Below are 72,089 nucleotides of genomic sequence, written 5' to 3'. Positions count from 1 at the left end.
AGCTATTGAAAAAATCGGGCGGTGTATTCGCCAAAAATGGTGATTTTTCATTCAAATATTCCTGAAAAATAGAAATTCCACTAAAATCCAATAAAAACTGCTGTGTCTCATTCTACCAGTATAACAAGACATTTGGCCATTGATTTCGAGTCGATGGCTCAAATGACCTGGGAGCTTTTGAAAAAATCGGGCGGTGTATTCGCCAAAAATGGTGATTTTTCATTCAAATATTCATGAAAAAAAGAAATTCCACTAAAATCCAATAAAAACTGCTGTGTCTCATTCTACCAGTATAACAAGACATTTGGCCATTGATTTCGAGTTGATGGCTCAAATGACCGGGGAGCTATTGAAAAAATCGGGCGGTGTATTAGCCAAAAATCGTGATTTTTCATTCAAATATTCATGAAAAATAGAAATTCCACTAAAATCCAATAAAAACTGCTGTGTCTCATTCTACCAGTATAACAAGACATGTCGGCATTGATTTCGAGTCGATGGCTCAAATGACCTGGGAGCTATTGAAAAAATCGGGCGGTGTATTCGCCAAAAATGGTGATTTTTCATTAAAATATTCATGAAAAATAGAAATTCCACTAAAATCCAATAAAAACTGCTGTGTCTCATTCTACCAGTATAACAAGACATTTGGCCATTGATTTCTAGCTGATGGCTCAAATGACCTGGGAGCTATTGAAAAAATCGGGCGGTGTATTCGCCAAAAATGGTGATTTTTCATTCAAATATTCCTGAAAAATAGAAATTCCACTAAAATCCAATAAAAACTGCTGTGTCTCATTCTACCAGTATAAAAAGACAATTGGCCATTGATTTCGAGCCGATGGCTCAAATGACCTGGGAGCTATTGAAAAAATCGGGCTGTGTATTCGCCAAAAATGTTGATTTTTCATTCAAATATTCCTGAAAAATAGAAATTCCACTAAAATCCAATAAAAACTGCTGTGTCTCATTCTACCAGTATAACAAGACATTTGGCCATTGATTTCGAGTCGATGGCTCAAATGACCGGGGAGCTATTGAAAAAATCGGGCGGTGTAATAGCCAAAAATCGTGATTTTTCATTCAAATATTCATGAAAAATAGAAATTCCACTAAAATCCAATAAAAACTGCTGTGTCTCATTCTACCAGTATAAAAAGACAATTGGCCATTGATTTCGAGCCGATGGCTCAAATGACCTTGGAGCTATTGAAAAAATCGGGCGGTGTATTTGCCAAAAAAGTTGATTTTTCATTCAAATATTCCTGAAAAATAGAAATTCCACTAAAATCCAATAAAAACTGCTGTGTCTCATTCTACCAGTATAACAAGACATTTGGCCATTGATTTCGAGTCGATGGCTCAAATGACCTGGGAGCTATTGAAAAAATCGGGCGGTGTATTCGCCAAAAATGGTGATTTTTCATTTAAATATTCATGAAAAATAGAAATTCCACTAAAATCCAATAAAAACTGCTGTGTCTCATTCTACCAGTATAACAATACATGTCGGCATTGATTTCATGTCGATGGCTCAAATGACCTGGGAGCTATTGAAAAAATCGGGCGGTGTATTCGCCAAAAATGGTGATTTTTCATTCAAATATTCCTGAAAAATAGAAATTCCACTAAAATCCAATAAAAACTGCTGTGTCTCATTCTACCAGTATAACAAGACATTTGGCCATTGATTTCATGTCGATGGCTCAAATGACCTGGGACCTATTGAAAAAATCGGGTGGTGTATTCGCCAAAAATGGTGATTTTTCATTCAAATATTCCTGAAAAATAGAAATTCCACTAACATCCAATAAAAACTGCTGTGTCTCATTCTACCAGTATAACAAGACATTTGGCCATTGATTTCGAGTCGATGGCTCAAATGACCGGGGAGCTATTGAAAAAATTCGGGCGGTGTATTAGCCAAAAATCGTGATTTTTCATTCAAATATTCATGAAAAATAGAAATTCCACTAAAATCCAATAAAAACTGCTGTGTCTCATTCTACCAGTATAACAAGACATGTCGGCATTGATTTCGAGTCGATGGCTCAAATGACCTGGGAGCTATTGAAAAAATCGGGCGGTGTATTCGCCAAAAATGTTGATTTTTCATTCAAATATTCATGAAAAATAGAAATTCCACTAAAATCCAATAAAAACTGCTGTGTCTCATTCTACCAGTATAACAAGACATGTCGGCATTGATTTCGAGTCGATGGCTCAAATGACCTGGGAGCTATTGAAAAAATCGGGCGCTGTATTCGCCAAAAATGGTGATTTTTCATTCAAATATTCCTGAAAAATAGAAATTCCACTTAAATCCAATAAAAACTGCTGTGTCTCATTCTACCAGTATAACAAGACATTTGGCCATTGATTTCGAGTCGATGGCTCAAATGACCTGGGAGCTATTGAAAAAATCGGGCGGTGTATTCGCCAAAAATGGTGATTTTTCATTCAAATATTCATGAAAAAAGAGAAATTCCACTAAAATCCAATAAAAACTGCTGTGTCTCATTCTACCAGTATAACAAGACATTTGGCCATTGATTTCGAGTCGATGGCTCAAATGACCGGGGAGCTATTGAAAAAATCGGGCGGTGTATTAGCCAAAAATCGTGATTTTTCATTCAAATATTCATGAAAAATAGAAATTCCACTAAAATCCAATAAAAAACTGCTGTGTCTCATTCTACCAGTATAACAAGACATGTCGGCATTGATTTCGAGTCGATGGCTCAAATGACCTGGGAGCTATTGAAAAAATCGGGCGGTGTATTCGCCAAAAATGTTGATTTTTCATTCAAATATTCATGAAAAATAGAAATTCCACTAAAATCCAATAAAAACTGCTGTGTCTCATTCTACCAGTATAACAAGACATGTCGGCATTGATTTCGAGTCGATGGCTCAAATGACCTGGGAGCTATTGAAAAAATCGGGCGGTGTATTCGCCAAAAATGGTGATTTTTCATTCAAATATTCCTGAAAAATAGAAATTCCACTTAAATCCAATAAAAACTGCTGTGTCTCATTCTACCAGTATAACAAGACATTTGGCCATTGATTTCGAGTCGATGGCTCAAATGACCGGGGAGCTATTGAAAAAATCGGGCGGTGTATTAGCCAAAAATCGTGATTTTTCATTCAAATATTCATGAAAAATAGAAATTTCACTAAAATCCAATAAAAACTGCTGTGTCTCATTCTACCAGTATAACAAGACATGTCGGCATTGATTTCGAGTCGATGGCTCAAATGACCTGGGAGCTATTGAAAAAATCGGGCGGTGTATTCGCCAAAAATGGTGATTTTTCATTCAAATATTCCTGAAAAATAGAAATTCCACTAAAATCCAATAAAAACTGCTGTGTCTCATTCTACCAGTATAACAAGACATTTGGCCATTGATTTCGAGTCGATGGCTCAAATGACCTGGGAGCTATTGAAAAAATCGGGCGGTGTATTCGCCAAAAATGGTGATTTTTCATTCAAATATTCATGAAAAAAAGAAATTCCACTAAAATCCAATAAAAACTGCTGTGTCTCATTCTACCAGTATAACAAGACATTTGGCCATTGATTTCTAGCTGATGGATCAAATGACCTGGGAGCTATTGAAAAAATCGGGCGGTGTATTCGCCAAAAATGGTGATTTTTCATTCAAATATTCATGAAAAAAAGAAATTCCACTAAAATCCAATAAAAACTGCTGTGTCTCATTCTACCAGTATAACAAGACATTTGGCCATTGATTTCTAGCTGATGGATCAAATGACCTGGGAGCTATTGAAAAAATCGGGCGGTGTATTCGCCAAAAATGGTGATTTTTCATTCAAAAATTCCTGAAAAATAGAAATTCCACTAAAATCCAATAAAAACTGCTGTGTCTCATTCTACCAGTATAAAAAGACAATTGGCCATTGATTTCGAGCCGATGGCTCAAATGACCTTGGAGCTATTGAAAAAATCGGGCGGTGTATTTGCCAAAAAAGTTGATTTTTCATTCAAATATTCCTGAAAAATAGAAATTCCACTAAAATCCAATAAAAACTGCTGTGTCTCATTCTACCAGTATAACAAGACATTTGGCCATTGATTTCGAGTCGATGGCTCAAATGACCTGGGAGCTATTGAAAAAATCGGGCGGTGTATTCGCCAAAAATGTTGATTTTTCATTCAAATATTCATGAAAAATAGAAATTCCACTAAAATCCAATAAAAACTGCTGTGTCTCATTCTACCAGTATAACAAGACATTTGGCCATTGATTTCTAGCTAATGGCTCAAATGACCTGGGAGCTATTGAAAAAATCGGGCGGTGTATTCGCCAAAAATGGTGATTTTTCATTCAAATATTCCTGAAAAATAGAAATTCCACTAAAATCCAATAAAAACTGCTGTGTCTCATTCTACCAGTATAACAAGACATTTGGCCATTGATTTCGAGTCGATGGCTCAAATGACCTGGGAGCTATTGAAAAAATCGGGCGGTGTATTCGCCAAAAATGGTGATTTTTCATTTAAACATTCATGAAAAATAGAAATTCCACTAAAATCCAATAAAAACTGCTGTGTCTCATTCTACCAGTATAACAATACATGTCGGCATTGATTTCATGTCGATGGCTCAAATGACCTGGGAGCTATTGAAAAAATCGGGCGGTGTATTCGCCAAAAATGGTGATTTTTCATTCAAATATTCATGAAAAATAGAAATTCCACTAAAATCCAATAAAAACTGCTGTGTCTCATTCTACCAGTATGACAAGACATTTGGCCATTGATCTCGAGCTGATGGCTCAAATGACCTGGGAGCTATTGAAAAAATCAGGCGGTGTATTCGCCAAAAATGTTGATTTTTCATTCAAATATTCATGAAAAATAGAAATTTCACTAAAATCCAATAAAAACTGCTGTGTCTCATTCTACCAGTATAACAAGACATGTCGGCATTGATTTCGAGTCGATGGCTCAAATGACCTGGGAGCTATTGAAAAAATCGGGTGGTGTATTCGCCAAAAATGGTGATTTTTCATTCAAATATTCCTGAAAAATAGAAATTCCACTAACATCCAATAAAAACTGCTGTGTCTCATTCTACCAGTATAACAAGACATTTGGCCATTGATTTCGAGTCAATGGCTCAAATGACCTGGGAGCTATTGAAAAAATCGGGCGGCGTATTCGCCAAAAATGGTGATTTTTCATTCAAATATTCCTGAAAAATAGAAATTCCACTAAAATCCAATAAAAACTGCTGTGTCTCATTCTACCAGTATAACAAGACATGTCGGCATTGATTTCGAGTCGATGGCTCAAATGACCTGGGAGCTATTGAAAAAATCGGGCGGTGTATTCGCCAAAAATGGTGATTTTTCATTCAAATATTCCTGAAAAATAGAAATTCCACTAAAATCCAATAAAAACTGCTGTGTCTCATTCTACCAGTATAAAAAGACAATTGGCCATTGATTTCGAGTCGATGGCTCAAATGACCTGGGAGCTATTGAAAAAATCGGGCAGTGTATTTGCCAAAAAAGTTGATTTTTCATTCAAATATTCCTGAAAAATAGAAATTCCACTAAAATCCAATAAAAACTGCTGTGTCTCATTCTACCAGTATAACAAGACATTTGGCCATTGATTTCGAGTCGATGGCACAAATGACCTGGGAGCTATTGAAAAAATCGGGTGGTGTATTCGCCAAAAATGGTGATTTTTCATTCAAATATTCATGAAAAATAGAAATTCCACTAAAATCCAATAAAAACTGCTGTGTCTCATTCTACCAGTATAACAAGACATTTGGCCATTGATTTCGAGTCGATGGCTCAAATGACCTGGGAGCTATTGAAAAAATTGGGCGGTGTATTCGCCAAAAATGGTGATTTTTCATTCAAATATTCCTGAAAAATAGAAATTCCACTTAAATCCAATAAAAACTGCTGTGTCTCATTCTACCAGTATAACAAGACATTTGGCCATTGATTTCGAGTCAATGGCTCAAATGACCTGGGAGCTATTGAAAAAATCGGGCGGCGTATTCGCCAAAAATGGTGATTTTTCATTCAAATATTCCTGAAAAATAGAAATTCCACTAAAATCCAATAAAAACTGCTGTGTCTCATTCTACCAGTATAACAAGACATGTCGGCATTGATTTCGAGTCGATGGCTCAAATGACCTGGGAGCTATTGAAAAAATCGGGCGGTGTATTCGCCAAAAATGGTGATTTTTCATTCAAATATTCCTGAAAAATAGAAATTCCACTAAAATCCAATAAAAACTGCTGTGTCTCATTCTACCAGTATAAAAAGACAATTGGCCATTGATTTCGAGTCGATGGCTCAAATGACCTGGGAGCTATTGAAAAAATCGGGCAGTGTATTTGCCAAAAAAGTTGATTTTTCATTCAAATATTCCTGAAAAATAGAAATTCCACTAAAATCCAATAAAAACTGCTGTGTCTCATTCTACCAGTATAACAAGACATTTGGCCATTGATTTCGAGTCGATGGCACAAATGACCTGGGAGCTATTGAAAAAATCGGGTGGTGTATTCGCCAAAAATGGTGATTTTTCATTCAAATATTCATGAAAAATAGAAATTCCACTAAAATCCAATAAAAACTGCTGTGTCTCATTCTACCAGTATAACAAGACATTTGGCCATTGATTTCGAGTCGATGGCTCAAATGACCTGGGAGCTATTGAAAAAATCGGGCGGTGTATTCGCCAAAAATGGTGATTTTTCATTCAAATATTCCTGAAAAATAGAAATTCCACTTAAATCCAATAAAAACTGCTGTGTCTCATTCTACCAGTATAACAAGACATTTGGCCATTGATTTCGAGTCGATGGCTCAAATGACCTGGGAGCTATTGAAAAAATCGGGCGGTGTATTCGCCAAAAATGGTGATTTTTCATTCAAATATTCCTGAAAAATAGAAATTCCACTAAAATCCAATAAAAACTGCTGTGTCTCATTCTACCAGTATAACAAGACATTTGGCCATTGATTTCGAGTCGATGGCTCAAATGACCTGGGAGCTATTGAAAAAATCGGGCGGTGTATTCGCCAAAAATGGTGATTTTTCATTCAAATATTCATGAAGAAAAGAAATTCCACTAAAATCCAATAAAAACTGCTGTGTCTCATTCTACCAGTATAACAAGACATTTGGCCATTGATTTCGAGTCGATGGCTCAAATGACCGGGGAGCTATTGAAAAAATCGGGCGGTGTATTAGCCAAAAATCGTGATTTTTCATTCAAATATTCATGAAAAATAGAAATTTCACTAAAATCCAATAAAAACTGCTGTGTCTCATTCTACCAGTATAACAAGACATGTCGGCATTGATTTCGAGTCGATGGCTCAAATGACCTGGGAGCTATTGAAAAAATCGGGCGGTGTATTCGCCAAAAATGGTGATTTTTCATTCAAATATTCCTGAAAAATAGAAATTCCACTAAAATCCAATAAAAACTGCTGGGTCTCATTCTACCAGTATAACAAGACATTTGGCCATTGATTTCGAGTCGATGGCTCAAATGACCTGGGAGCTATTGAAAAAATCGGGCGGTGTATTCGCCAAAAATGGTGATTTTTCATTCAAATATTCATGAAAAAAAGAAATTCCACTAAAATCCAATAAAAACTGCTGTGTCTCATTCTACCAGTATAACAAGACATTTGGCCATTGATTTCTAGCTGATGGATCAAATGACCTGGGAGCTATTGAAAAAATCGGGCGGTGTATTCGCCAAAAATGGTGATTTTTCATTCAAATATTCCTGAAAAATAGAAATTCCACTAAAATCCAATAAAAACTGCTGTGTCTCATTCTACCAGTATAAAAAGACAATTGGCCATTGATTTCGAGCCGATGGCTCAAATGACCTTGGAGCTATTGAAAAAATCGGGCGGTGTATTTGCCAAAAAAGTTGATTTTTCATTCAAATATTCCTGAAAAATAGAAATTCCACTAAAATCCAATAAAAACTGCTGTGTCTCATTCTACCAGTATAACAAGACATTTGGCCATTGATTTCGAGTCGATGGCTCAAATGACCTGGGAGCTATTGAAATAATCGGGCGGTGTATTCGCCAAAAATGTTGATTTTTCATTCAAATATTCATGAAAAATAGAAATTCCACTAAAATCCAATAAAAACTGCTGTGTCTCATTCTACCAGTATAACAAGACATTTGGCCATTGATTTCTAGCTAATGGCTCAAATGACCTGGGAGCTATTGAAAAAATCGGGCGGTGTATTCGCCAAAAATGGTGATTTTTCATTCAAATATTCCTGAAAAATAGAAATTCCACTAAAATCCAATAAAAACTGCTGTGTCTCATTCTACCAGTATAACAAGACATTTGGCCATTGATTTCGAGTCGATGGCTCAAATGACCTGGGAGCTATTGAAAAAATCGGGCGGTGTATTCGCCAAAAATGGTGATTTTTCATTTAAACATTCATGAAAAATAGAAATTCCACTAAAATCCAATAAAAACTGCTGTGTCTCATTCTACCAGTATAACAATACATGTCGGCATTGATTTCATGTCGATGGCTCAAATGACCTGGGAGCTATTGAAAAAATCAGGCGGTGTATTCGCCAAAAATGTTGATTTTTCATTCAAATATTCATGAAAAATAGAAATTTCACTAAAATCCAATAAAAACTGCTGTGTCTCATTCTACCAGTATAACAAGACATGTCGGCATTGATTTCGAGTCGATGGCTCAAATGACCTGGGAGCTATTGAAAAAATCGGGCGGTGTATTCGCCAAAAATGGTGATTTTTCATTCGAATATTCCTGAAAAATAGAAATTCCACTAAAATCCAATAAAAACTGCTGAGTCTCATTTTATCAGTATAACAAGACATTTGGCCATTGATTTCGAGTTGATGGCTCAAATGACCTGGGAGCTATTGAAAAAATCGGGTGGTGTATTCGCCAAAAATGGTGATTTTTCATTCAAATATTCCTGAAAAATAGAAATTCCACTAACATCCAATAAAAACTGCTGTGTCTCATTCTACCAGTATAACAAGACATTTGGCCATTGATTTCGAGTCAATGGCTCAAATGACCTGGGAGCTATTGAAAAAATCGGGCGGCGTATTCGCCAAAAATGGTGATTTTTCATTCAAATATTCCTGAAAAATAGAAATTCCACTAAAATCCAATAAAAACTGCTGTGTCTCATTCTACCAGTATAACAAGACATGTCGGCATTGATTTCGAGTCGATGGCTCAAATGACCTGGGAGCTATTCAAAAAATCGGGCGGTGTATTCGCCAAAAATGGTGATTTTTCATTCAAATATTCCTGAAAAATAGAAATTCCACTAAAATCCAATAAAAACTGCTGTGTCTCATTCTACCAGTATAAAAAGACAATTGGCCATTGATTTCGAGTCGATGGCTCAAATGACCTGGGAGCTATTGAAAAAATCGGGCAGTGTATTTGCCAAAAAAGTTGATTTTTCATTCAAATATTCCTGAAAAATAGAAATTCCACTAAAATCCAATAAAAACTGCTGTGTCTCATTCTACCAGTATAACAAGACATTTGGCCATTGATTTCGAGTCGATGGCTCAAATGACCTGGGAGCTATTGAAAAAATCGGGTGGTGTATTCGCCAAAAATGGTGATTTTTCATTCAAATATTCATGAAAAATAGAAATTCCACTAAAATCCAATAAAAATTGCTGTGTCTCATTCTACCAGTATAACAAGACATTTGGCCATTGATTTCGAGTCGATGGCACAAATGACCTGGGAGCTATTGAAAAAATCGGGTGGTGTATTCGCCAAAAATGGTGATTTTTCATTCAAATATTCATGAAAAATAGAAATTCCACTAAAATCCAATAAAAACTGCTGTGTCTCATTCTACCAGTATAACAAGACATTTGGCCATTGATTTCGAGTCAATGGCTCAAATGACCTGGGAGCTATTGAAAAAATCGGGCGGTGTATTCGCCAAAAATGGTGATTTTTCATTCAAATATTCCTGAAAAATAGAAATTCCACTAAAATCCAATAAAAACTGCTGTGTCTCATTCTACCAGTATAACAAGACATTTGGCCATTGATTTCGCGTTGATGGCTCAAATGACCTGGGAGCTATTGAAAAAATCGGGCGGTGTATTCGCCAAAAATGGTGATTTTTCATTCAAATATTCCTGAAAAATAGAAATTCCACTAAAATCCAATAAAAACTGCTGTGTCTCATTCTACCAGTATAACAAGACATTTGGCCATTGATTTCGAGTCGATGGCTCAAATGACCTGGGAGCTATTGAAAAAATAGGGCGGTGTATTCGCCAAAAATGGTGATTTTTCATTCAAATATTCCTGAAAAATAGAAATTCCACTAAAATCCAATAAAAACTGCTGTGTCTCATTCTACCAGTATAACAAGACATTTGGCCATTGATTTCGAGTCGATGGCTCAAATGACCTGGGAGCTATTGAAAAAATCGGGTGGTGTATTCGCCAAAAATGGTGATTTTTCATTCAAATATTCATGAAAAATAGAAATTCCACTAAAATCCAATAAAAATTGCTGTGTCTCATTCTACCAGTATAACAAGACATTTGGCCATTGATTTCGAGTCGATGGCACAAATGACCTGGGAGCTATTGAAAAAATCGGGTGGTGTATTCGCCAAAAATGGTGATTTTTCATTCAAATATTCCTGAAAAATAGAAATTCCACTAAAATCCAATAAAAACTGCTGTGTCTCATTCTACCAGTATAACAAGACATTTGGCCATTGATTTCGAGTCGATGGCACAAATGACCTGGGAGCTATTGAAAAAATCGGGTGGTGTATTCGCCAAAAATGGTGATTTTTCATTCAAATATTCATGAAAAATAGAAATTCCACTAAAATCCAATAAAAATTGCTGTGTCTCATTCTACCAGTATAACAAGACATTTGGCCATTGATTTCGAGTCGATGGCACAAATGACCTGGGAGCTATTGAAAAAATCGGGCGGTGTATTCGCCAAAAATGGTGATTTTTCATTAAAATATTCATGAAAAATAGAAATTCCACTAAAATCCAATAAAAACTGCTGTGTCTCATTCTACCAGTATAACAAGACATTTGGCCATTGATTTCGAGTCAATGGCTCAAATGACCTGGGAGCTATTGAAAAAATCGGGCGGTGTATTCGCCAAAAATGGTGATTTTTCATTCAAATATTCCTGAAAAATAGAAATTCCACTAAAATCCAATAAAAACTGCTGTGTCTCATTCTACCAGTATAACAAGACATTTGGCCATTGATTTCGCGTTGATGGCTCAAATGACCTGGGAGCTATTGAAAAAATCGGGCGGTGTATTCGCCAAAAATGGTGATTTTTCATTCAAATATTCCTGAAAAATAGAAATTCCACTAAAATCCAATAAAAACTGCTGTGTCTCATTCTACCAGTATAACAAGACATTTGGCCATTGATTTCGAATCGATGGCTCAAATGACCTGGGAGCTATTGAAAAAATAGGGCGGTGTATTCGCCAAAAATGGTGATTTTTCATTCAAATATTCCTGAAAAATAGAAATTCCACTAAAATCCAATAAAAACTGCTGTGTCTCATTCTACCAGTATACCAAAACATTTGGCCATTGATTTCGAGTCGATGGTTCAATTGACCTGGGAGCTATTGAAAAAATTGGGCGGTGTATTCGCCAAAAATGGTGATTTTTCATTCAAATATTCCTGAAAAATAGAAATTCCACTAAAATCCAATAAAAACTGCTGTGTCTCATTCTACCAGTATAACAATACATGTCGGCATTGATTTTATGTCGATGGCTCAAATGACCTGGGAGCTATTGAAAAAATCGGGCGGTGTATTCGCCAAAAATGGTGATTTTTCATTCAAATATTCCTGAAAAATAGAAATTCCACTAAAATCCAATAAAAACTGCTGTGTCTCATTCTACCAGTATAACAATACATGTCGGCATTGATTTCATGTCAATGGCTCAAATGACCTGGGAGCTATTGAAAAAATCGGGTGGTGTATTCGCCAAAAATGGTGATTTTTCATTCAAATATTCCTGAAAAATAGAAATTCCACTAAAATCCAATAAAAACTGCTGTGTCTCATTCTACCAGTATAACAAGACATTTGGCCATTGATTTCGAGTCGATGGCTCAAATTACCTGGGAGCTATTGAAAAAATCGGGCGGTGTATTCGCCAAAAATGGTGATTTTTCATTCAAATATTCCTGAAAAATAGAAATTCCACTAAAATCCAATAAAAACTGCTGTGTCTCATTCTAGCAGTATAACAAGACATTTGGCCATTGATTTCGAGTTGATGGCTCAAATGACCTGGGAGCTATTGAAAAAATCGGGCGGTGTATTCGCCAAAAATGGTGATTTTTCATTCAAATATTCCTGAAAAATAGAAATTCCACTAAAATCCAATAAAAACTGCTGTGTCTCATTCTACCAGTATAACAAGACATGTCGGCTTTGATTTCGAGTCGATGGCTCAAATGACCTGGGAGCTATTGAAAAAATCGGGCGGTGTATTCGCCAAAAATGGTGATTTTTCATTCAAATATTCCTGAAAAATAGAAATTCCACTAAAATCCAATAAAAACTGCTGTGTCTCATTCTACCAGTATAACAAGACATTTGGCCATTTATCCGAGTCGATGGCTCAAATGACCTGGGAGCTATTGAAAAAATCGGGCGGTGTATTCGCCAAAAATGGTGATTTTTCATTCAAATATTCATGAAAAAAAGAAATTCCACTAAAATCCAATAAAAACTGCTGTGTCTCATTCTACCAGTATAACAAGACATTTGGCCATTGATTTCGAGTTGATGGCTCAAATGACCGGGGAGCTATTGAAAAAATCGGGCGGTGTATTAGCCAAAAATCGTGATTTTTCATTCAAATATTCATGAAAAATAGAAATTCCACTTAAATCCAATAAAAACTGCTGTGTCTCATTCTACCAGTATAACAAGACATTTGGCCATTGATTTCGAGTCGATGGCTCAAATGACCTGGGAGCTATTGAAAAAATCGGGCGGTGTATTCGCCAAAAATGGTGATTTTTCATTCAAATATTCCTGAAAAATAGAAATTCCACTAAAATCCAATAAAAACTGCTGTGTCTCATTCTACCAGTATAACAAGACATTTGGCCATTGATTTCATGTCGATGGCTCAAATGACCTGGGAGCTATTGAAAAAATCGGGTGGTGTATTCGCCAAAAATGGTGATTTTTCATTCAAATATTCCTGAAAAATAGAAATTCCACTAAAATCCAATAAAAACTGCTGTGTCTCATTCTACCAGTATAACAAGACATTTGGCCATTGATTTCGAGTCGATGGCTCAAATTACCTGGGAGCTATTGAAAAAATCGGGCTGTGTATTCGCCAAAAATGTTGATTTTTCATTCAAATATTCATGAAAAATAGAAATTTCACTAAAATCCAATAAAAACTGCTGTGTCTCATTCTACCAGTATAACAAGACATGTCGGCATTGATTTCGAGTCGATGGCTCAAATGACCTGGGAGCTATTGAAAAAATCGGGCGGTGTATTTGCCAAAAATGGTGATTTTTCATTCAAATATTCCTGAAAAATAGAAATTCCACTTAAATCCAATAAAAACTGCTGTGTCTCATTCTACCAGTATAACAAGACATTTGGCCATTGATTTCGAGTCGATGGCTCAAATGACCTGGGAGCTATTGAAAAAATCGGGCGGTGTATTCGCCAAAAATGGTGATTTTTCATTCAAATATTCCTGAAAAATAGAAATTCCACTAAAATCCAATAAAAACTGCTGTGTCTCATTCTACCAGTATAACAAGACATTTGGCCATTGATTTCATGTCGATGGCTCAAATGACCTGGGAGCTATTGAAAAAATCGGGTGGTGTATTCGCCAAAAATGGTGATTTTTCATTCAAATATTCCTGAAAAATAGAAATTCCACTAAAATCCAATAAAAACTGCTGTGTCTCATTCTACCAGTATAACAAGACATTTGGCCATTGATTTCGAGTCGATGGCTCAAATTACCTGGGAGCTATTGAAAAAATCGGGCGGTGTATTCGCCAAAAATGGTGATTTTTCATTCAAATATTCCTGAAAAATAGAAATTCCACTAAAATCCAATAAAAACTGCTGTGTCTCATTCTAGCAGTATAACAAGACATTTGGCCATTGATTTCGAGTTGATGGCTCAAATGACCTGGGAGCTATTGAAAAAATTTGGGCGGTGTATTCGCCAAAAATGGTGATTTTTCATTCAAATATTCCTGAAAAATAGAAATTCCACTAAAATCCAATAAAAACTGCTGTGTCTCATTCTACCAGTATAACAAGACATGTCGGCTTTGATTTCGAGTCGATGGCTCAAATGACCTGGGAGCTATTGAAAAAATTGGGCGATGGCTCAAATGACCTCGGCCATGAATCGGCCAATGTTTTCATGAAAATTGGTGACTTTTCTTTTAAATATTCATGAAAAACACAAATTCCACTAAAATCGAATATCAACTGCTGTGTCTCATTCAGCCAGTATAGGACGAAATTTGTGATCGATTTCTAGTCAATCGGTCAAAAGACCTGGGAGCTATTGAAAAAATCGTCCGATGTTTTCATGAACAATGGTGAGTTTTCAATAAAATATTCATGAAAAATACAAATTCCACTAAAATCCAATAAAAACTGGGTTGTCTCATTCAGCCATTATAGCCGACATTTGTGAAACAGTTTTAGTCATTTGGTCAAAAGACCTGGAAGCTATTGAAAAGAATCGGCCGATATTTTCATAGAAAATGGTGATCTGTGTCTAAAATATTCATGAGAACTGAAAAATACAAATTCTACTAAAATCCAAGTGTCAGTGGCAAAATTTTTCAATTGCTCCCCCAGAAAGTGTTTAGGAGCACTTTTCTGGTTATTTGGATTCGGTTGGTACCTATCTTTAATGACATTTTTTAAAAGTAGGGTTAGGGTTTGGCTAGAGGCAAGCTTTAAAATATTCATGAAAAATAAAAATTCCACCAAATTGAATAAAAACAGGTGTGTCTCATTCAACCAGTATCAGAAGGCATTTTGGCATTGATCTTGAGTCACTGGGTCAAATGACTGGGAAGCTATTGAAATATTCCCCAAATCGTGTCCCAATGCAAAGTGAATGGGATGGATCAGAGGTGAAATTGTTAGGTTTAGGTTAGAGGCAGAGAACTGAATTCAGTCAGTGACTGAGGGTTAGGGTTTGGGGTTAGGTTAGGTTAGAGGCAGAAAACTGAAGTCAGTCAGTGAGCCGAATCCATCCGATTTTTGGTCAAATGACCTGGAATCTATTGCAAAAAAGTGGCACACACCAAAAGTACTTGGGTAGGTTTAGGAAAAGATCATGCTTTGAGATAAAATAACTTCAGTCAGTCATGTCATTTATGTGTCTTAAATTTTGTGATGTACACTAACTAACTTATGTGACCTGACTTAAAAACAATTCAATCTTGACTCCTGGTTAGACAAGATGCAAACCCCAGTCTGACAGAAAAAGTCCTGTATATGACCCATCCAACCATCCCAACCACCCCGTGTTAGGCTTTCTGCATTATTTATAAGACTCCTCTAGAGGGGTGTTTCAAAAATTGTTGCAAAAAGTAATTACAGTGTCAAACTAAGAGGCGTACAGCCACTGACCAGGCTACTGTTCTTGACACCTCAGGAGTGAATTTGCTAGTTCGTCCGGACACGCTTGTTGTTGACGCAGATTTTGAGTCACAGCGCTATTAAGGTTCTCTTTTCGTCAGTGGTGTTGGAAAATGAGATAAAACGTAAGTGTCCGGACGTGTGCATCACTTTTAAGTGTCCTCTGGAAACAAAAAAAAGAAACAAAAAAAGTGTTCTCTGGAAACACTTCCATTGTGTTGCGGCCTATTTGCATCGCTTTTTTCTAATGTGTTGCGTTGTGGTCTTTGCAGTGTGTTTTTTCTAATGTGTTGTGGTCTTTGCATCGCTTTTTTCTAATGTGTTGCGTTGTGGTCTTTGCAGTGTGTTTTTCTAATGTGTTGTGGTCTTTGCATCGCTTTTTTCTAATGTGTTGCGTTGTGGTCTTTGCATCGCTTATTTCTAATGTGTTGCGTTGTGGTCTTTGCATCGCTTTTTTCTAATGTGTTGCGTTGTGGTCTTTGCATCGCTTTTTTCTAATGTGTTGCGTTGTGGTCTTTGCATCGCTTATTTCTAATGTGTTGCGTTGTGGTCTTTGCAGCTTGTTTTCTAAATGCTGCGCATGTGTTGTCAAATTGATGAAGATGTTTTCTTAATTTGCTTGTGTTTTGTCTTTTTGTATGTGTTTTCTTACGTTGCAGTGCTGTGAGCTCTCAGGGCCACCGTAAGTTATAGATATTATGAACCATTACTGATTGTAATTGTATAGCTTGATCCCAACATGACTTTGACTGACTTGCTCTGAGAGCATTTTTCCCAGATCTTCAAACCACAAACAGATTGGTAGAGGAATATGGAAGAATTATCCTATCTTTATTCAAGAGCGTAGATTTTCAGTTTGAGAGCATGATTTCATTCCTTTTCAGTGACACAGCTCCTTTTCGGGCTCAGATTTATTCTCCTCATGCTCACATTTTGTGCTCGCACTGAGATGTTTGCTGCTTTCTCTCAAAATGTGTGCTTAAACTCAAAAATCACATGCTTGTGCTCACACATCTTCTTCTTGCACACAAAAATTTCACTCGCATTCAAATATGTCCTGTGCTCACTCAGATCTACCTGTCATCTTCATGATGTGTACCGTCACGCCGGCGCCGGCTTTCTGTGTGAATTACTCTGGTTTGTCTTTTACGCCGGAGCTGCTCGACTCTGTGTGAACAACCAACGGCGGAGAATTGGCAAACCTCCGCTGCGACGATAATGCGACGTCTCTGTGTGGTTTAAAATGCAATATCTGGCAGTGTAGCCTACTTAACCACTTGACTATCATAACATTCCTACACTGTTGTGAGTATTTATACTATATGACATATATCCATTAAATTGAAAAAAATCTAAACTACGATAACTCTTTTTAGGATTACTTAAGATGAATTATATATAAATATGCTGGCGTCTTAAATAGGTGATGATTCAAATAGCTGGCTAATATGGTAAATTGGTGTATTTTGAGAGAAGCAGTTTTACAAACAGACCATATACCCCTACGGAGCACTCAAAAAAAGTGCGAAGGAACGCACCCAAGACGGCATCCGTCATTTGATTGGTCCACACTCTAGCTGTGTCCCCTATTGGCTGGTGAAACACAATATTTTGAGCGCAGGGAGGGACAGCCTTGAGTCTGAGCAGACTCCTCAACCGGAGAGGAGGTGCTTGTTCTGAGTGCGTGCACATTAGATTTGAGCGCGCAGACTTTAGATCTGAGCGAGCACAGGACATATTTGAATGCGAGTGAAATTTTTGTGTGCAAGAAGAAGATGTGTGAGCACAAGCATGTGATTTTTGAGTTCAAGCACACATTTTGAAAGAAAGCAGCAAACATCTCAGTGCGAGCACAAAATGTGAGCATGAGGAGAATAAATCTGAGCCCGAGAAGGAGCTGTGTCACTGAAAAGGAATGAAATCATGCTCTCAAACTGAAAAATCTACGCTCTTGAATAAAGATAGGATAATTCTTCCATAGAGGAATAGATCAAATGAGTAGTCAAAACATGTCAAAACAAAAGTGACTCTTTCTTTTTTCAACCAAAAACCTGCTTCTGTTTTTCACTCTCCCCAGAATCTGTAATCCTATGCCCTCTCAACCAAGACTACCATCTGAAAAAACATGGGTAACAGTCAGCGGGCTGGGTAGGAAAAATCTGACCGTCGAGGACCATCTACTTGCCTTTTCTTAATCTTAACTGAAGTCTTCACTCAGTTTGTTCTCAACTTTATATGAAGCCAAAATGTCTGAGTCAACAGTTAAGTAGTTACTCAATCACAATTCCAAACACTGCTACATACTGTAGATATTAGGATAAATGTCAGTGAAGAGCATTTGTTAGTGACAGAAAAGTTCTGGCTGTCTGTAGTGAGTGGCACATTTTGGCCTGCTATTATTGTTTTTATCATCTGCTTTTGGTATTATTGTTTTTATCATTTATTCTGTATTGTTTTTGTTTGTATTGAATTGCCTTGCACGTGAAAGGTGCTATACAAATACATTTGCCCAGCCTTGCCTTGCCTTTCAAAGAGGCACAAACAATGCAACTATCAGATCTCTGAATCAAAGTAATCTGTTCTCAGACTGCGGGCACACATCAATACACACCTGTGTTGCAGCATTTGCAAAGCTGATACAGTTACTTACCATTTTTTCACAGCCAATTGACCAATAGCATCATCTGAAGCATCAGCTTGGATATGACAAAGACCTTTCCTATTTTTGGCAGAATTCATAGACAAACTACTGTTGGAAACTGGGTTTTTCCTTGGCATGCATGCTTTATATCACTGACTGCCGGCTGTCTTTATACCTTCTGTACAACTGTAACACTGCTCTGAATATGCAGATTATCCTGAGTCACACAATTATTTCACCTGGCAGAGAACAAGGTCGGTAGCCTGGAAGACTGACGCCTCATCTTCTAGTGATTCAGCCTGGCGCTGCTCTAGCTGCTGTGGATACTGGCACTGGATTAGCTGGCAGGAGTCCCATCTCTCAGCCTCATCACACTTGTCACATTTTTTCGTGTTTGTTTCTTTAATCACTTTGTGAGTGTGTTTCATGTTTATTTTGTGTGTGTGGGTGTGTGTGTGTGTTTTTTTAGCTCATTGTTGGTGTCATTGTTCCTTTTTATTGTATTGTCTCAGGATCCACTGCAAACTCAGCTCTACCGATGACCCCTCTATAAACAGACCCAGCCTAGATGCTGTCCTTTATTTACTTTATTCCCTTACAAGTCCACTAACTGTAGTTTACATACACAAAAGGCACAGATCAGTTAGTGCTTAGTCTGTTGACAATTGACAGTCTATACTGAATCAATGTAAGCTACTGAGTGTGGACAGACCCACACAGGGCAGTATTGACAGTGAGATACAGTGATGACGTCTGACTTATATAACCCCCACACACCTTAAAGTTACAAAGATTTTTGGTTGATTTGGTACCTGTGTGTTTTACTTGTAGACTACAGTTCCAAGAGTTCTGTCCAAAATGAGGTGTATTGAACAGAAAGGGCAGCTAACATGCCTTAATGAGGCTACTGTGTCAGAAATGCACCAATACGAGAGCATTCTGCTTGTGTGTACAGTGGTCCATATGGTGCCGAACAAAGTGTGGACCCAAAGAGAGAGAGACACTGGTTGTTGTCTTCCACAGCAAGTCCAGTATGTGCATAAAGTGTGAGTTTAAGGTAGACACTGATGGTAAAAAAATGAAAATGACCACATAGAGAGGCGATTACATAGTGGAAATACATTCAGTTTTATGTTAGATGACAATGGCATCAATAGTTTCTTTTAAACTCTCAAGCAATTACTGCTAGCTTGGTTTGTAGTTGAGTTGTATGCTAAAAAAAGAACATTTGCTGTAATGTACAGTAGGAAGGTATTACAAGGAAATTTACACCAAAGTGCAGCTAATAGTCATCCAGAATGATACCTCACTACATCCCAAGTGTTTGTGTAAAACTTTAAGTGTAGTGGTCTGAGGTTTTAGTTCAGTCATTTCCTGCGTTATTTTGTAAGTTATATCCTCATGTGTCATGTTTTACTTTCCACTTCTTGTCTTTGTCTGTTTTCCCGTTGTTTTTTCTTCATTCCTGTGTGTTAAAGCCTGCATTTTTCACTTACTCATAGTCAGTTTGTCTGATTTTTGTCCAAGGGTTCTGCCAGCTTTTTGTCGCTTGCCTTTTTGTTGCTCGTATTTTTGGATTCTGGGACTACAGCTATGGCTCGCTTTTTGTTTTTTAACCTACCTGCATCTGTGTCTTGCCTTTGGACCCTTTTGTAAAACCATAACATTAATATGATACGACAATTCCCAAATCTTTACAATGGAGGTTTGCAGGTACACAGTTACAGTGGCAGGACCCATTAGTGGAAATGGCGACAATCATATGAATAAGACCCATGTTGGAAAATACTGGAATTTCCCTTTTATGTGAAACTATACTATATAAATATGCATCATGTTTGTCATCATATCTGTTTTTAATTATAGGTCTCCAGCTGTAGCAGATGGTCATAAGATGCCTCAGACATGCAGCCATTATAATTTCTAGTGGTTTTTCAGCGTCACAAGCTCTAATCCAGCCACTCAGTCTCCCAAGGTGAGAACAAACCAATCAGTGTACCAGCAGCCAGTCTCCATCCCACAGCCTAGCAGCAGCAGGTAACCGGCCGCACAGCCAGCCAGCAGCTGATAGCTATTGAGACAGCTTGCCAGGAGCCAGTTAGCAGCCACCTGGCCAGCTAGCAGCTGGTGACCAGCACCTGAACTAGCCAGAAACCATCAGACACCCACCAATCTCTCAGCCAGGGAGCCAGCCATACCACAGAGGGTTCACAAGGACGACTGAGGTGAGGAAAGGTGAGTCACTACAGCAGTCAGGTGCTTCGAGTCAGGGCATGTTTGTCAAGGTTGAGCAGGGAAAGAAAATGGGATATTCATGATCTTCATCTCGATACATGTATGGTCCCTGATGTGTCATAGGGACAACACGCAAATAACCAGTCTCCTCTGATTGGTCAGCTCAAACACACCTGACCCTGCACTACTTAAAACAGCAGCTGTGCTAAATACATTTTTATGTACCGCTAGTCATAAATCATGCAAATTTTTGACATGGTGACGTAGTGTGATGTCACAAAGTCACAAGATTAAATGCATTATTACTGCAAGATGTTTCAGGAGCAGTGTTTTCTGTGGGAAAGAGGAGCTTCTGTTGTTGTGGACGTGTACTTTTATTTTTATACAAGAAAAGCAAAAAATTAAAAGATGTAAGAACAAAAATTTTATTTTTTATCAAATAATACAATAAATACTGGCATTCAGAATGATAACGACAGACACATAACAGCTAGAAAAAAATAAAACATCAATCAATCAATCAATCAATCAATCATTATTTTCACAAAGCAATGCTTACTTTTTTCCAAACAGTGTTTTTTTCAGTGTTCAACTCTTTGGCATGTCACACTACCGACTTTCCTGACTGGCTTATTTGATAGATGATCTTGTCCCATGATGACTTTTTTTCAGTGTGCAAGACTCAACAAAAGAAGTAAACAAAGAGACAATGGGCTTAATGCGTTCTCTCAGCAGGCTGCGTTTGAATAAATAATTTTAATTAGGACCATATCTGTAATGGATCCATTAGTTCATCACAAAAGCAAAAATCCTGCAAATGACGAAAAAATGTCAAAGCATGATAATGGAATTATCCCTCCATTCAAGTAGCCTGTGAAAATGTAATTTATTTCAGCTTCAGAGCCCCCTCATGAAATCTGTCTTGATACATGCATTCATCTAGAATTTCCTTGTGTACCATGAATGCATCATGTTTAGTGTATGGCTAAAACTTTCTTCAGACTACTTAGCTAAAATTTTTTTTAGAAATGTTATCAAAATTTGCTTTTACATGATGTCATGCTCTCAGTAAGATAAACTTAAATAGAGGTTGTTACATCCTTTATTCTGCCCCAGCCAGTTATTGTTATAGTTGTTGTCTCCCTGACTGTATCTATGCTTTCTTTTACAAAGGCAGTTTGACTTGTTTACATTGCAAGAAGATTTTTTTTACTTTAAACTGCTTTGATCAATGTCCTATTGCACCAGTAAAACATACAGGTATTTATCAGAGAAAATCATTTAAAAAAAATGTAACAAGTTGTTGAGAAAAATGCCTTAAACACATCGAAATGCCAACTGCATCCTTGTAAACTGCATAAAACACAACCAGCAAGCATTCTTTGATTGTTCTAGACAGCGCTCTCACCGCCAGTTCCCATCTGCTGATGTTTTATTGGACAGGTAAGATAACGAGACAGCTCCGCAGTAGAAGATGTCTGCAGATCAGAGACACACACTCCAATCTTGTTGGTAATTTTCTCTCACAGTGTAACGCTGATACATGACAAAAAGAAGAGTAAGATGGGGAAATATTGGCTGCCCACAGCAGAGGGGTGTAGCTCTCTAAATCTCTCTTCATGTGCTGCATTCAGGGGTCGGATTTTTCTCTTTGGCAATAAAATCCAATCACATACTAGCCATCTGCTGACATCTCTGGGAAAGCGGGCACTCAACAAAGTTTAGATTTGATTTCACCTCTGTAGTTAGACCGAAAGTCTCAGCAATAATATGAGGAGAACTTAACTTGAGTGGCCGGTTACAGCCAAGAAGACATTTAGGTGAAATCACCTTGTAAAGGATTTCAGAAATAACTGTGCACTTTATTGTATTTCTACATCTTCAGGAAAGATGGAGAAAGTTCACATCAATTTGCCTTCTCTTGCCACAAAATGTGTTAGGAATCACATGCAGTATTTATTGCATCCCATAGATTGTCAGCTGATGATAGTTGAGCATGACTTAATACAATAACTGTAAAAGCTATGGGTCTTTGGTACTATATGATAAGAAATTAAACTTCCCATTGCCAAGTACCGGCATTGTGTTGTTTTTCATAACTTAACCATAGAGAATATTTGTGGATCCCCAGTTGTTGCTTCCCTAAAATGAGGCATTATAAAACCCATAAACTGATTTTTAAAAAGTGTGATGCAGACTCCCAGCAGAGAGAGAGAGAAAGAAAGAGACAAGCAAGAAGCATCTGTATGTTCACAGCGCTGCATTATTATAAACAATGAGGCTGTTTGTCTCGACGTACATCTCAAGTGACCACTTGTGAGCGGATCTTTCTTGCTCTACGTGCAAATAAACACGTACAACTTCAAGGTTTTATTTGTAAGAAAGTTGATTTTTGAACCCATTCCCGACATATCAAGTATTGAAAAATCAACTTTCTTTACAAATTGGACCTTTAATGCACAACTTTTGCCGAATTTACAAGAAGGCCCAAATAATTAAGATTTTTTATTTTTTTTTATAAAGTTTCTCCTAACTCAAAAACTCACAAAATTAGTGATATTTTTGAAAGGGAGTCTGGGGAATTTCTCTCCCTCCTCTTCTCTTTACTTTTTTTTTGTTGATATCGCTGCTTTGATCTATAGTTTTCAAGTTTGCTGTCTGCCGTAGTGCACAACATTCTCAAATTGTTGTAAATTGTTAATATCTATTGGATATAAGTTACCCTGGCCATTCAAATTAATAGAAAAAACATGAATGTCGCACACCATTTACAATGATGTCACTATATAAACTGACCCCTCAGCACCACTGCAAACTGTGACTGATGTTCCAGCTTCCCTGGTTGTGTAAGTTGAACAGTGGGTAGTTAGGCAACTTATTTCTACTGATATTTTTTAAAGAATTTTAGCATCCTCAGATGCCCAGTTTTTTGAGAAGAGCCATCATTATGACTTTTGAAGTGGAGCTTACCAGATGTACCAGCTTTTCATTTTGGCAGCCAGATTAAAGGACTAATAATTTTCCATTTCAGTCATGTTCGACCCTAGACAAACCTTTTTTCATTTCTTCAAGCCAGTGTGATTCCTTAACCCTTCCTTAAGCAAAGACTACCTCACATATCTGCCCCCAGTCAGGTCCAGTGTCGGGTTTGAACACAGCCTTTTTTCTCCATATCGATTGAAAGGTGTAAACGAGCTGTGAACTCCCAGCTGATAACTGTAGTAGCAGTCAGAGCTTATCCTTCAGACTAAGCATAAATGTTCCCACACCATTCTAGTTTAGCACCGCAGTCCAGGACAACCATACAAGGAAGCTAGTGCTTGTTTTATATCCTGCGTGTACAGGATACAGCTGATGTTCTGTGATGCGCCTCTGATGACACACTGCCTCAGGGTGGAAACAAGTTATCCAAGAAGAAAAAGAAAAAAACTTCCACATACAGTCTTGACAAAACACCATCTACTTGTGCATTCAATCTGCATATTTGTCCACATGACAGAAGCAACTATTGAGTTAATCACCTCTCCCTGTCTGGTATATATTCTAGACATTAAGCTGACAGCCCCAAACCGCTAACTCTCCACAGCAGCTGTTAGCGCTGCTCAGAGCTGAAACGCTACCACCTTGCTGTCCAGGTTAATCAACCACTAACTGTTGGAAACCACAATCTCTGCCAGAATGCTGAGAGGAGATTTGGGTACAGGCTGACAATGACACACAGAGCAAGGTACACATTCAAATAGTCAATTTACTGTTCTCCATTGATGTCCTCACAGTGGGAGAGTACTGACATTAACAACTGCACTTGTACCTTAACTTAAAGGCACATGTTGAAAGGTGTTAAACTGTCGAATCAGTGCAGAATTTTCTGGAGTCAGATTGCATCATTACTATGTGGTGGTACTGGCAGTAAAATGCTTACAGGCCAGCTCAACCTACATAAAAATACAAACAAAAAACATGTAAATCTAGGGGGGAATGCCCAGTGTCCGCTACAACAACCTCTTCTGGGTATAATAAACAAATGCCTCTTCCGGGTATAATAAACAAATGTTTCTCCTACAATCCCCAGGGAAATAAAATCAATCTGAAGGTGTATAGGGGCTTGGGTTTTCAAGGCGTTCCCAAATAAACACAGTTCCCTCACTAGAATGATGTGGGCAGCCAAGAAAACCCAGTAGGGCCTAAACAGACCAGAGTTTCTGGCTGGCAACATAAGCGGAATGAGGTTCTCAGTGAGTCAGGAACAGATTCAGACTGAGGGTGAGAGCCAAGAAAACACAATAGGGCCTAAACAGACCAGAGTTTCTGGCTTGCAACATAAGCGGAATGAGGTTCTCAGTGAGTCAGGAACAGATTCAGACTCAGGGTGAGAGCCCCCTGTGCGTCATTCCCCACCTCTTCACAAAAAGGGCGTTGCCACACCATGACTGGCTGGGAGGGAAATGCCCCAAGCTGCTTCCACTCCTCAATCAGGAGTCAGTCTTCCCACCCTGTACACAGGTGATCTGAATCCCCTGCAATTAGGCTTGAGAGATTTTGTAAAATCAACCCAAAACAAAGAAAGACAGCAAGTCTCAAACAATGGGACTGCTACAACCTTTATGAAGTCTTACCCTTAATCCCTCATCAGACTATCTTAAAAGATTTAAGCAATAGCTAGATTGTTTTTTTAATTAGGTTAAATTTAATTAATTGCATATATAAATACATAATAGCAGGTAAGTAAGCCTTAGCTCAGCAATTAGCATTAGTGGTGTAAAAGCTACCTGGCTGTCTTTGTAAAGCCTTGGACCAGCACTGGCTTTTTGAATCCTGACACCCACATTTAAATTACATTACCATACCTACATTTGTCTATGGTGGATCAAAAGTTACTTCTTTAGTCATGAATAAAATGATGACAAGATCCACAGGAATGTTGTCTGAATTGTAATACAGCAAAGACTTGTAATATGCATTTTGGTTGAAAACATAAAAACAAAATGATCAACATAATGTGAAGATTTAATAGTTTTAACAATATGATGTCAATTAATTTTATTATAGAGATTTATACTGAAGTTAGTGTAACCAGGTTGAAATGTACTTTAATTTTATCTTTTGAAATCTCACCAAAACCCTGATTTTATTTTGAAAGGAACCATTTTATTTGGTTTCACCTTTATTTTGTAGTTTGGTCTGCAGAGACGTTAAATCAGTACTGTCTCTTTAAGAGTTCGTCGTCTGCTTGACCCGCGAACTGCTCCGCTCTCAGTCGGTGATGACCCCACTGAGAGCAGGTATGTGTTCATTTCTCTCGTCATGTTTACATTTTGTTTTGGGTTGAAAGGTATTAAAAACGTAATAATATACATGTATGGATGATAAATGAAGAGTGTGAACGGTTGTGGTGTGTGTTGCTAGGTGAATTTCGCAGCTATGCCATTGTAAAACTACTGCAGGCACAAGTGTTTATTTTTCGTTGTTTTCTTCATGTGTGTGTATGTGTGTGCTGCTAACAGGGGCCTGCTGTGAGCTAGCTCAAGACCGCATGTCACAGATGCACTTTCATTTGATTCTCATACAGGTATGGATACTGATGTATTTCACTGTTTACTGGTTTCATTTTTCCATTGACTTGGTTGATTGTTGGTTGAATTTATGTTCATGTACAGATACAACTCAACAAGGAACATTTTAATATATTTTTTTATTTCATTTTATTTCAGTATTTTATTAAATATAATTGTGAACTTTATAGTTAGCTCAGTCGGTGATGACCCCACTGAGAGCAGGGGCCTGCTGTGAGCTAGCTCAAGACCGCATGTCACAGATGTACTTTCATTTGATTCTCATACAGATGCCACCATTGCCTGTTGAATAAATGTCCGGTGGATCAGCAGCCTGAGTCCTGTGTCCATCTTTCCCTCACCCCCAAGAACACAACGCAGGATAGAAACAACACACACAAGAAACAAGTTAACGGATGTGCATAGGCCAGAGACAAGACACACCCGTTACAATGGTGCCGTGACCTTTCAAGGATTGGTCAGAAGTTCGACGTCAGCTCGTCCACCGAGGGAAGCTGCAGTCACTCACCTTTCATGGTACTCAGGTATTTCCACGGACTATGCCCAGCGGACAGTTTCTTTTGGATTTACATGGACTAAGATTCTGAGACAGAAAAAAAATTAAAGGACAAAAAAAAAAATGATAAGAAAGAAAGATGTGGAAAATGGCCTGTGTCAACATAACAGCGCCTAGATGTTGATTTATTGTTTTGAAACTGTTGATTGATGTGGTTATCTGTTTTTTTTCTGCTATTTTGATTTAACCACTCTGACTGATTTGATATCTTTACCAGATATTTTTTTTGTTTGTGTGTATGAAGTGAAAGTACCATGGCAGAGGGCGGTGAGACTTTTTTTGTTGAGGGGGAAGGTGATGATGTTGGGCGTGACTCTTTTGAGTTCCAGTTTGGTGTGGGGAGGGGGTTTGCCAGGCAGCCTTCAGAGACCAGGACACCAGGGCACAGAGTCAGTGCATTAGACATGCCACAACTTACCTCAACACAATATGTAGATCGTGCCAGGCCAAGCCATGTCGAGCAGGACCCAGACTTGGGCTCACTCATCACACAGTTAGCTGCAAAGCTAGGTGAGTCCATTGCAGCTCAGCTACAGCACGACAGGTACACAATCAGTACAGACACTCCTGACAAATCCTCAGACATGTCACAATCTAATGTCAAGTTTGTCATGCAGTCAGATGCAAAGGAGCCTCCTATATTTAGGGGCGATGGCTCAGACAGATTCACTGTTCATGAGTGGGAAAATTTGATGACTCTGTACTTAAAGAAAAGACATATTCCTGTTCATGAGCAATCACAAGAAATTCTAGCGAGGCTTATGGGCAAGGCAGGGGATGTAGTGAGGATAAAGCTGCGTAATAACACCTCTATCAACCATACTACAGACCCACACATGATTTTTGACATTTTGAAACAACACTTTAGCGAATTGACATACTCCAACATGCCACTGGCAGATTTTTATAACACACTACCTGCACCAGGTGAAGATGCCATGGAGTATTGGATCAGGCTAAATAAAACTGTGGATGTGGCAGATGAATGTTTGAGAAGGCAAGGCCGTAACATTGATGACCCAAGCCATGAAGTTAGCATGATGTTTATCAAACACTGCCCAGACCAATCTCTTGCCAGTGTTTTCAAGTACAAGTCTGCAGAGAAATGGTCAGCTTGTGAGATCCAAGAGAGACTGGATGAACACATGCAGGAGAAGAAGACTCGAGCTGCTGTCATAAGACCAACTAGACCAAGTACAGTAGAACACAAAGTCCATTCCCAGTGTCAAGTTTCTAAGGTTGACAATGCACCTGTCCCTAATGTTACTATGCAGTCTGTGCCACTTTCAGTACCCTCAGCTGCATCTTGTGTTAATAATGACTGCATGAAGAGCTTGGTGACTTTGTTAGATCGGCTAGTCACACAACAGACACAAGTGCCTGCTACAGACTTTCGCTCTCGAGCCACAGCACCTCACGCTCTCCAGAGGGTGTGTAGAGTTTGTGGGGCTTCTAATCATTCTACATTGTCTCACTGCAGGAAGGAGAACAGGTGCCTGAAGTGTTTGTCTCCTGGTCATTGGAAGAAGGACTGTCCACAGCAGGCTAGCCAGCGCCGCTTCCAGCCCGACAGCAGCGCTGGTGGGCAGAACCAGCAGTTAAACTAGAGCGCCTGCACCTGGAGGGGGGCGGTGTGGGTGATTTGACTGAATCCCTCTCTGACACATCTGATCCTGCTTGGCTATATGAGAACAGCTGTGCAAAGGCTCCAAAAGGGACCAAGATTGTCATTCAAGCCTCTCAGAAAATTCAAGCCTTCAGTGAGCTGTTCTATGCTCCTGTCCTCGTCAACAACAGCGTGGAGCTTAAAGGTATGTTGGACTCTGGGTCTATGGCGTGTAGCGTCAGTGAGCCAGCTGTGGAGAAACTCAGCTCTGCCGGTGTTTTGCCTGAGAGACAGTACCCTGAAGAGAATGTTGTTTTGATTGGCTGTGGAGGTCTGCAAACTCAACCTGAGGGTTTTCATGAGTTAGAAATGAAGATTTATGGTGTTCATTGTGTTGTACCTACCTTGGTGGTCCCTGGCCAGCGTGACGACCTCATCTTGGGTTCAAATGTCATCAAGCACATCATTCATGTCATGAAGAGCGACAGCGACTATTGGGACATTGCATCCAGACATGGATATCAGCCTGATCCTGATGTTGAGCAGTTCTTGTCTATGTTCACCAATGTTGAGTCATGGAAAGGGCGTGAAGTTCCTGACAAAATAGGCACTGTTAAACTCACCCAAGCAGTAACACTCCTGCCGAGACATGAACATTTGGTTTGGGGCAGACTCCCTGCAAACTCACCTATGTCTCCAGGCAGCACGGTTGTTATAGAGCCGACCAGCTCCAAGTCCATGCCACGAGGTGTTTTGGTGGGTCGTCTCGTCTCGCCTCTTTGGGGTGATAGATGGGTACCTATGACTGTTGTGAACCCGTCTGAAAAAGCAGTCACACTGAAAAGAAACTGTAAATTGGCTGATGTGTTTTCTTGTGTGGCAATTGAAGATTTGGATGTTTTCCAGGGCATGCAAGCTGCTTCTGAGAAGCTGCAGTCAGATGCAGAGACACCAGCTTCTGGCGCAGACACGCAGCATTCTGGCAGCTCATCCTGTGTCCCTCCTGCCGTTCACTTGGACAAAAGTTTGTTGGAGTTGGGCCTGAGTGACATCGATGTAGACTCTTGTCAGGTCAGTGCTGCCTGTAAGTCTCAGCTCACACAGTTGATATCTGAATATCAGGACATTTTCTCGAGACATTCTTTGGACTGTGGTGAAGTCAGTGGGTACGTGCACCGCATTCGTCTCACGGACGACCGTCCTTTTCGCCTGCCGTACCGAAGAGTTCCTCCTGCGCATTATCAGAAGCTGAGGCAAGTTCTTACTGAGATGGAGGAGAAGGGTATCATTAGGAAATCCTCAAGTGAATATGCTTCGCCTCTGGTGATGGTGTGGAAGAAAGACGGTGGGGTGCGGATTTGCACCGACTTCAGGTGGCTGAACGCCAGAACTTTGAAAGACGCTCACCCTTTACCGCACCAGTCCGATTGTCTGGCCGCTCTTGGAGGCAACTGTCTCTTTAGCACAATGGACCTCACTTCGGGCTTCTTTAACATCCCGCTTCACGAGGACGACAAGAAGTACACAGCTTTCACAACTCCTCTGGGGCTGCATGAATACAATCGCATGCCCCAGGGATTGTGTAACAGTCCCGCGTCCTTCATGAGGATGATGATTGGGATCTTTGGGGACATGAACTTTTCAAAGCTGTTGTGTTACCTCGACGATCTCCTTGTTTTTGCGCCGTCAGAGGATGAGGCCTTGTCCAGACTCCGGCTAGTGTTTCAGAGGTTGCGGGAGAATAATTTGAAATTGGCTCCTAAAAAATGCCATTTCCTGAAGAAGCAAGTTGGTTTCCTCGGCCATGTCATCAATGGTGAGGGTGTGTCAGTCGATCCCGCCAAGGTGGAAGTCATCACCAAGATGACTGTACAGGATCTCATGGAGGTTGATGAGTGTACACCCTCTGTCCAAAGAATCAAATCTTTCCTTGGTATGGTATTCTACTACCAGCATTTCATCCCACATTGTTCAGCTATTGCAAAGCCACTGTTTGCTCTAACAGCTGGACAGAAAAGAAAAGGAAAGTTTGCAAAAGACAGGAAGTCTCAGGGCACTTATCGTAAACTTACCTCCGCTGATTGGTCAGTAGAATGTCAAGACGCTTTTGAGCAGTTGAAGACCATGTTGTTGCAGTGTGTTGTGCTTGTTCATCCAGACTTTAACGAACCTTTCATTTTGTCAGTTGACGCGTCATTGGACGGACTTGGGGCGGTTCTATCTCAAGTGCCTCAAGGGGAGTCTAAAGCCAGACCCGTGGCTTTTGCGAGCAAGACACTGAACGCGTCACAGCGAAGATATCCAGCGCACAGATTGGAGTTTATGGCTTTGAAGTGGAGTGTTTGCGAAAAATTCAGCCACTGGCTGAAAGGCCGTAGCTTCACCATTTGGACGGATAATAATCCGCTTACATACCTGCTGACGAAGCCGAAGCTTGACGCCTGTGAGATCCGCTGGGTGTCTAAGCTCGCATCCTACTCCTTTGACCTCAATCATCTACCTGGAAAGAAGAACGTGGTGGCTGATGCTCTGAGCCGCGACCCATTCGCCAAGTCTATCAGTCAGAGACTACTGAAAGAGCCATATTCCACCTTGGTTCAGGAGGCCAATGCTGTCGAAGGGGAGTCTGTGCAGGATGTTTTCAGGGCCAGCTGTCTGTCTCAATCCTGCAGGTCCAAAGGTCACTCGTTCCCCAAGTCAGTCTGTGATGCAAATGAAATCCAGGCTCTTTGCCAGGCTCACTGTGACTGGATTGACGCGGCTGAGTCCAGGGCACTCTGTTTGGTCCAACATGTCCAACAGCTACCAGCTGGTCCAGAAACTTTGCCCATGTTTTCTGCCCAAGAGCTGCGGTTGAGTCAAGAGCAGGACTCCAACATTTCCAGGGTTGTGTCTTTTGTTGCTGCCAAGAGGCGACCGTCAAGACGTGAAAAGCATGGCGCTAATTCCAAAGTGCTCAGGTTGTTGAGGCAATGGGACAAATTTGTAGTCCGTGATGGTGTCCTGTACAGAGTCATGAAGGACCACGTGTCCAAACAGAAGAGATTCCAGTACGTGTTGCCTGAGAGCCTGTTGAACAAAGCTTTGTCCGGCGTCCATGACCTGGCTGGTCATCAGGGTCAGGACCGGACTCTCTCACTCGCTAGGCAGCGTTTTTACTGGCCCACCATGGAGAGGGATGTGAGAGCTTACGTCAAGTGTTGTCAGAGGTGTGTGGTTGGGAAGTCGCCCGAACCTGCTGCTCGTGCGCCATTGGAAAGCATCAAGAGCTCAGCACCAATGGAGCTGGTGTGCATAGATTTTTGGTCGGCGGAGGACAGCAGGCAGCGGTCAGTCGATGTCCTAGTGGTCACCGACCACTTTACCAAACTCGCCCATGCTTTTCCTTGTACCAACCAAACAGCGCAGCAGGTCGCCAGAAAGCTCTGGGATAACGTGTTCTGTGTGTACGGCTTTCCTGTGCGACTACATTCCGATCAGGGCACCAATTTTGAGAGCAAGTTGATCGCAGAGCTCCTCCTGTTGGCTGGTGTCGCCAAATCGCACACAACAGCCTATCACCCTATGGGTAATGGCGGGACAGAGCGATTCAATCGCACTCTGGGTAACATGCTCCGTACCCTTCCCCTCAAAGAAAAACATCGGTGGCCACAACAGATCCAGACCCTCACATTTGCGTACAACGCCACTGTCCATGAGACTACAGGTTACGCCCCCTTCTTTTTGATGTTTGGGCGTGTCCCTCGCCTGCCTGTGGATCTCATGTTCGGGCCTGTTCTGAGCGACTCTGACGTTGTCGACTATGACTCATATGTGAATTCTTTGCTCTCCTGTCTGAAAAGCGCCATGGAGATTGCTCAGAGACATTCTTCTGTCGAGCAGCGACATCAAACTCAGCAATACAACAAGCGTGTGAAGGGCGCTTATTTGTCTGTGGGAGATCGTGTCTTGGTGGCAAACAAGACTGAACGTGGGAAGAGGAAATTGGCCGACAAATGGGAGGATGGAGTGTATACAGTTGTTGGAGTGAATCCGGACATTCACGTCTACAAGATACAGGATGTGGCTGGACGTACAAAAGTGGTGCACAGGAACCTTTTGCTGGAGGTCAACTTCCTGCCTCTCTCTGGGATGGATACAGGTGAGGACACCTGCGCCACTGATCTGTCATTCATCAGCGAGGAATCCGATCAGGCAGAGGATGGTGATGGTATAACTTCACTGTTGGGAGCACTGGCTGAGGACGACGATGCGCAGGATGGAGGAGGATCTGATGTTTCACTCTCTGCTGATACACCTGAGCCTGAATCGGCTGATTCAGAAGAGCAGGACCAGCCTGGTCCAGTGTCTAGCCCTGTCGATGCCATTGCTGAGAACCCATCCATCTCACTGGCACCCCCTACGGACATGCTACCATCAACAGATGCAAGTGTCTCAGTTCACACTGACCCATGCACACACACAGGGGCTGATGGTCATGTTAGAACACGTGCAGGGAGATTGGTGAAATCTGTGAACAGACTGATAGAGTCTATGGTTCAGACTCCACTTTTAAGGGTTAAGTTTTGAATGTGCAAGTGTCTATAGACAATTTTGTGGGCCAAGTGTTATGTGGCGTATCAGGCGTCACATTTAACTAAGGGAATTTTGAGATTTGATCACCCTCTTTCTTTCCTGATCCTTATATGTAAGGTAACTCCTGAGTTGTTACTGAGGACTAGGTCCTTCTTTTCACTTGTGCCAGGTTGTGTCAGTGTTAGACATCTTTGCATTCCTGAACAGACATCTAAAATCAGGATGTTGTTGAATTTCAGGAGGGGTGAATGTAACCAGGTTGAAATGTACTTTAATTTTATCTTTTGAAATCTCACCAAAACCCTGATTTTATTTTGAAAGGAACCATTTTATTTGGTTTCACCTTTATTTTGTAGTTTGGTCTGCAGAGACGTTAAATCAGTACTGTCTCTTTAAGAGTTCGTCGTCTGCTTGACCCGCGAACTGCTCCGCTCTCAGTCGGTGATGACCCCACTGAGAGCAGGTATGTGTTCATTTCTCTCGTCATGTTTACATTTTGTTTTGGGTTGAAAGGTATTAAAAACGTAATAATATACATGTATGGATGATAAATGAAGAGTGTGAACGGTTGTGGTGTGTGTTGCTAGGTGAATTTCGCAGCTATGCCATTGTAAAACTACTGCAGGCACAAGTGTTTATTTTTCGTTGTTTTCTTCATGTGTGTGTATGTGTGTGCTGCTAACAGGGGCCTGCTGTGAGCTAGCTCAAGACCGCATGTCACAGATGCACTTTCATTTGATTCTCATACAGGTATGGATACTGATGTATTTCACTGTTTACTGGTTTCATTTTTCCATTGACTTGGTTGATTGTTGGTTGAATTTATGTTCATGTACAGATACAACTCAACAAGGAACATTTTAATATATTTTTTTATTTCATTTTATTTCAGTATTTTATTAAATATAATTGTGAACTTTATAGTTAGCTCAGTCGGTGATGACCCCACTGAGAGCAGGGGCCTGCTGTGAGCTAGCTCAAGACCGCATGTCACAGATGTACTTTCATTTGATTCTCATACAGATGCCACCATTGCCTGTTGAATAAATGTCCGGTGGATCAGCAGCCTGAGTCCTGTGTCCATCTTTCCCTCACCCCCAAGAACACAACGCAGGATAGAAACAACACACACAAGAAACAAGTTAACGGATGTGCATAGGCCAGAGACAAGACACACCCGTTACATTAGCAGGCTAACCAGCTAGCCCCAGCCTGTACCAAGGCATACTTTATATTACAGGTTTTATTTATTTATTTATTTATTTGATTTTTGCCAAAATGCAGAAAAATAGAAGGCAAAACAACTTCTGGTGAGGATAACATTTACCAGGAATGCTTTCTTCTACATAAGACAAAGGACACTTCATCATTTGTGACAATTTGATTCCTTTCTTAAAATTGTTAAATATGGCCCCTCTCTGCTCTCCCCCAAAAGACAGACTACCCTTCCCTCAGCAAAAAACAAACCATTTCTCAAATCTCTCCTAATAATTTGCATACATCCCCTCAGACACAGAGTCTGTACTATTTAAGGTCTGTGGTGCGTCTCTGTGCCAGCTACTACACAGCTAGACACAGCAAACCTCAATCTGAGGAAAGAAAAACCCCTAAAATTGCAAGACATCGACAATTAACTCCCTAGAAATCAAGCCCGCAGTTGCTTATAATAAGCAGACATGGGAAACGTCAGGACTGCAGAAAAAGCATAAAAAAGTTAAGAGGTGGAAGCAGTGTGAGGAGAAAGAAAAAAATCATGATGGAGAGGAATGGAGGGGAGAAACTGACAGAGAGCAGAAGAGTGGTAAGAGGAGAATTATACCCAGTGTATGTAATTACTGCAATAACAAGCTATTCACCCTGTGTGACCAATTTTTAGTGGGCAATGTGACAAGTGGGAAGGACGGTAATTGCTGTCCTAAGAACAATGCAGATTAAAAAATTGATGAGCCCATCAATTTAGATGACTGCAGAAGTGTTTGTGTGTGTTTATTCTGTGTGTGTGCGAGACAAAGAGACTGTGTATGTAGAGTGTGAACAGAAAGGGTGTGTGGATGTGTTTGGAACAAGTTGTATGGGTGCGTATAGTAAAATGGTGTGTGTGTGTGTTTAGAGTTGCAGTGTGTGGGTGTGTACTTTGTGTGTTTGAGTGCTTGTTTGGTAGATGACAGTAAATGACAGATGCTGGGTTGCTCAGGGTCTCAGAGCTTGTTAAAGACTGACCGGGGATAATGGAGTGGACTGTTTCCTCTGTGTACACACACACACACACACACACACACACACAGTACTCAGTATGTCAGTTTCTGTTAGAAAGTTGTAATGACTTCAAGTCATTTTCAGGCAGCTTTCCAAAGTTGTTTTATTGTGACTGATCTGCACTAACCTGACACGCCAGATGGTTTGTTTCACAAATCCATCTGGGAAGGAGCCGCTAGAAACTGTGTGGAAAATGGCAGGCGTTTTCAAAAAATACTAGGATGGTGATTGGATGAATCGTCTGTCTGTAACCTTCTATCACAGGCTAACTTCAACCAATCAGATCGACAGTAGGAAAGCTCTACCAGCTTTGCCAGTTGCTAAATCAAACTCTCACCGAAGCTGGCTGGGAGAAAAGCGAAAACATCTTTTACATCAAGACGAACCTTGTTTTAATGAAGAAATGTTTTCAAGTTCTGATAAAACTGCTGCTGTGGCAGCATCCAGGGTAACCTCTTCGGGGGGTGCTATTGTTTACAAGCTGCAGTTGCTTAATTCAAAATTAATCCCAAACGTTCAGGTTATTGCTCAGTAGGTCATAGATACCCTGTAACAATAGAAAAGGTACTCAGTACTTAAAAAAGTTCTAGAGTATAAATTCTTTGTTAAATCCTAAATTGTTACCCCCTTATTTCATATCTTGTTCCCCATACATATATGCATTAGTATGTACTGTACAGGTACACCATTAGTACAAACATTAGTACATTACACTGTAACTCCGGAGTACTTATGCTGTAAACTGGAGACTGTAATCTAAAGCGTTACCTTCATTTTCACTCAAACTTGTGCGTAGGTGTGCTGTCCCCTTTTTCAGTGTGGGCGTATGAAAGTTGTTCTGCATGTATGTATTTGCCATCTACGTGTGTGTCTGTGTCTGTGTGTGTAAGTGCTTGTGCTAAAGTGCGATGGTGAGTACATTTATTTTTTGAATGAACAGACCGTGAAATAGTTTCTCAAAATCTGATGAGTCTCCAGCCTCGATGTTATGTGTGGATGGATTTCAAACTTTCAAGTATTCGTAGTGTGTGTGTGTGTGTGTGTGTGTGTGTGTGACAAATACTTTCTGTGTGTATGGGTGTATAATATTTCTCATTCCTGCCAAGTTGAAGTGATCTCATATTTCTGTATGCATTTCTAAAGAACAGTTTGTTTTTTACTTTGTGATATTTGAATCATACATGTGTGTATGAGTGAGTGTATGCACAGACTTGTGTGTTGAACAGTATTTCATTTGCTGGCTCATTTACCACAGGTGTGATCAGGTGGGCTGCAAATGTGGCTTTGTTTTTGTGCGTATGTGTGCACACACCTGTGTCTCGGGGACCCAACAGTGGCTGCTCAACATTAGCCAAGGCTCAAGAAATATGAAAGAAAAAATATACACTGCCATAATATTTTTTAGAGTGTAATATTTTGTCAGTGTTCTTGCTATCTTTTTGTCACTTTTTCTTTTATTTGCCCTGTACTTCAGTCTGTTTCAACCTCACAAAATGTGCTTTATAAATAAACAACTCACGTATTATTTTATGACAGGTTCCAGAGGTTACTCAGGGTGTTGGAAGCCATAACCAGCGTGTCTCCATCATGGCAGAAACAGTCTACAATAGTTAAGTCAGGCTGCAATCTATCTATTTTTATGTTCCAGCTGTCCCGAACCAGGATGGCTCATATCAAGACAACTAGCTTCACAAAATGGGTTTTCAGGTGATATTAGCTGTTAAAAGACCTTCAACACTAAAAACAAGCTAGCTGATGGTTTTTCTCTGGCAAAAGAAACAGTAAAAATCTTTCACAAGAGTTTCTATAAACACTCACTTTCAACAAACACTTTCTTATAAACTTTCTGAGCAACTTTAGAGGACACAGTGACAGGAACACCTGAGTAATATAAGTTCTAGACCACGAGCAAGTTAATGTAATACAGATTTAACAGCTGTACTTTGTTGCAAAACTAAGCCTGGAGTCACACATTTAATTCAGACTTTAATTTAGCCATTAATCAATGAACCAATAAGGGAAAAAGCAGGGGAAATCTAGCTGCAAATTGCTAAATTACTTTGTGCGGTTTGGATTTGAAAATGTACAAATCAGAAAGGGTGGGACACACTTTCATAGATATATTTTTTTCCCTTATGTTAAAAGTTCCCTCTCCTCATGTGTGATGTTTTGTCTTCTGCGTCATCTGTGTCTCTTGTGTGTTTAGTCCATAAGTTTCCCCTCTGCTAGCTATCAGGTTGTCTGTGTTCGCTGCTCATGCCTCTTTAGTATTCCTGCCTGTGTTGTTCGTGCTATGCCGGTTTGTTTTTATATCAGTTTTTCGTATTACTCCTTAGTTCTTGGATTTTGCCTCTACCTGCTTCTTCTGTTTTTGTTTGACTGGAGTCAGCTTTTTGTTATTAAATCTCGCTCTTTGTGTCTTCAACCTGGCTGCCTGGTGTTCTGTATTTGGGTCCTTTTTTGAACTGCAAAGTCATAACAATGGGAAATAACTCAAGAGTAGTTAACACTAAATCCACTTGTTGTGTGGAGTTACACAGTCACTTTATGAAACAGTCTATTGATTCTGGTAGCAAACAAGTTATTTTCAGGTTTCTGTGCTGTTGTGATACTTTACTATGCACGTGCATCTGAATTTGGATGTGTGAATGTCTCTTTTGGAAAAACCTTTTTTTAAGGTTGAAAGAGTGAAATGTCTTGTGGATACCAGCTGGTATGGACAGTCAAACTAGAGTTACAGTTTACCTATGATTCTATGAATTCTTGAAGCTGTCGTGTCTCTGTGTTAAAACATCTGAAAAGTGGGAGTGTGATAGGTCCTGGGGCACTGGAACACCAAGCTTTGAGTGTATGTTTTTTAACCTTGTGAAGGGGGCATGTTCAAGCTAAAACAGTTTTAAGTAGCTCTTTAAATAAAATATACGATGTAGGTTATTTTTTTCCTGATGCGGAGCTGTTTGGCTGTCAAACGTACCTTTTATCATAGACTATTTGCACTGTGCGGCTTGTACTCAGAAAGATGTAAATGTTGTTACGACCTCTGTATTCAAAAAGTCACTTTTAAAAATAACTTAAAACCTCCTGCATTTGAAGGTCTTGATGTACCGTGGAAGTATACTCAGCGTGTGTACAGTGCCAACTGACATCAATGTTGATTGCACTCTACGATGTGATAGAGCACCCCCCCTCCTTGATTATCTCTAATCTGACCTGTCACTTTATTGCCCTCCCATCTCTTTCCCTGTCATACCTAAAAATCCCCCATCCCACAAACCCTGCCTCCACTTTTGCTTCCTCTCTGCCTTGATTCTCTGCCTGTCTGCCCCTTCCATCTCTTCATCTTGGCAGCATGCCTCTCTGGTATCTGGGATTGTCTCGTGGTTCTCCTCTGCCAACTTTCTGTCCTGCCTCTGACAGATTGTCCCATGGCAGATGATATCGCTCAACTAGACCCTGTCATCAAGGGCTCTGAGCTTGTGTGTGTGTGGTGTGTGCATGTGCATGAGTGAGAGAGAAGATGGAACAAGAATTAACTACATTTCAGGTTCAAAGAATATAGACAGAAAGAGAAAAGAAATCCATTAAAAAGTTTTTTTCATGAGGGTGTTACAGCACACAGAGAAATTTGTGAAACTACTACTGGCCACGCATGCCAAGGTCATTTTTCAGGCAGTCACATGGTGACTATGATAAAGTTTAGAGAAAATCCAGCACCTAACCTCTCTGAGGGAATTCAGACCTGATAATGACATCTGCCCTGAGAGATCTGATCACAAGTGGACATTTTTAAGTCTGTCAGTGCACACCTCTCGCTTGTGATCGGCCCTCACGCCCCTGCTCCAAATGACAAAAAAACATGCACATCAATGGGACAAACAGACACAATGTTTTTCACACAAAGAAAGAAATATCTTCATGTATGAAATTTGCCGAATTAACAAGAAGGCCAAAATAATTAAGAATTTATTGTCGACAGCATTTCACAATGTTTAAAACAAAATATTGTCAGGTAAAATGCACTTTAGACAAAGAAGCAGACAGGCTGGTGCAGTGATGCCACAACAAAATGACCCTGTTCACAAGGAAAGAAACAACTTACTGTATTGCATTTGATACTGAATTTACAAGAAGTCACAGATAGTTCACCATTTGCTGTTTTGCAAAGTTTGTTACCTTTCTCCTCCCTCAGCAACTCTATTCAATGGCAGAGTCACAACCATCCGCTGTTAACATTGTCAGGTTATGAGAGCCCAAACATGTAATGGAAATCCAACAATGTGTAATCCAGTCTTCCTGTTGTTGTGGCTTCTTCTTCTTGTTTCACAGAGGTCAGTTGAGTAGGCAGTCCTTCAATATGGGCCAGGACAAATGTGCGAAAACACTGCTAAAAGAATGTGGTGACATGCGGCCCAGACCCACCTGTAATTGAGGTCTCTGGTTGTGATTGGATCACTCAGGACACATGTTGATACCATGTCTGAATAGGGGCTCTGGTTAATACTGTAGCTCATTCATTCCCCTGCTGTGGAGCTTTCCATGGTGCTGAACTGCCAGCTATTCTAAAGGAAGGACCTGCTACACATTACAGAGTCACAGCTTTCCACAGCATTCAAATGACCATTTAGTTGAATAAGAAAGCATTATCACAAGATTATCTTGTACCGCGTTAAATTTGTTTAGGTGTACATCTGCAACTCCTTCTCTGTATCTCTTTACTAAATGAACATACACACAGGTGGCAAACAAAATGGAAAAACCTGCACAAGTCACTGGAGACGCAGTCAGTGCAGATGCTTTTACACAAGGCACCTGGAATCACTGAATGGTTTTGCGAGTGAAAGGATTTGAAGATGAGTAGAGCAACTTTGCTAAATGTTAAAGTCTTTGGTTAAAGGCAGGCAGCTCAAGCATCTCCACGCTGTTTTAGTCATGCATTAATTGGAAAATGTCTTTTTGTGTTTGAAAAATGAAACAAACATTCATTTAATTTGTGAAAATATATATTTGTGAGAAGAGGAGAGCATTTGCTTCGCTTATCTGGTTGCCCTTTCCCTGATGAACGCACTTGTTTTAGATCTTGACTCATGTATCAACTATTGTGAGTACATGTTACATCAGAAGCAATACATCTTGAACAAAACAAATACACAAAAGCAATATTAAACTAATCTATCTATTTAATTAAAACATTATAATACCAAACACCCTGCTGACGAAGTAATATCCGGTTAATAGATTTGTTCTTGGCAACAACAATGTTCGCTTGCAGAGTATCAGAGGGGAATGTTAACAACTTAACTCACATAAGACTTTCACTGGACCAGGGCCAAGAGCCAAAATACTCCATGCATGCTAATGCAAAACAATTTTTTCTTTCCCAAATGGTATAAACAAGTTCACCCCATGAATGCTGATGAAAGTTAAGGAGGTGGACAAAAGAACGGAAAACATGAGCAGTACAATGCAAGATAATATACAGTAGCAATAATGACTTGCTTTGTAAGTCTTATAATGTTCAGTTTTGACTGACAGTGTGACAGAGTGGTTTAAAGTTTAGTTGTTTAGTTACGGTGTTGTCAATTTCATAATATTGAGGTGCTAATGTTGTGTCCACTTCCATCACATATGCATGAAGGTGCATGGATTGGACTGGTTTTATTTTAAATGACCAAGCATAACACAGTACAAATATTCACCAAGAATAACAACAACAACAACACCAAATAGAAAAACGACAGACAACAAGGACAATTGGTCCCAACACAAACATGTAGAAACACAAATAAAACAAACTCGAGGATTACACCAGCTGCGCAATGGTCAACATGTGCATCTTCTGATCCATGACTACTTATAGTTTCTTGACTGCATCTTGCATGGTTGTTAAGATGACATGTTGACACAATCTAGCAACAGACAGAAAGATAGACAGACATACTTACAAACACCTGGCAAAGTACTCAAAACTGCTTTTGTGGTAGTTCCCGGTACAAAAGTTGTCTCCAGGACCACAAACATGGGCCTGGGGTGTAATGTGACTGCATCATGCATGGTTGTGAAGTTATCGTCATGACAAAACAGCTATGCAAGAGTACACAGGAATAATTGGAACTGGGATACAGTGATTTAAAACAAATACGGGCCAGTGGCATAAAGTGGGGGGTAAAATGTCCTATTTCCCTTCCTATTTCCTTTCCTATTTCCTATTTCCCTACTTTTAGCCCCCTTGCTTGGACCATGCCCATCTTTGAATTCAGCCTTCATTTTGATCTCGACTACACACCTGTCAAGTTGTGTGACTGCATCTGGCATGGTTGTGGTGCTATCGCGCTGATAAAATCTATCCACAGACAGACAGACAGACATATGAACACCTGCCAAAGTACTCAAACCGACTCTGTGATATTTCCCACTAAATTAAGTGTCTCTAAGACCACATGTTGCCATAATGACACACACACACACAGTCTCACAAGTAGAAAACCTTACCAGCCGACACAAGAAACTTGGCCTGTAATAAAGTTGTACATTCACACAATGAGCTCTTATCCCAAAATTGTGCATGTTTTCTTACGGAGATAAACAAGTTATTGTTGTAGCTACTTGAGTGACTTTCGAAATGACAGCAGGTGAAATAAAACGGTAAAAAACTCTATTTTTGTGCCCCCCTGTCAAGCAGCAACTGCTAAAATGCTTCATCAGTGTCTGCTTCATTTCAGCCGCCCAATGTGTCACAGATATTGAAAATCAATTACTAAGCAGCAGCCCTGAGGAATTCTAACACACAGGCAAACACACAAACGCACATGCTGTGCATTGTCCTGCTGGCAGAGACAGAGAGCAGGCTGCTGGGGGAAAAGAAGTCTTCATCGACCAGCAGTCAAACTTTTAATAAACACATTAAATCCTTATGGATCCTCCCGCTGAGCTGCCACTAAATGGCACTCATGAGGAATTAGCACTAGGCAAGATTAATTGGCTGCCTGGAGAGGAAAACGAGAGGATGTGCTGGATGATAGGGGACAAAAAGGAGGAACAAGGGAGAGCAGGTAAAAAAGAAAACTGGAGGCATAGAGGAAAAGGACAGGATAAAACAAAAGTAAAGACAGAGGGTGAGAATTGAAGAGAGAAAGACAAAAGACAGAGGAGGAGGAGGAGAACACGGGGGGGTGGAAAAGGGATGGTTACAGAAGAGTGGATAAAAGTTGTAAGTGGGAGCAAGAGTATGGCAAGACTTTAGATTCAGGGTCACTCCAAGGAAACGTGGTGGAAAATTAATAACAAAATGTCCAAATTATCATTAAAGATGGATTAGAACATCTTTATGTTCACTTGCCGGCCATCCATCAGCCCGCTACTGTTTCTTGCAGCTAAAAGTGGCAGGAACTAAAAAAAGGTCATTATAAGTAATTCAAAAGTTTCCTTAGAGACATGTCCTGTCAGATGAGACTTTATAAATAGGTCTAAAAGGAAGTAGAGGTTGAAGGCCTTTTATTGATTGCATTACACTTTTCCAAATGTATGAGAGTGCCACATGAATAGGCCTGAGTGTCCTCCAAGGGGAGGGGAAAATGTATTTTCTGAAACAAGTGTGCTCAGAATTTCTTGGTACTCATGTTGAGGTGTGCCATGGCTGTTGAAGTGGCCTGTGGATGGCAGTTTTCTTTCCAAATATCCAGCATTGCAGAGCACCTGTTCCTTGCTGAGTGGCTAGTTTGTAACATTGCAGGAAGCAATTCTAAGTTCTCAAGTGTTGTTGAATTCTGCTGAAGAAAAAATGAACTGTCTCACAGATCCACTTGTTCAAGCAGGTACTGCAAATGGCAGTAGCCCAGAGGTTCAGAGAACTTTATACTCAACGTAGGGCAAGTGGATTATTGTCCAGTTCCAAATTTGAAACTGAATTAGAATTTTTGCGGTTCATTTTAGGAAATTTTGACATGTCAATGTTTCTAAATTAATTATCTGTAGATAATGATCTGTACAGCACATGCAAATACATCATGTTTGACATCAACAGCTGCATCCTCTTTAAATGCAGACATGACACAAGGTGGGTTAGTGTAAGGGTCATCGTCATTGAAATTTACATAGCACTTTGTGTTGCATTTTATATGTATGAAAGGTGCTATATAAATAAAATAAAGTTTAAGTTTATATGACTGCATTCACCAAACTGTGACGATGAACACATGTACTGTTACACTCCAACTGATGACAATATTAAATACATCTTATCACGTTTATTGTGCCTCTTACACTCTTTAAATACCAAGAAATATATAATGATCTCCCATTAAAGTCCCATTAAAATAACATGGTAACACATGATGATGCAGCTGGGAGCAATTCAATGACATTTACTGTTGTCAGTGTTAAACACTGTAGTCAGATGGCTTGGTCACAGGTGAGTGAACCGTTCTGTTGACTCAAGATCATCTTTGTTAAAACACACTGTGCCCTAAAACTGAGAGAACAGATGGCTCTACCTGAGACACACACACACACACACACACACACACACACACACACACAAACTCATGCCTTGCTGGGTCAACAATGAAACACATGGTGAAGCCTCATTTTGAGGTGTAAATGTGTACACACACACACACGCACACACACACACAAACACACACACACACACACACACATACAATCTCAGAATAAAACAAACCTTGTCTCGCAGTGACAGCTGCGAGTGTGTATCCTCTGATCTTTGTCAGTGTGTGTGTATGGATTACACTAGTCAGCATGTGTTCGGAGATCCGCTTCATCAACAGATGGCTAATTGCTTTATCAATTAACCATGAAAATGTTAATGGAGCCTCATTATCAATTATTTAATTTGATATATAACTTATTAATCAAGCAGAGTGTAAATTAGCACTGAGACAAGGGCAAGTGCAGTGCAGAAATGTGAAGTGTTTAATCACTTTTAACTGATAGTCTAAAGGTTGCTGGAAATTCCAGTTTTACAGGCTGTGTTTACAGCTTATTCAAGCAGTAATCCAATTAAGATGAATTTTCAGCACGGTGTCTTTATTGTGATGAACCTTAGGTTCAGTCATTCAGCATTGTTTTTCCTCTCTTAATCTTTTACTCCAAACTCCTGGAAAGCTCCTGCTAAAGTTCAAAAGCTCTTAAAGGAGACCTAGTATGCTGTTTTAGTTTTTTCACCTTCCTTCAGTGCTTATATATGTTCTTGTGCATGTAAAATATCTTGAAAGTTAAAAGTCCACACCAACAGAAGCTCCTGTTTCCCACAGAAAACACTGCTCCTGAAACGCCTCGTCAGTAATCTCACTTTTAATTCCGTGACTTTTTTGACATCACATTGCATCACATATTTGCATAATCTATGCCTTTTGGCTAGTTTGGCATGTAAGAATTAATTTAGCACAGCTGCTCTGTTTTTGTTAGCGGTGCTGAGTCAGGTGTGTGTGAGCTGACCAATCAGAGGAGAAAGAGGGTCCTTCAACAGAAAGGAGGTAAAACAGAGCATTTCAGACAGAGGGAGGATACAGTGCTGCTGCACTGAACAGTGTAAGAAAACTGATGTGTTTTTGGAGCATTAAAGCATGTAAACCTATTCCAGTGGTAACCCAAGATAAAATCATGAACCTGAAAATGAGCATATATCTCCTTTAAAATTGATTATGCTCCAGCCTTTCAAAACATTTTAAAGTTCTCAATGCTGGTCATCTTAATTGTTTGGTCTAATTGTAAAGTCAAACTGTTTAATTACCTTTAAGCATCTCGTACCACTCTCTGATTACTCTTAATTGCTTTTCATTATTTTGTTTACTATCGTCATTGCCCTTTTACAGCAGTACTATTTTTAACATCTGTAACCTGTTGGTTTTGCTCCAGTTATCCTCTTGATCGTAGCTCCACTGTAAATACGACTCTGACAGCACATCAGCGGTATCAACCTACATGTAAGGTTAGGTAGTGAGGGTAGAAAGCTGCTGTGTGCTGCTGTAGCACATCTGCATTCATGTGAAAGCTGATGGGGACATAAAAAGGCCACAGTGTGCATGAAAATCCCTCACACAAAGACAATATCTCCTTTGTTTTATTTTTCAAGACCACTTATAACTTACATGAAAGGGCAGTGGTACAAAGCAGAACATCAAGTTAGTGAGGAGGAAAGAAGGGGAAGGAGAAGCAGCAAGCTGTGAGGTATCCAGTCAATGAACACAAGGAGTGGTAGATGAGAATCCCACCCTGATGGACACTGCTAAATCAACAGGGCCCATGCCACCTTATTAGAATTCTAACAACTTAGCCACAAAGGTTTCAAATCACAGGAAGTCAGGACTAACCACAAAACCATTCACCACCTTAAGATCTCTGCTGGTACTACTAGACACTCGCAGCTGCTGCAGGGAACACTACATCTGTCCCTGAACACTAAAACAAGGAGATGATTTGTTATATCTAATAATAAGATGTATCAATTATAGTGATACATACGATGCTCTAAAACCTCCATGAAACACATCTCCCTGTGGTTAAAAATTCCGATGTAAGTTATACTTAAAACTTAAACTCTACTATTTACTAATCATAAGCACAACATGGCTGACAAGGCAAATTCAACCTTTTCAGCACCATGGACAGAGACGTAAAGATCTGGCTCCTAACAACTATAGCTGTCCACAGGTATTTCTGAAAAACAATGCTTTTTCTCTGCGTTTTTGGCCTTTCGTACATGTCTAAACAGCATTTTATGTCACTGAAAATTGACCTTTTTGGAAAACTCCTTCCAGGGTGTAGATATTCATAAACTCTGTTTTCAGTGTTTACGTCTGGACGGGCAGAAACAGATTTTTTGCACAAACATGAAAGGGGTTACTGGCGCATGGGGTTACTGATTTTGAGAGAAGCTTTTAGATTAATAAAGAAATGATAAAATGTTAAGAAATTAGTACTTTAAAATCATGGATGTGGTGGTCATCTCAACACCAAGCAGCACCTCAACAGCCCCTCTGGAGCTGGTGGGGACAATGCGGATTCTTTCAAACACTGGCCTCAGTCTTCAGTGAAAGGCCAGCAACATCCACCTGCTTTTCAATTTGTAAGCTGTCATATGAAAGAAACCAATTTGAGACTCATCCTCAATCTGAAAACATTCAAACGAACTGGAGACCCTGATTTGAATCTCAAAAAGACATTGTGGTGCCTGGGAGAAGCTTGGTGTTTGCTTAGCTAAGTAAAATAAACAGTCAATTTACTCACATAGAGGGAACAGATTGTTTTCCAGCATTATCTCCAAAATATGAGGGATTCATATGATTATTTGCTTCAAAACGTCCACTCCATAATTACCATAGGGAGCCCATTACGGACTTTGCTTACAGTGTGATTTATCATCCCCTCCCTGAAATGATGCTGAACATGTTAATGAGGGTGATATCCCACACTATCACAAGAATTTACATACATTTATCCTGTGCGTCCTTGGGATTACAGAGAAATAATGAATAAAGAGGGCACAGCAGGAAACGGGTTTAGTCTCCACCAAAACAAAAACAGGACTAAATTAGTCAATAATAAATAAAATGTGCTGTCAACAGTCAGGCGTGTGTATTTTGTTGGACTGATATTGCCTCTAGCACTATTATTTTTCTGATTAGTTAACACAGACAGCTGGAGGCATTCGCTGAAAATAAACAAAAACTCAATCAATTTACTTCTATCAACCCCTGACATTGTTTACAGCCTCTCAAATAAAAACTTGTAGAGAAATGGGAAGCGTAGAAAGCCTGACATCAACTATTCATCCACTTAGCACTTGCCAGACATCTATTGTTCACAAAATGAAGTCAGACTGGTCGACAACAAAGCTTGGAAGTCTGGGAGTTTGATTCACCATTGGTTTCAGAGAGTTAGGCCATGGCACCCTTTTCTCTGCCAACAAGCAAGTCGATCATACAAAGATCAGACGGTTTTCCCCAGTTGCTAACTTCTTAAAGAAAAAAATGGACTTTCTGTGATTTATTGATCATGTTGCCTGTAGTGAATCATGGCCTAAGGGGCGAAGGAAGAGAGAGAGGCCAATCGCTGAAGGTGAATGATGTAACATAAAAACCTACACTGAACAAAGCTGAAATGTTATATGAGTGTATGTATGTGAATCCTGTATGCAGAGGCCAATTGTATATTATGTTTGCATGCATTATTTGCCTCACAGTGATGACAGTGTTAGTGTTTCAAACCAGCCAGCACTCCAAGGACTTTATCATCCAATTACAGCGAGCCTGCTAAAGGTCTCATTCCTGTGAGTTCTGCAGCTGCCAGCAGAAGAGGCGACTGTACTACCAGTGGAGCTAATTTAAAAGAGCCTCTTCATGTAGCCAAAGGCTAATGTTTCTACGAAAGTTCAGCCAAATTCTTCAACTCTGACCCACTGAAGTACGGTTTGTTTTATTTTTCATCCCATCTGGAATAAAGTGCCCTGTGTATATAAGAATCCTTATGTCTGTGGGTTTAATGATTTGCCACTTGTGTCTTGTTTCAATTATTTGCAGCTACTTTCACTTGATGGTAATGAGAATGCTGTCAGCAAATCCAGTTTAATGTCTACTTGGAAAAGTCCCTGATTCTCTCAGGGTGTTTTCACATTAGTAAGATAGTTTCCAGAGTGCCATTGTATCATTGCCCCCTCTCCCCCCACCGGTCAGTGTTCCTAAGTAGATCTGTGTACGTACACTATTTGGTTTGCCAATATACAAAAAGAAGACGCGAACACTTCAACATAGCGATCAATAAATAGCACAGTAGTCATAGCAGTCCACTTCCATGTTTTGGTACAGTTGCTTTCACACCTGATGCGAACCTTACCCGAGTACACATGAAGCATACTTGAGACCACCCTTTCAAGCAAACCCAGGCATGGATTGAGTATGGTACACTCGTGTTCACACTAATCAGACAAACTGGACTTCAGGCTCCGGTCCCTGATGTGAAAGCACCCTATAACAATATGAGGAAATTGTTCAAGAATGGTCACTGATGTATACCTTGTAAATAATTGCTTTAAAACCCAAGAAATCCTAAGGTGTACATTCATAATAACTGTATAAGTAGACCTGTTCTTTTATGAATGTCACTGGTAACCAGCTGGATATGTGTTCCCCCTCACTGTCTTGCACTGGATCCACAAGGGTCACTGCAAATGGAATGTGGTTATTGCTTTGTCCCAATACAGTCACTGCCTCCTTGGAAGGTTTTGGCCTATGAATCAAATTCTTAAAACTGTAGGCTATAAGTTTCTTCACTCCCACACAAGAAATCTGCAAGTAAAATATGAATTGTAAGTGTATCACATTAGGTGAACATTGTACATTATGCAGCACATTAGGTGAACATTGTACAGCACAACATTGTGGAAAGCTGCATTTCGGACCATGTCATACAGAATTCTTTGAATAAGGAAACCTTTTTGACCCATTCTGACAGATTTAATGTCATACCTGCCATCCCTAATTAAATTACTAAATAATCCTTGTATTTATTCTATTAATCTGTTATGCAGACCACTGGCCGATACCCCAGAAAATCTCCCTCTTTTGCATGGCCTAATGTTGGCAGGTATGCACTCTTGAAATGTAGAATTTGTGGGAGGAAGGGCCTGAACCGGAACAACACTTATAGTTAGACTGAATGCATGCTTTGGTTTGAACTGATAATAGGGAGGCTCTGCTTGATGTAAGGCAGGAAGAAGTCTAAGTTTGGGGTAAAGAAAAAGTGACTCGACTACCAATGAGTATAAAAAGGTTACTCGCTCTTGTGATGTATACATGTATAAGTGTATGCTAAGTCACACTTTTTGTGACATTTTCCCTGGGTCTATGAATTTACATCAGTGTTTGTGCGTGTATTTCCTCTCCCCTTGTGTATCATCGACTCTGTATTCAGAGGGAGGAGGGTGTGTATATATGTTTGTGTCTGAGACAGACTACTCAATGAAGCATGAGTAAGTAAAAGAAGAAAAGGGAAAAAACATTAGCCAGTGTTGCTATCGCTCCAGAGTGATGCTTGCACGGTCCAGTAAATTGCTAACAACTTTCACTTTGTATCAATCACCCGCGCACACAGCAGACATCAAACAGTTACAGGTAATAAGTGTCTGCCCTGAGGACCACCTATAGTAAATACAAACACACCGACCTGAGGGGTATTATTCATGAGTTTTTAATGCTTGCACACACACACACACACACACACACTCATTCTCTCTCACACACACAGAGAGAGAATGATTGCGCTATCAAACACACTACAAAGGGCTAATTAAGAATATGCATAGCCTGGACTTAACAAGCTCATTTGTCTCTCGCCATCCACACAGCGCTAACAAGGCCCTCTGCTCATTAAGGCCTTTAAGCTGCAGGCCAGACAGCCCCCTGTCAGTTAGCTAACAAGGTAAATGAAGGAGGCAGCCAGTGTTGACTTTGCTTGCGAGGCTGGAGGTGGGAGATTAGCCCGCTTGACTCTGCACCAAGACAGCAGGGCAAAGTTGGGCTGACCCGAGAGGAGCGCTGCCCAACATTAGCACCCAAGAGACAGCAATCATGCCGTCGGGGTGAGTCATGCGTGCATGCGTTTGTGTGTGGTCGCGCAGCTGTGTGTGTGTGTGTGTGTGTGTGTGTGTGTGTGTGTTTGTGCGAGGTTAATTAGCCTTCTTGGCTTATTTCTGTGATGGGCAAGGATCAGCCAAAAAAGAAGCAAGGTCAAACAGTGAAGTGGTAGCTGTAAAAAGACAGTGATTATACTGGAAAGAACACGATCACATACGTTTTTCTCGTTGCTGTAGGCCCTTGGAAAAAACTTTTTTATAAGCAATGATCTAAAATAATTAACTGAGAAGCCATATTTCATGTCAAGTCATGCTGCCTTAATAAATTATGGAAGATTGCTAGCTTGTCTGTTGAAGAACCAAAGATCGACCTCCGCAGTAAGATGACTAGTTTTAAGTTAGAAGAAAAATACAAAAGGGAAAATTCTTCTTTTTCAAGTCAACACTTTATTTCCAAGGAGAGTTTTACCTGTTCCCAAACTGCTTGTTCCCCTAGGAGCAGGACTCATTCACTTTACCTGATTGCTGAACTCTTCATTCTGTCACGAAGAAAAAAGCCAGACACTGTGTGAAAACCTTTTTTGATCTCCCTCTATGATCTTTTAGTCATACAAAGATTGACATGCATATTAAGAACTTTGCCTTAAGTCCCGGCGGCTGTTTTGAAACACTGCAGCTGCTGTTATCTTTTATATCCTCAATTGTGAATCTGTTGATCCATATGTTGATCCTCATACTGGCCTCTTGAGAGCTCTTGTACTGGCTTTGCATAAGCATATCTAGTGAAGCAGTATATTCAATGTTAAAAGTATCTGAACAACCTTTCTAATGTTTGCTCGACAAGCCAGGGAAAACAACAAAGTTATTTAATACCCTTAAGCGTACTAGTATGTTAGTTAACTTAGCACTTTATAAAAAACTGCAGTGGCAAAGTGCTCCACATAATAACCATAAATACATAATAAAAATGCTTGATAGTACTCAGCATGAGAACAGCAAGTTCAGGTACAATTTGTAAAATTGAAGCAGATACTCAACAGTAACAGCAATATAACAAACAAAAAATGAACAAATAAAACCAATTGGAAGGAATCTTATAGAAACGCCAGCCAATAAAGTGGGTGCTTGTTAAAGAGTTTTTTTTAAATGTGGCACAGACTTTGTTGACCCGAAAGTGAGAGGGGGTCACTTTCGGGTTTCCCAAACCTAACCCACTGGTAACGTAACCAAAAATGTACATTGCCAACATTTATTGTGGTAATTGGGTTGGTTTGGATTGACCCACTAGAGCAGAGCCGGTCAGGTAAATGACAGAAAGATACAGACCATTCTCAGATGAACCTTGAATGATCTCAGGGTGAATCCCTCAGTCTTGTCTTCAGTTGCTACCAGCAACTATTTAACAGAGAAAAAACTACATTTTGTATGAACAGTTGTCTGACAGATGGAGTTGAAGCCCTGTGGCTTCCACAAGCCCATAATCCCAGGGATATTAAAGCTCCTTCAGTCAGGGACACACATGAAAAATGCTCTCCCCATGAGTCTGAGATTGAGATTTATTAAAACATATCGCCACTGCTGCCACCAGAAGTAAGCCTTGCACACTTTTTTGGCCATGGGCCTATTTTCACTCAGCCCCCCATATGGCAAAAGTTCCAACATGTCTTAATGAGGCTGGGATCCAAGGCAAGATAAGGTAAGGCAACATAAGATTAACTTTATTGATCCCTGAGGGCCAGGCATGCCAGAGGGGAAATTGAGTCATTACAGCAGCAAAGCATGCAGGTGTCAGATAAAGGACAGAGTAAATGGGGCAACAAGGTGGTGCATTGTGTTGGGAGAATGCCGTGCAATCAACTTTCAGTTTCAGAGTTCAAGCCCTCTGCAAGTTAAAGGGGAGGAGTGGTGGAGCTGGCAGTGAGACACTGTCAAGCTCAAGGATACTTTGTTCAAACAGAGCTCCCTCCTGCTGAAGGGGAGCGTTTCTGGCCCCTTACTTTGAAGGTGTATCTATAAACAAAACTTGTTGTTACTACTTACATATTCTAACAGTATTCTCCCAGTGGCAGTATGAAGAGGTACTGTAACAGCAGCAACGCATTGAGCCCAGGGACACAGGGTTTAATATGCCTCAGACGAACTTCGTATTATGTGTTTTTACTGAGGCTGAAACCACCGCCCACAGCTTTCCGACGTTGGAATTTGGTGGGCTTAACTGTTTGAAGCTGCCAATGCGCCCTTCAAACCCCCTTTACACAGAGATTGATCAGGCGTGAGAAAGTTGAAAGGATTCCAGTCTTTTTCATTCTTAAATAAACAGTATGTTAATTTCTGCCATTCGTGGTCTCTCAATGAACAAAAGAGATATTAGCATGGGATCATGGGAGTCCTTGTCTTTATTAGTGATGAAAATCTGTCTCCGTGACTCAGGCAGAAGGGTTCACTGTCAAACCAAAAAGTTAAATATATAGTTATATTCATGTTATGTTAAGTCACATTTGCTCCTTGACTCTCCTGGAAGTTACAGACACGCACCGTTACCTTGGACATAATTAAGGATCTCTCTGGGTTTGATCATTGTTGGTAATATTTTAGACAATGTAGGATGATGTAAGCAACTCTACAAAATATATAAGAAAGGTCTGGTCATTTTTAGGCATTTGACTGCAGAGATGCTACATTTTATACTTTTAACACAAGTTGGTTGTTCTACACAGGTGCAGCAGTTTGATGTAACAAGTGAGACATCCGCGTGCAGCACTTGTCCTGTCTGTCTTTCTTCACCAAGCAGGAGGATCCTCTCGGGGCAGGATCAGGTGGAAGCTCGTGTTGAATTACAGTGTATTGATTGCATGGCTGGGACAGCCGGTGCCCATGAGGCATGGGAATACAAACCAGAGAGAATTTGCATTCAATTTTCCCTTCATTTGAAGTAATATTAAAATGCTAAAAAAGCAAAAACTAATTTCCTCTTTTCAAATATTTAATAAGATTTTATGAGACCTGCTGACTCTGATTTAAGAAAACGAGTACAACAATTCCTTAGAGGGAAGACTGTCAGATGTGTGTGCCGTTATCCCAGTTTGAGCAATTATTGCATCTCACCCCTTTCTATGAACATTTTTAAACCGCCTTTAAGTGTGGCCATTTGGGAACAGCTATAAACTCTTTTTACCCTCAGACTAGGTCAGATGACATGTATGAACTAGTTCATTTCAAGTACATGTTGACCTTGAGAATGAGTGTGCTGTAATGTAGGTAATGTTTAATGACGTCCTCTTGTGAGGAAACTGTATGCTCCAGCTGAGTTTGAGCCAATTGTGCTGTGCAGAATGCAGGAAGATGGCGTAATGTTGCATGAACAGGGAATTTTAATTTCTCTTCCGTGGCAGGAAACAACACGCATCGTTTCTGTAACTAACTACTTGTGGCTGAAAGAATTCCGTTTTTTGTGACCATGGCAACGTGCTGTTACCTCTCTCACACATTGAGACGACTAACTCTGACAACAAATCCACAGGACCCACACACACAGGTTACCAGACCACCTGTGTAGGCTCGGTCGGGTAACACAAGTGCAAGTAGGTGTGCATGTTATACACAATAAGCTTAAATATTATCGGCAACTGGTATGACCGTAAAACCTGGCAACACCTAAAGTGGGGGGGATAAAAAGACTTGTTGTCCCCCCAATTTTGGCATCAGTGGTGGGCTAGAACAACATGGACAATTTGCTTATTTCTTTAATTATAATTATTATATCTTTATGGCTTTTTTCATGGCTTTATTGGACAGATCAGTGGAAGAGAGACAGGGTGTGGGGAGAGAGAGGGGAGGGATGACATGCAGGAAAGGGCCAAAGGTTGGATTCGAACCCTGAACATAGAGCGCACGCTCTACCAACTGAGCTACTGGGGGCACCCCATTATTCAGTAATCAACTGTAAATCAAGCAAAAATCTTTTATTTTTGTTAAAATTGATGCTATGTTTAAATTATTGCATATCGGTGCATGTTTTATACCATTTCCTGTTAGAATATTGATGTCTTGCAGAGCTGTGGGAGCGGTTTTATACACTATGGCTCTGTGTAGGTCACTGACAGCTGAAGAGAACACCAATTCAGAGTAGGAATTAGAACATTCAAATATTGGTGCTCTCCCAGTCCTCCGTGTGCTTTGTCCCAGTGGTATAACTGGTTCCTGACAGATTACGTCCCCACCAATGTTGACTCCATGGCCATGCATTCATTGCCAAGTACTGTATGTTTCAGCTCATGTGGAATCCAATTTAAATTTAGAGATGTGTGTGATATTTGAGAGCAACTGCACCAACTAATAAACTATTAAGTGTGTGTATGCCTGTGTGTGTGTGTGAGGGGGACACAGTAAGTATGAGCAAAAAAGCTAAAGGCTGCCATGGTTGTCTATTTCCTTTTTCATCCTGTGTTGGCAGTATAGTAATGTATTCATAAACTGTTTCGACACACAGCATTCTGTGACTGAATTAGGGGAAGGAAAATGCATTTCATTACTGCTGAAGAGCATGGCAAGATCCCTCTTGTAAAAGGACAGAAGTGTGTGTTTGCACAAGGGAGGGGGGTGTTCGAGTGAGAGACAAAGGCGAAAAGACAGACACGGAGAGGTAAACAGAGGGTGAGTTAGGGGAAAAAGACGAGGAGTGTGAAGGGAGAGCTGATAAGGAGCGCTGCGTGCGTGTGTGTGTGTGTGTGTGTGTGGGGGGGGGGGGTGCTGGTGGTGGTGGTGGTGTTGATAGCCTCAGGCTATGGTAAATGAGCGCCGGTCAAAACAGGACAGCTCCTACGATGAAGAGGAGGTGCCGGATGCAACGTGTGTGTGTGTGTGTGTGTGTGTGTGTGTGTGTGTGTGAGCACACATGCTCCTCTATGAGTCTTCCGGTGTGTTTGTGTGTGCATATCACGACTCCTCTTCTTTCCGGGGCAGCTCCTGGGACGCCCCATGGCTCAGCTGGTGGCTGTGCGTGCCGTGTCCTCGCACTGATGGGCTAAAACAAACTGGCCAAACTAATCTCTCCTGTCTCCTCCTCACTCTCCTCCACTCTTTTAGAATGGTCTGCGAAACGCAAGATGTTTAATGCATTCGTGGTTACACAGCATTTCATAAAGAAAATAACATTTTCTCATCTTGTAAAATAATATGGAGAAAAATGTAAAAGGAACTGGAGTAGAAGTAATGCATGCAAACAGGATGTAGATTAATATTCAAAGTGCAGAGGAAAAGTAAAGTTGTGGTGTAGGAAACAGCAGATAAGATGAGATATGAAAAAAGAAGTACCATGTGCAGTTTCCTTTTAAACGGTGTGTTTACATTCATTCATTCCACATTCTCTCACAGAATGCATTTTATGTATCCTCTTGTTCAATATATTATTTACCACATAAAACATTTACAGTTTGATTTTTAGAATGTTTCCAAACCTGCTTTGTTTACAACCACGTCTGTGTCAGCTGGCCGTCCTCTTCTGCCTTCCACCACTGTGCTACCCAGCAGTCTGAACTGGCCCGTCACAGCTCGACTCAGGCTGGCTGATGGTGTTTCCTGAGACTCAGCTCGTCGATTCGCCGGTTGCTGGTTTTAGAATGTAATGGATGTTATCATTCTAATCAGCGTCTACTGCTTAATTGACAACTTCACTGCTTTTCCTCTGCTCCGCTCGAGTTCAAAGCCACTCTGCACCGCTTGCTCGCTCTCACTCAACCATGAAAAGCCGACGGTTAACATGGAACTACAGAGAGTCGTTGCAATTGAGATGATAAGCCGTCGGTGTCATGTCGCATTGGTGTGAACTGGCAGATTTTCAGAAAGTTGCAGACCGACACATTGCAAGTAATTGCAAGTTTCAACTCCTCGTGAATCTTTAGGCTGAACAGGGCTTAGCCAAAACAACAAAAGAAAACATTTTATAGAGTGTGGAGGATGAATTGAGGATACTCACTGCCTGGGGAAACAAGCTGCTCTGTAGTCTGGTGGTACGTCAGCGGACACTTCTGTGTCTTTTGCCAGATGGCAGCAGGGTGAACAGACTGTGGCTGGGATGGGTGTTGTCTTTTAGTATCCTTTGGGCTCTGTGCAGACATCTCACTTCACAAATATCACTGATGCTCTGTAGATGGGTACCAATGATGTTCTGGACGGCTAATCACCTGCTGCAGAGCCTTCCTGCCCTGGGCCCTGCACGAACCATGCCAGTTTGTGAAGTCAGCTTCAAGGATCAGCTACAATGCACGACTTGTGAACCTTTTCCACCATTGCTAAAGAGCAGCACAAATAAGCTATTCAGCATTTGGGATTGTATCCCACACAGTGGATGACAGCACTGAACAGGGATAGATCAAGATGAAACTTTTAGGTGAAAATGAAAATCTCACATTAGACAGCGCTTCGTTTCCTCCTGTATGTGCAGTCCTAAGGCGGCCATTTATTTACCTCTAATCAGAAAACAGAAGCAGTACCTCTGTTTCTCCATTTCATGAATTTATTTGTTGGAAGAATATTAACCACCGACCGTAGCTCTGCTTTTATAATCAATGTTTCCACTTGAATTTTCCCAGACTTCTGTGTGCTCACTATGCAACGTGACCATGCGGCGTATAATTAACCGTAAGCTCACCTTTCCATAAAGAGATGAAAATGAATTGTCCAATTCATGCAATTATCACATCAGCCTTTCGTGGTGGAGAAATGAGATTTTCACATTAATAATATAAATTAAACATTTTACTGTAGTGACAGTGACTCATAAATAGGACAATTTTTAACTCCCTATCATTTAGCGCAAACCAACCAGGTCACAGTAAATACTGTGTAATCGCTCTTGTTCAGTTAATGCATCCTGCGTTTATTTGTTTCACATTCATTATCACATTAAATGGTACGTGGTATGTGTTTGTATGTGTGTGTGTGCTCAACTTAAATGATGAATTGTGAAAGTAATTTCATGTTTTTTTAATTATACTGGAATTATAGGATTATTTAAGATGTTCAAGTCTGTTTCATCACAACACCACCCATAAAAGATAGAAATATAATATTACACATATACATACAATACATATAAGTCTCAATGTCAGATGTCTGCTTAACACTTAATATTCACATAGAATTACAAATTTGCAAAGTTGTGATGTTGCAGCATACTAGTATGAGTTAGAAATTTCAGACAAGGGAATCAGCTGAGTGTGCTCTACAGCCATCCTAGCAGCTCTGTGAACTTAGGCACAGCGGTGCTTTGAACTAAATACAAACACAATTACTGCCTTAATACAGGAGCAGACACACAGAGCAGAAAAAGTGCTTGTGTTAGGAAGCAGCTCCCAACCCGTAGTGTACGGACATGACAGGTTTCCAGCACCTAGACAACCTTTGGACCCTTCGACCAGACAGATTGTTAAAAATCATTTCAAGCTAATCCAAGCTACATACCACTAATCAATTATAGACAAAGCGATAATTAACAGCTCAGGGTCTTGACCTGACTGCAGCTTTGATAGCGTCTTGCATGCCCCGGGGTGGCCCCATAGTGGCAGTGGGTTATGATACGGGCATACAGAACTTTTACATATGATCGTTGGCGTTGTCTGTTTTAAAATGATGGAAATCTCGATGCATTATTGTCATACAGCAGACCGTTGTAGACAGTGACACAGTAGTTCAGTGTTCTGATACAGTGTTCCTAAATTCAGAAACTACTTGTTGGAGATGGCTTATGGTAGTGAAATGAAAATTCAATTAACATACAGCAGTATACCAAGTAATACAGGGCCAATATCACTGATACTGATACCAATACTTTTTATTATAAAAAACCAGGACAGTTTTTTAAGGCAAATAACAAAAGTGTTGAGCTTTTGGGGAATCACCTCGATGAAATACCAAAATAATTAGGTCTGTAGCCTATGATAGACTAGGAATCATACACCTTTCACAGTACACAAAAAGGGTAATGTATTAGACCATTTTCATCTTTCAGGTATATTATTATATTCAGTTTCATTAACATAATTTATTTAAATAACAAGTTTCAATGGGCTGAATATATTATTTGGATGTCTGAATATAGTATGCTTTATTTAATCAGTTTGACTAAAATAGTTATTTCACTGTATACGCCTGGGTACTCCCCTGAAAAGACTCCAGTGAACTGTCTGGGGGGTCTGGGTGCTGATGAGGCATTTCCCTCCTCCTCCTCCTCCTCCTCCTCCTCCTTCTCTCTTCTTTGCTGCAGCTCCGAGTTCTCTTTCTCATGTTTTTTTTCTTCTTATTTTCAGGACAACAGTACAGCAGTGGAGAAGCAAAGTGAGAGCTCATATGTGTTCAAGACAATGGAATGTTTTCAGACAACTCTACGTGTTGATGAAATACAAATATGTGGGTACAACAGAGAAAAACTAATCTGACACTAATCCTTTTGTCTCGATCTAATTGATACTAGAATCAATCCTCAGAAGGCGTACGCATTAGTGGTAGGTATCGATATTTTGGGATCGATCCGCCCACCACTAGTAGAGAGACTCGTGTCATCTGTTTACTCAAATGGACAATTGTTTTTAGAGTCAATGGCAAATCATGGAGCCTCTTAATAGTTCTCAGAAGTTCAGCTGCAAATACTAGCAGCTCAATACTGTCAATCAATCAATCAATCAATCAATCAATCATTTATTAATGGCAAACTGCCAAACATACTACTTCTGTTTCTCTGTATTCATGCATTTAAATCACCCGCTTCGAACTCCCTGGAGCTATCTGAAGTCTTTGTGAATCACATGATAATTGGTATTTTGAACTTCCATTGTCACAACTCTCTTCTCAAGGGCTCTGCTGGGAAGAGGGCTGGGATAATGAAGGTGATGCATTGCAGGTTTGGAGGGAAAGCAGACTGGGGAGGAGCACAGGAACACAGGAGGGACACGGAGCACTGGAAACAGGGCCACAAAAACCCAGAAAATACAGAAATGACAGGACCATGACAGCTTGATTAGAGGGACTAAAAGTCTGCATACCTTGCCCAGCTTGGATATTTGACTTTTGACATAAACTATGTTTCTTAAATTTGTCTTTCATTACTCTCCCAGCTTCATGGAATTTAATAATCTAATAGTATTGCAGTATAACTTGAGTCACTATGTTTCTGATATGCTGTCATGTAAAGACAGATGAATTACATCATGACACTGAAAACATACAACCATTGTTTTTCAGACACTGGCTGATTTATGATAAAATTAACTCTGCTGTGCTGCTCCTGCACCTGTGGCACTTCAACGCATATACTCAGCTTTGATTTGCTTTTGAATTCTTCATACTGTCAAGCTTCTTTTCATCTCTGCCAATATTCTGGATGTTAGTAGAAGCTGTGTTGCTCAAAACACGGTGCCGCCACAAGTGCGGCGACACGTTCGTTAGCTGAGCAGCTAATTAGCAGCCTTGTCAACACCACAGCCTGTGCTCTGCTTTAACTAAACACACACACACCAATGGCTATGCACTTGCATACAGAGAGAACGGACAAGCTTGTGAATACAATAGAAACACTCGGCGCAACACAAATGTGTCAGCAGCAGCAGCCTAATTAGAGGCAGTGAGAGGTAAGCGGGCGAGTGAGAGAAATGGAGAAGATGAAGAGTAAAGTTAAATACCAAGAGGGAAAAGGGATTCTGTATTGATTGTGACTTTCAGCGCTTAGAGCCCAAGGTTTTTTTGAGACTCTCACAGAGCAAACATCTTCCTCTATCCAATTATACCACTCCTGCTCTGAGGAGTTGTCAACCACAGAAGACAATATGAACTCTGAAAACAGTGCAAGAGAGAAACGGTAGGGGACAAACAGAGAGAGGAGGGAGGCTGACAGGGTCCAGCAGGGAGAAGAAACAGGACAGGAGACACAGATGGATGGAAAAAGAGTAGGAGGTGAGGGGGTTGGTGACAAGAGAAGGAGGTGGATGAACTGGCACAGAGGAAGAGGAGATGACATGGTGGCAAAGACAGAGAGGCATGTTGAAAAAGAGGCCAGAGCGAGGAAGAGAGAAGGCAAAGGAAGATAACAGAACTATTCACAATACATCATCATGCTAGCAACCGATGGTGAGTTCATTTTTCCACCGTTTTTCGAACTCGCCGCTGCTCTAAGCATCTGTCAAAACGACGCCTTGCTATTAGCTCAGATGCAACACCCCACTTTGCTCTACAATCAAAAAATGCAATACAGTTTATCACTGATCCTTTATCCAGTTGAATATAGGAAATGGTTCTCATTTGCAGGAGATGTTACAAAAAATGCCCTTCCTCAGACTCCATGAAATGTATTGGATCACTTGTCCTCTGATGTCAATTCAAACAGAAATATGGCACTGTGTGGGTACCAACAAGCTGGGAATAGCTGACTTTAGAAGTGGCTCTATATTTGGACAGCCGCGACTAATTAGTATAAAACTAAAACAAAGCCTTGCCCAAATACAAACCAAACAGCTGGTGATTGAGAAATACAGCAAGGCAGCAGTTTGCAAAACTTTTCCTAATTGAAATCTAGGTTTATGACATCCATCGACTGTGGTAGGCAAGACAACATGGAGCAGGTTCAAATGAACCACTCTTTTTGTGCTCTTCAGGGTGGGCTGGAAAGACTGAAGTATGATGATGTCAAATACACATTCAGTTTACTTGCCCACTATAGGGAACAAAGACAAAACAGGAAATCAAAGGTAGACCGACATTGGAACATAAGTTGACCATCATTTGGGACAAAACATGGCTCTGTAAGATAATGTCCCTCTCCATTTTCTCAATTAATTTCAACTTGCAAATGCATTCAAAGATGTTTGAGCATGTTGTGCATGCTCAAACATCTTTGAATGCATTTGCATTACTAAAGCAGAATAGACGTCTATATGAAAACATATACATGAACAGATGTTAATGTAAAATGAGTCTGCACATAGTAATCTTCAATTATTGCCTGGCTTAAAGACACATCAACTGGAATTAGTCCTGGTGTCTGCCACCCTACGATTTACCAAGCACAGACATGTAATTACTTTTGTGAATTTAGCTGTACTTTGCACAATGCTTTTTGCAGCTATTAATGCCCCATCATTTTATCATCATTTTACATTTCAATAACTTTTTTTTTTTCAGGCTGTGAATGGATACTTAAGTGACGGCTTTGAGAGACAGGCGAGTCATTCCATCCCCCAACTATTCAACTCTTTTTCACTGAAAAATGTATGATTCCTCTATATTTTGTCTCTGTCTTTCTACTTTCTTTCTACAGAAAACCCATCACAGTAGAAAAGGGAAGGTGCTGTCATAATGCTTTTTCACTGTGACACTACATGGGGTAGTCAAAATGTCCAAAAAAGTCTAGGCGACATATGATGAGTGCTATTTGGACCGAACTGAAACACAACCTAAATTCCTTAACTGGAACATTTGTAAAAAAGGCATTCTTGGCTCCCAGAATTTGGTTAGAATAAGTTTACACCAATAAAGTAATGATTTTTCAGTGGTGGCCAGCCACCACAGTGCAGCTGGCCCTCACCATAGAGGCTACTGGGCTAATTAGCCATCAAGCTAGTGTTCCAGTGAAACCCAACAAGGACACCTGTGGTTTTTCACCTGTGGGCACTTCTGAACTCTGCTAAGAAGCCTTCTCAGACTGTTTCCAGGATGTTAAAGGAAATGTTATCCCCTCCATGGACTCGTTACATGAGTCTACAGACATGGAGGGATAAGAACAAACACCCGCAACAACAGCAGATCACCTGCAGCAACAACCAGCGGAAAAAAACACACCCAAAATAGACTCGGGTAGGCCATACAAACTTACCCTGAATTTATTCACAGGAATGAGACTGCCTTTTCCGTCTGCATTGAAGAGTAGAAATACAGATTAGAAATAGGGTTACTAATAGGAACCACCTTAAAGTGTATAGGGACGTGGGATGATAAGGAAGGGGAAAGGGCAAACTTATCCAAGATATGCAACATTAATCTAAGCCAAGCCAAGCCAGGCCATAATAACTCCTTTCCAAAGAGTATTATTAAACTGGTGGAAGAAGATGATGGCATTCATAAAGCCATCCACTCCCATAGAGCAGTTCCAATATAAGTGGCAGAATACAAAACCAAATGGATGAAAAAAAAACTTTGATGACAAACGACTCTGTTACAATATCACTGTGTGGAAGTAAATGCCAAACATAGCAGTAGTGGTGAAAGTAAGGAGGCTTTACGTGTGGCTATGGCTATGCCTGGCCCATAAACACTACAGACCCAGGCTGTCAGAGGAATGGTGAAATCTTTCTTATGCAATTTACCTGACCACACTCAGGACCAGTTCCATAAACTGTGTAATCCTGCTGCCCCACAATCAAGACTTCTGTTCTTAGGCTATAGGGCCACCATAGTAGTACAAAACCCTGAGCTGAGGGAATGGCCTGAAGCCAGGCCCAAGACACACTGGGATGCTGGAGGCAAGATCATCAGCCATTTGAGAGAGTCCCCTGCTCGCAGTCTGGAGCCCCACACTGACTGTAACAAGGGCCTGGGGAGTGATCCTTCTCCTTCTCCACCTCAAGCCTCTTCCTCCTCTAGCTCTTTTTAGGGGGTTTGTGTTCAGTGGTTCTAGTGCGTCTTGGGCCACTGACCTAAACATAACGAAGGTTGAGGCAGGGGTCCACAAGGAGCCATGGCATAGCAGTTCACTAACTCTAATTCCAACCAAGCAGGCTAGCACTGACAAATCGTTACTTTTCTCTCGACTGTCCCAAAGTGGCAGCAGACAAACCAGTTTTCCTCCAAGCCAAAACAATGGCAGGTGCCACAGCCATATAAATTGCCCACAATGACTTTAAAAACCCAATCTGAAACCTCCACTTCAAGCATAATTGGTAGGCTGGGAGTGGGAGAGGAGCATCCTGCTGGGGTGTACTCTAATTAACTTAACTCTAGATCCCTAGCCAGGAAATTGCAGAATTGTAACTTTAAATGTGTTAAACCTGGACATGCTAACTTGAAAAGTCCAACCACAAGACAACCCAAACATAAATATAGATAGCTATCCAGGGCTCATTGTAGCATTTACTCAAGAGATGTGATAAAGCATCCATTGGTACATGCACCAAAGTTCTGGTTCTTCTCTTGTTGGGCCTCAACAATTCAGCCCAGGACTCCCACAAGACACTGATCAAAGGGTTACACATGCTACATAGAAGAGCTAAAATTACCTTCCTAATACAGACATATTTCCAGTGGATTAACTTTTCACTTTCACTTCAAGAGGAATAACAGGCTGAAGTAGATCAACAACCTCGCTTCACAACAGAAGGTTCCACACAAACCCAGACAACAACCTTGAGACGCCAGAGACCAGGACTGTAACAAAGAGCACACAGCTGGCCATTGGTGTGCCCGACTAAATTTTAATGTGTTCCTGCAGGAGGCTCCAGCCTTTCTCAGTGAAAGGTTCAGAATTTCAACAACTTTAGGGTTTGTTTTTGTCAGATCAGTCTAGTTCCACACCTCTCAAGTCTATAAAGGGTCATGAATAAAGTAGGAAGTTTGTTGTGTTAATTCGTTTGCACGCTTCGATTAAGAGAAGCTTAGTTGGACTCGCCTTATTATCCACTGGTGAATTCCTTATTGTGCACTGTACTGTATTGTAAGTTCATGCATATGAATTCTCAAATTATTTTATTTTCAATTTAGTATGTAGTAGGAGGCTTGATGAGGTACTTAGTGTGATGAATACCAAACAGCATTCCCATTGTTCCTCTGGGTTTTAAGGAAATAGAAATGTATGGTTGGCTTTGAAAGCCGCCTGAACCCAGCTATCAACTTGTCTATGGGTTTAGTAGGTTGTAGGCATCAGCTCATGCACCTTACATTTTTAGTAGTGAGCTGACTTTTAATTTATAAGATATTTTTAGCACTTATTTTATTCTTGACATGCCATATTAATCAAACTGATGCAGCATCAGCAGCAATCTGGAAATTGCACCGTCTTGTTGTGGTGAAGAGGGAGCTGAGCCAGAAGGCAAAGCTTTTGCGATAGGATGCCTCCTGGGTGCGTCCATTTGGAGGTTTTATGGGCATTTCCAACTTGGAGGAGACCACGAGGTAGACCCAGAATTCACTGGAGGGATTACATATCCCATCTAAGAGAGAGAGGAGAGGAGAGGAGAGAGAGACGTCCAGAATGCCCTGCTTAGCCTGCTGCCACCACGACCACAACCCAGATGAGCAGAAGAAAATGGATGGATGGACTAATTTTCTAACACTCAAACACCGCGTGGGGGGTTTACCACCCTCGAAGCGTCTCTGTGGAACGTCTGTGTTGTGCTGGGAACTGGTCGTTAGGCTATGTTAGTGGACTCCGTTTCTAAACTATTTTTAGCTACTGTTGCTCTCCTTTAGCAGAGTGGAGAGAGGCCCTGAGACAAGCAACACGACAAAATGCAATGCCATGGAAAATCCAACCTGGGTCCTTCACAAAGAAAATTTCCAGTCGAGATGCGTCGATCCCAGAGTGTGGCGTAACATGGAGGAGAAAGCTCCATGTTACGCCGCACTCGGGGATCGACGCATCTCAACTGGCAGGACGGCTACTGCTACTGCTAACGTGAGTTGTTCAAAAGCCTTCTTTTTAGTAAACTCTGTAAGAGTTTCAGCAAGAGTTTTCTGCAGTACTTCACACAGCCATATTCATTAATTCAGCCATTCCCTCTGCCAAAGTGGTTATGTTATCATCTGTGTCTGTTTGTTGGTTGTCAGCAGGATTCCAGAAAGACTCCTGAACTAATTTCCACAAAAACTTGATTTGGGGAATTGGTTTTCGGCCACAATAGACCCCATCAACGTTTGGTGCGGATCCAGATAAAGGGAGGGACCCAGGAATTTTCTGTTACTTTCTTTAACGTTGCCAGACACATCAAATTGTTCTTGCTGATAGATACCAGCCACCTAAATACGCCTGATTTTTTAGGAAAGAGGTATGAGATGAGCATAAAGTGAGAGAATGGAAATGAAATAGTTGTGAGAACTACTTTATGTGTGAATTTCCCATATGTATGATACATAGTGTAGTAGGCTACAAGGGCAACACATGAAGCGCATCAATGACTATCATAGATAAATATTTAATTGTATTGATTTACACTATACACCAGATACTAATCCTCTTACTTCACTATCAACCAAGTAGCATTGGATTGAAGTTTTTACTCTCTACACATGGATGGTGATCGTCACATTTGAATAAAGCATGTAAAAACCAACTGCTTACTGCTTACAACTGTTTTGTCATGTTTTTCTAATTGGGGCAGAAAGTTTAGAAATATAAGAGATTTGTGGGTGCTGCATTATTTCTTCACAGAACAAATTTTTAGGCCCAGGAGCTACTTTTATAAATGCACTTGTGAGAGTGAAGCTTGACAGCCCTTATGTACTATTCAACAGCACAAATTAACATGAACTGATTCAAGCCCCTGCTCCAGCATTAAATTGGTCCTCAAATTAAGTAGGCGCAGATGAAACTTCTAAGAAACCCATTTCTGATTATGCATTGCTTTGCAGCTAGTTTCTATACTGTTGTTCAACATCAGATACTGTCATGTTTACAGTAAAGCACAGACAAGTAGTTACATCTAGCTGCTTTATTTTAAATTTAGCATTATAAATCAAGAGTGTCATTTTCTTCTTGTGAATGCTAATTACACTGGAATAGGAGCTGCCACTTGCTGAGTTTGACGATGTGTTGGTTATTCGTCATCCAATGATTTATTCTCAAGACTAGAGTGAACAAAATGGTTCAATCACAGCTCCACAGATGACTCTGCAGTTCTTAAGTAACACATGGCAAAAATATGAAAAAAAGGGAAAAAAAAGGAAAATCCTTTCCATTGTTAAAGTATTGCCAAATTCATACTTAAAGCAGCATTTTTAGCACATTTTGGCTGTGATGCAGGATGTAATTTGTACAGTAACTAGTAACTAAAGTTATCAAGTATATGTAGAGGAGAAAAAACTACAATATTTGCCCCTAAAGGTGGAGTGGAAGTTAATAGCAGAAAATGTGAATGCTCAAGTTAAGTACAAATACCTCAAAATTGTACCTAAGTACAGTACTAAATGTACTTAGTTACATTCCATCACCGTGGTTTATCCTGATATTCCTACCCTAACCCTGGTTGTTATCTGTATGGGGGTGCTTTTCATGGTAGGGGTGCTTATGGCATGACGTCAGTAGAGCTAACCAACACAAGTTATAGCTAAACAATGCCACAAAGTTGAATAATTACACAAGTGTACAGTATTCTGCATCAGTTATGAACAGTTTGAACTGTACGGGGTCACCTGAGCTTCAGTCCGCCTGCTTGTGTGCCATCTTGACTGAGGCCAGCAACACTAATTGGTGTTTCCTGGAGGGGCCTCGAGAGTACAAAGGCATAATACCTGTCAACTGACCACGATTATTTCCCATTTTCACCTCCTCTCGCTAAACACAGCAATAATAAACTCGTGTAAACACATCTGTTTGTGCACATTACAGAAATAAGTTCTGGAAGAAAGAACTGTTTGAGTGACACTTTGCAACTTTTGTTCAACCCGGAAACAGACAATATGAAGAGGGACAGGAGCTAATTGCTCCGTCTTTCTGTAGCACTCCTGCAATTAGTTCAAATCTACACTGATCAATGTAGTTTTCCGCCTTGGAATAGAAACAATAGAATTAATCTATGCAGCCACTTACTGTAGCTAGAGCTGTTAGTTTCACTTTAGCAACGGAGACTAATTGCTAATTGTTGCTTTGTCTCAACTGACGACACCAGCGGGCTCTCTGCGGGAAGATCGGGCCAACTCTTCCTGTTGAGAGCCTGCAGTGGCTCCTGCTGAGACAAACCAACAATTAGACCAACATCTCTGCATGGACCTGAGTTAAATTAACGGGATGGGCTTTGCAATAATGAATTAAACTATGCTCAGACTGGGACCACCGTGGACCAGAGAAGACTGAGGAGGAGGCTCAGTCATTTGGCTGTGAAATTACTTTGAGTAAGAAACAGAGAGGGAAATCTAAAAAGGCTTACTTGCTTCAGAAAAATAAATTCTAAGGAAGCCAACAGCTTCCAAGTTTGCTATGAAAAGTTTTTTTTAAACCAAACTCGGCATAAAATGAACTAGTTCGAGTTTTCCCAAGAGTGGATGCCACACCTTGAGAAGCAAAGATTAAGCTGAACACTTTAAGTGCAATCAAACAGTCATAACTGGATGATAAATGGCTTAACAATGGCTCAACACAATTATTTTTAGAATAATAGGACTATCAGCTTCACAGTGTGCCGTTGTCCTAGTTTAAGCTGTCTGATAGAAGCTACTGCCTCATCTTGCAGTCTGGGGCAGCATGCAACAATGTGAAGTCTCACACACACTAGTGGCACTTGAGAATGTCAGTTTTTCACAGGTCGTTTGCTGCAGCTCCTTCCTGGGGACTGCGCTTATTTCACACACAGTACAATGGCCTCATTATATCCACTATTCTGTTCTGTTTCTTCAACCACAAGCCACAAGAGCAGGCTCAGACTGGCCATCAGGAGAACTTGGGGAATTCCCTGTGGAGAAAAAATGGACAGCGTTGGAGAATGAAATAAAAAGAAAAATGTGAAACTGAGAGGGAGAGTAATGAAATGAGAAAAAGCCCTGGAGGAAAGTGTAGCTAAATGCTGTGAAATTACAGATATTCACAAGCAAAGGACATGGTTGTATTAAAAAAAGAAAAACCTGCATGCAAGACTACTCTCAGAACTGCATAACATCACAACTACCCCCCTGAGTTGATTCTTTGTTTAAAAAAATACATAAATGGCATCAACACCTTTTTCATGCAATGTAGAAAGCAGGGATTCATATTTTGGTCAGTTTCACAGGGCTGCCAAAGATTCATGATTTTTATTTTTATTTTTTATTTAACCTTTATTTGTACAGGGTGACCCAATGAGAGCAGTTCCTTTTTCCATGTTTGCTCTGTGTATATAGAACTATAAACGTCGGAAATACAACAAAAGCAAAGATAAAAAATAAATACAATGCCAAAACATTTACATTTAGTATATACAATGTAGAAAACACACCATTAAGAGTCGACTAAAACATACTCACACTGCTCCACGCCAGCCAAAAAGGTCTTAAACCAAGACAACGGGATCACCATCAAACATGACCAACCCACTCAGGTTGGTCGAGACGACAAATTGCAGTCAGGTCAAGACCGGTGAGGACAACAAGCAGGAATTCTTCGGTAATGTAAAGCAACTCTGGCATGATCTGTCCAGATGGTTGGTCTCAGAAGACTATGCAAGTGAAGAAGATGAATTGGTGTAGTGCTTTTTGTTTAAACTACCAGAGCGCAGCCCAGAAAGAGTAGCTGTGCTTTAGGGCACAGCTAATGGGGACCCCAACAAATAAACATGAGACGGGCATGCAGGCTTATGGACACACGGTTGCGTCATGGATGTGGATCTGCTGCCATGTACATTTTTTATTGTTATTTTTGAGAACAACATTGTGAACTTGTACCTTTTAGCTGTTCCAAGAATTGAAAGGATGTTTGACAGCCTTTTCATTGGGGGGCTCTATTGCATGATGATTGGATCTTTAAGGTGTATGTGATTTTCAACCAGATTGAGCAAAAAGTGGTGGAACACACACCACTACACCCGTGGTTACATGTGGTCTCTGATTGTGAGGCTGGTTTGATGTACTTTCAGTTTCTCAGTAACTACATCGAAGATGGCTTATGTTAGTGAAATGAACAATTAATTAATGGGCAACAGCTCTGGTGGACAACCCTGCTGTCAGCATGCTCATTGCATGCCCCGTCAAAACTTGTGACATCTGTGGCATTATGTTTGACAAAAATGCCCATTTAAGAGTGGCCATTAATTGTGACTGACCCAAAGCACACTTGAGCAGCAATCATGTTGTTTAATCAGCATCTTGATGTGCCACACCTGTCAGGTGGATGGATTATTATGGCAAAGGAGAAGTGCTCACTAATGCAGATTTTAACAAATCATTTTCAAAATAAGGGGAAAAAAAACAAGTGTCTGATGCTTGTTTTTCTCAGAAGGATGATCTCTATACACTAGATTCTTAATTGCACAGCAAGTCCTTCTTGATTCCCTTTACAGAGAAAAAGGTATGCATTGGGGAGGCAATCTAGAGTCCGAACAGTAAACTGTACCACTTCATTGGGGTTTTGAGTTAGTTTGAGATTAGGAAGCTTAGTGTGCCCTCCTGCTGAAACCCAGTGGTTTCCGGCCATATGCCAGGGAGGCCAAAGAGCAGGCAGGATTTCATCCCGTCCAGCCAAACACAGCAGCAGGTGATTTCAGTGACTACATCCTCCTCTCTAGTTGAAAGTGCTCATCAGTGTAATCAGCTGCTGTGGTGTTTGGTTGGACTTGAAACTCTGCTGAATGTTGGCACTCAATGGACACAGTTACTGTGGATGAGGATGTATCAAATAGTTCAGGCTCAAAAGGTGTAACGCAGCACAGGTTTCATATCTGACATGAGATAAGAGATTTACACTGCTTTTGATGGATGAGCCCATTTGTTGTTAAGCTGTATGATGGCAAGGTAACTAAATATTGTTATGGACAGGCATTATTCCTCTGTCTTTCCAATCTGATCCATTCCATTTCTCTTTTCTCTTACAACTTGGTATTTAAACCTGGGATGGTCGCTCTGTTAGTGCTAGGTATGTCAGTTTCAGTACATTTTGCTTTTGCAAATGCACAACTGGTCAAAATTATTCCTGGCAGTTGAGCGATTAATGGTTAACCTTTGACATCCTGCTGTAATGGTGATGTTGTATGATTTTGCATGTCCAGTTTAATGAAATATTCACATTTACATACTTGCCGCCCATAGGCGTGTACCCCCTGATGTACAAAAGAGTAGCATTGTTAAGCTTCCTGTACACAGCTATACTGTATTCTGAATTCTCAAAACTTGCTTTCTCCGTAAGTCCATAAAATTGGGGACAACTTTTACAAACATCTACAAAACCACCTTTGATGTCACCATTAGAATATTACAATTAAAGTTAATTTATAGATTTGATATAGATACCTAGCTAGACAAATGCTTAATAAATGGGGCATTCAACAGTGTGGTTTATGTAGAAAGATATTTGAATAACATCATCTTTATGATGGAAAATATAATGAAGTGCTGAATGTAACAAAATGTCTTTGAAGCATCAGTGGCTTCTCAAAAAAGGATGTGAATAGGAATGAGGAACAAAATTACATTTTTGAACGTGGGTGGGACGTTTTGAGTCAAGGTGGCGGCTGGAGTCAGAATTGATACTTCGAAGGCGATAAGATCAAATGGATGTAAACATTTATTTGTATAACCCTTTCTCATTTTGTCTGTGTAAACCAAAATGTGTGGGAGTATCCATATATCTATATGAACAAGGTACATTTAGGTGCGTGCAGATATGTGCCTGTGTTTATTTGTACGTATGCTTTATCGACAGCGGGAATCCTTTTATTGTTTGTTTGTTTTCATCCCTGTATGTTTGCTCTTCTTTTTTTCAAAAATATATTGTATTCAGTTTTTGTAGGCGTACTGGGACGCACCCCATGGATCTTATGTAATACATAATATATATATATATATATATATATATATATATATATATATATATATATATATATATATATATATATATATATATATATACATACATTTAAAAGTCAAAATCAAATCACAGGATTGGAACCTTTCAGTCTCAGATTGTCTTGGAAGTACTAATCAAGAGAACAGGACGTGCTACATTTTCACATTTTCTAGCACTGGTTTTGATTTTACAATATTCTTTTTGTCATTATAATTATTCATGCTTCTTGTCTTTGCTGTTGTGTCTAATTTCACATGGGTCACTGTATAAGCTTCAAGAGGTTCATTCACAGTCAACAACACAATATTTGCACACACTGAGCATGTGTTTCGGCATGAGTGTGCCTGCTGAACATACCAAGGTTAATGTAAATGAATCTTTGGCAACACTTTAAAAAGATGCTGGCACATTCTGAAAATATACACATAGTGCGTAAAAGCCTGCTAATGAGAGGATCTCTTTTTATAACAAAGTCGTTTTATTGTTCCTTCCTATCTCTTCCCGTCCTTTAGTTCCCATTATGTTGGCCTCCTCCCGTCGTCTCTGTCTCTGAGTCTCATCAGCCTCCACTGCCTGGAAACTGATTCTAAAGAAAATCTCCTATTATTAATACAATGCTCCCCAAGGATGTAACTCAGTTTTTGTTCAGTGTTGCAGATTTTATGGCCACATACACTGCTCATATTCACACATTTTTCTGCTTCCATTCCTACTGTGTGGTTTTTCCTGATCACAGTCTCGTAGCTTGCTCTGTTGGCATCAGAGAGCAGCGCAGGCAGGCAGCAAGGAACAAGACTTAAGATGAAATATCAAACATGCTCATTAGCATACAGATGAGGACGTTGAACTCGGCCATTGTTTGAACATTAAAGCAATTCAGTACCCAGAGCCAAATCTCTGTTGTAATCCATTTTAAAGAGAGGAGTGATCAACAGAACAAACACCCAAAAAGTCTGCTGGCACCTTTAAGTCAAACTCTTAAATAATGACCTGCCTTTTTAGTTTGGCTTCACTTTTCCTTTCAACAGTTGGAATGTGAATCAAGCATACAAGGCTTAGAATAACGTGATTTTGTGTGCGTATGCTCAGATAACCCAGTTAAAACCCTGTGTGTGTGTGTGTGTGTGTGTGTGTGCGCGTGCACTACTGTAATCTGTCTGAAGCTCACTATGTGTGATTTTCATTTGCTTACCAAGGTGCTTGCTCAGTAAATTTAGTTAATACACTACTTTAATCACTCACTAAGAGGGTGAAAACTGGCTCTGGGACAGATTTACAGCCCTTAAACCCAGTCGTCACTGTGTGAAGTAGCGAGGATAAGGAGCTCTGTACGTGTACACCGCCTGAGCTGGTTCTACTACATTTATTGATCCAAGCAGCTTTTAATTTGTTTTCCATGAGTTTACTTTGTCCATGTTTGGCTGATGAAAAATTGATAACACATTGTGAAAGCCAGTAGGAACAAAAATAGAGCGCTAAATTGGTAGTTACCAGCTGTAAGTAGACCGTAACCTCCTTTCTCCCCATTTTTCTTGCTTCTCTCTTTTCTCACTCCAGCTTGAGAATTTTTGTCACAGTTTCCTCCAC

The sequence above is a fragment of the Pagrus major genome, chromosome 12 (genome assembly GCF_040436345.1).
Source record: "Pagrus major chromosome 12, Pma_NU_1.0".
Lineage (NCBI taxonomy): Eukaryota > Metazoa > Chordata > Actinopteri > Spariformes > Sparidae > Pagrus > Pagrus major.
The sequence above is the reverse complement of the archived record's forward strand: the minus strand, read 5'-3'. Positions refer to the sequence as shown.